Consider the following 72,089-nt stretch of genomic DNA (forward strand, 5'->3'; position numbering starts at 1 on the left):
AGAGACTCTGCCACTATTCACACTAGGTAGGTTTTAACCGTTAGTGTAGTTACTGTCTCAAATGGGTACACCTTGCCGTGGTGGGACAGCTTTATACTTTTTTGATCAAAATAGTGTTTACCAAGTACCCTATGTTATTTAATGCACTTGCTTTTTTACTTATTGATTTTCATTAGGGTATATACATACATTGTTTTTCCTTTGGTTTTGCTTGCTCTTATGGCCAGTGTGAACATGCTTTTACATCATGCATGTCATTCAAGTCTACTCCAGTTCAGTTTTTTTTGTTTTTTCTTCAGCATTTTTGTATTCAGTACAAATAGGGTGTGGCCTCCTTTCTACTGAGCTGTGTAGTTCACTTATAGTCCCTCTGAAGCTGGGTGTCCGTTTGGGACCCAGAGACTCTGCCACTATTCACACTAGGTAGGTTTTAACCGTTAGTGTAGTTACTGTCTCAAATGGGTACACCTTGCCGTGGTGGGACAGCTTTATACTTTTTTGATCAAAATAGTGTTTACCAAGTACCCTATGTTATTTAATGCACTTGCTTTTTTACTTATTGATTTTCATTAGGGTATATACATACATTGTTTTTCCTTTGGTCTTTTTGGAGACTGCCAATCTCCCACGGCTGACTCCTGAGGACAGACACTCTCTAGATAGACCTCTAAGTCTGGACGAGTTGGAGGAGGCTCTGGGAACCATGTCCAATGGTAAGGCACCTGGGGTAGATGGGTTGCCAGCTGAGGTGTACAAACGGTATAGAACGGTGTTGCTCCCTGCTCTATTGACAGTGTTTAATGATAGTTTGGAACGGGGTGTTCTCCCACCGTCTATGCGAGAAGCTGTCATTGCCGTGCTGTTGAAAAAGGATAAGGACCCAACTCTGCCCGCGTCGTATAGGCCCATCTCCCTGTTGACGCTAGACATTAAACTTTTGGCGAAGGTCCTGGCCATCCGACTCTCAAAGGTAGTAGCTGTGTTAATACACCCCGATCAGACCGGGTTTATGCCCAACAAATCGACGGCTATGAATATTAGGAGATTATATCTGAATATGCAGGTGAGGGCTGATAATGCCGGGAAGAGGGTGGTTCTGTCCCTAGACGCCGCTAAGGCATTTGATAGTGTGGAGTGGGACTATTTATGGGCGACGCTTCACTGTATGGGCTTTGGCCCGGGCTTTATTGGCTGGGTCAAGCTCTTGTACTCGGAACCGAGTGCTCGGTTGAGGGCCAATGGTCAGTTGTCTGATCCTTTTCCACTTCATAGAGGAACAAGGCAGGGATGCCCTTTATCCCCCCTGCTGTTTGCTCTTGCGGTGGAGCCATTGGCCTCGATGGTAAGATCGGATGCTGGCATAGAGGGATTCCGGTATGGGGAGCATGAGGAGAAGGTAGCATTATATGCGGATGACCTGTTGTTATTTTTAGCGGATGCGGACAGATCATTACAAAACACGATGACACTTCTTGGGGCGTTTGGGGAGGTCTCGGGTCTGGTTATTAACTGGGAGAAGTCAGCGCTCCTTCCACTGGACTCATGCTCCTGCAGTGTAGTAGGTGTGCCGGTTGCAACGTCCCTCCAATATTTGGGCATAAGAATATCCAATAAGCTGACAGACTATGAGAGCCTCAATCTTGTTCCGCTGTTGGATAGGATCAAACAGAAGGTTAAGGCTTGGGCGAAGCTACACCTCTCTGTTGTGGGAAGAGTGAATCTGTTGAAGATGGTAGTTATGCCGCAACTCCTATATGTCCTTCATAACTCCCCTGTCTGGTTTCCCCAGAACAGGTTTCATAAAATTAATATGATTTTTAGAGAGCTCATCTGGCTAAAAAAAGGCACGAGAATTAAACTTGAACACTTGCAAAAACCTAAAGAAGAGGGGGGACTTGCGTTGCCCAACCCATGGCTTTATTTTCTGGCTTCCCAATGCCAGCATGTAGCGGGAGGAATGGAGGGCGAGTTGGTGGATTTGGTGGGAGGTCAGAAGATCCTTCAATTCCTAGTGGGGCGGGGATCACTGGTGTCGAGTCTGGAGTCGGGTAGATTTCGATCCCTTGCATTCAGATTCCCTACGGTACTTCTGATGGTTAGGGTATGGGACAAGCTGAGGCAGCTGAGAGGAATACGCGGTCTTACAAGGTACTCCCCCATATGGGACAATCAGCATTTGCCATGCATGAAATCGCTCAGAGGCTTCGCTCACTGGAGGCGGATTGGCATATGGTGGGTGTCGCAGCTGGTGGAGGGAGGGGTTTTTAAAACTTTTGAGCAATTGGGACGGGAATTTCCCCTCCAACGTTCTATGTTTTATCAATATTTGCAGCTGCGTCACGCGTATATGGTGCAAAGCAAAAAAGCTGACCTAACCATACACCACGACGTCATTATCCATAGGCTTGGTATGCAGGGGTCCACCAGGGGACTGATTTCGATGGTGTATGGTGGTTTACTTGGACAGGTCCTGTCAAGGCATCCTATTGGTGCACTGACAAAGTGGAAACAACAGCTGGGCATGATATCAGCGGAACAGTGGGACTCGATTCTACAGATGATTCCCAGACTGTCTCTTAGTGAGCCTGGCCGCCTGTCTCAGCTATATATCCTCTATAGGACATACAGGTCTCCCGAATGGTTGTTTAGTAGAGGGTGTCGGTGGGATTCGAGATGCCCCAGGTGCACGATGGATAATGCGGACATTTTGCATATGATGTGGACATGCTCCTGCCTACAAATATTTTGGATCGTGGTCCTTGGCCTTATACATTTGGTCACGGGACAGGATATTCCCAGGGACCCCACGATATGTGTTTTGGGCTATGTTGATGAGGTGGGAGGGGATCAATACCTTAAAATTGCTGTGGCCATAATGCTATTTGTGGCCCGAAAGCTGATAGCTTATCACTGGATCTCTGACAAAACTCCCTCAAGAAAAGAATATATTAATAGATTAAATCAAATATTATACAGGGAAAAGTTTGTGTACCTCAAGAGGGGTGTGCCGCATATTTTTGGGAAAATATGGGAGGGATGGTTGAGGGTTCCTGGCCTGGCTGCCTCAAATCTCCTAGATTAATGAGTGGGCCCTGGGGGTGGTCTCCTGTCGGTAGCTAATCATCATTTCTCATATGATATGGTTGTATGATGGAACTTGGTTTACTCGCTATGTACTAGTCTATATGCCATCGGACAAGGAGGGGGGGTGTTATGGGGGGAGGGAATGTTTGACAACATGTTGTAAGTTGTACATGCCTGTCATTTCTAAAACTTTTAATAAAAACTATCTGATTTTAAAAAAAAAAACTTGAATGGCTAATGACATAGAATCGTCAAGACCAGAGGGAACAGGAAATCCCACCATAGTATCTTTTAAAGTCTCAGACAAACCCTTCCGAAAGACAGCTGCCAATGCACTATCATTCCATGTAGTAAGGGCCACCCACTTTCGGAATTTCTGACAGTATAACTCTGCAGGATCCTGACCCTGGTTCAATGCCAATAGGGCTCTCTCAGCTTGATCAATAGCATTAGGTTCATCATATAACAACCCCAAGGCTTGAAAAAATGCATCCACATTAGTCAAAACAGGATCTTCAGGTGTCAAAGAAAACGCCCAATCCTGGGGATCGCCGCGCAGGAAGATGACAATTTTAGCTCCCCGATGAGTTAGGCTTCTAGGCAAGAAATAATTCACAATTATTCTTAAAATTCAAAAATTTAGACCGATCCCCAGAAAACACATCAGGAGCAGGGATCCTTGGTTCATCAGAATGTGAATGAGTGAGAGAGGCAGAAATTCCCCGCACTTCAGCAGCGAGCTGCTCCACACGATCAGACAATTGCTTAATCTCCATCAAGGAGAAAAAGAAAAAAAAAAGAATCCTCCTACGGCCCCAGAGAAAAAGAGGAGAAAATATACATATAAAAAAAAAATTCTGACCCTTTTTTTTGTTTTTACAATTCTCTCCTGCTTTTGAGTACCCTAGAATCTGCGGTATGGCTGGTGATTCTGTTATGAATGAGTCACCGAGGAGGAAAAAACAAAAAGCAAGCTAAGCCCAGAAAACCGAAGAGGTTGGTAACTAGCGGATTGCAGACCCCTGATCCTATCCACAACAACTAGCAGTAGCCGTGGAGCGTGCCTACGGTGGTCCTAGTCGCCTCATCACGGCCGGAGAACTAAATAAGCCTAAAGAAAGAAAGGGAAAATCTAAACTGCCCCAGAGCAGACCCCAAAGAAATAGACAGCCCCCAACATGTATTGTCGGTGAAACAAGATGAAATCACAGACACAGATAGAAAGATAGGCTGAGCAAACGATGGGGCCCTCGCTAACTAGAAAGGACAGGAAAGAAAAGCTGCTGTCTGCAATCATGCAAAAAACCCTGCCAAAAAAATGTCCAACACGTCTGATAGAAAAAGGCCCCGAAGTCGCTAGACTTCAAATCACTATATCAGCACTCAGGTATATTCTGAAGACAGAGCAAAAGAGATCAACTGATCAGAGACAAAATGGGGATTCAGCCCAGTCCCAGCCAGGGCTGGCTGAACACGAAAACTAAGTAAACCAGACAAAAACTCATATGAACAATAGCAGAGAAAACTTAGCTTTAGGAAGGCAGGAACCAAACTGGAAACCAGGAGCCACACTCAGGAAAAATCACCCGCAAGAAACTAGGGAGTTGGCTGCCTTAAATCCAATCAGAAACTCCTGATGTCCAATCGCAGTCCTCTTCCTCAGGTGGCCGGTCTCTGCCATTTAGATCAGCTTCATTACCTCCCTTCACCAACAGAGGGAGTCCAGATAGAGAACTCACTACTCCTCTGTCAGCACAGTCAGCTCCATAACCCTCACCAGAAGCCAGAGGCAAACCCGAAAATGAGCTCACAACAGGTGTGTGTGTGTGTCTGTGTATGGGTGTGTGTGTGTATGTGTGTATGTCCGGGATAGGCATCCGAACCGTCGCAGCTACATCCACAAAATTTGGCACAGTCACACGTCTGGACCCCGAGAGCGTCCTAAGCTATGTTGTGAGGCGAAATTTTAACCCTGCGCATTCCAATTCACCAAACAATTTTGCTCCTATCTACATACTGGGGGAAAAAGTGTGTGTGCGTCAAGCCCCGCCCCTCATTGTGATGTCATAATGCCCCTATTTGCATACTGGGGAAGCAGTGCGTGCGTATCAAGCCCCGCCCCTCATTATGATGTCACAATGGTTGCCATGGCGACGCTGATGTCATCAAAGGTTGCAAGCCCTGCCGCCGCTCATTATGATGTCATAATGGTTGACTATGGAATGGAGGATGTTTGATTAGTATATGGGCACCAGACTGTGGGATGGAGGATATGTATGATAGGTATATGTGAACGGGACTATGGGATGGAGGATGTGTGATGGGTATATTTTTGCACTGGACTATGGGATGGAGGATATGTATGATGGGTATGGGCACGGTACTATGGGATGGCGGATATGTATATGGGCACGGGACTATGGGATGGAGGATGTGTGATGGGTATATGGGCACTGGACTATGGGATGGAGGATATGTTTGACGGGTATATGGGCAAGGGACTATGGGATGGCGGATATGTATATGGGCACGGGACTATGGGATGGAGGATATGTGATGGGTATATGGGCATGGGACTATGAGATGAAGGATGTGTGATGGGTATATGGGCACTCGACTATGGGATGGCGAATATGTATGATGGGTATATGGGCATGGGACTGTGGGATGGAGAATATGTATGATGGGTATATGGGCATGGGACTATGGGATGGAGGATGTGTGATGGGTATATGGGCACTCGACTATGGGATGGAGGATATGTATGATGGGTATATGGGCACCGGACTATGGAAAGGAGGATATGTTTGACGGGTATATGGGCACGGGACTATTGGATGGCGGATATGTATATGGGCACAGGACTATGGGATGGAGGATGTGTGATGGATATATGGGCACGGGACTATGGGATGGAGGATATGTATGATGGGTATATGGGCACGGGACTATGGGATGGTGGATATGTATGATGGGTATATGGGCATGGGACTATAAGATGGAGGATATATATGATGGGTATATGGGCATGGGACTATGAGATGAAGGATGTGTGATGGGTATATGGGCACTCTACTATGGGATGGCGAATATGTATGATGGGTATATGGGCATGGGACTATGGGATGGAGAATATGTATGATGGGTATATGGGCATGGGACTATGGGATGGAGGATGTGTGATGGGTATATGGGCACTCGACTATGGGATGTAGGATATGTATGATGGGTATATGGGCACGGGCCTATGGGATCGTGGATATGTATGATGGGTATATGGGTGCGGGACTATGGGAAGGAGGATAATTATAATTTGTTATAACTAACCACAGTTAGTTACTATGCCCGGGCAGCGCCAGGCTCTTCAGCTAGTTAGATCTAAAAATACAAAACAAAAAACACACCGCCACAGAAAAACGGATGGTTCTTATATGCAAAAAAAGAAACAAGTCTGAATGAGGCCTCAGTATATACAGTGTAGGGTATGGTTACTGCATCCCCCCAACTAAAGTACAGGGCATCTGACCAAAAAGACAAACATAGGCCCAGATAACTAACCTAATGCAAAACTGCACAAGACATATGGCATAAATTAGTAAATATATCTTAGATCTGATGAGGCTGGTGTACATACCGTGAAAATCCAAGTCTGAGACTGGACAAATACTGATACTGTACCCTTTATAAAAATGCTAATTTTATTATCAGGCAGGGAAACGTTCAAACCAGATTATACAGCCATTCTAATATGGATTTTCAAAGTGAGTACACTAGGCTCTCCAGGTCTTACTTCTATTTAATAAAGGATGCAATTGAAAAGTGGTGACAAGATCTACTTTAATATGTGGATGTATTGTACTGGCAGGTCTTATAAGACATCGTGATCCTTGTAAGTACCACGACAGACAATAATGCACACATTGTACTCAGATCTTATCCTTCTCTGTAGCACATTTGGACTCCACAAAAAAAGACAAATATTGGTCCCTAGTAATATACATACAACATTTTGCAAAAAGATATCAAAATACTGTAAAAAGCCTCCACGAGCTGCCATGAGATGCATCACCCCACAATCTGTGAGTGTTTTATAGCCGCCGCAGTAGAAAAACAAATCACAGCGTCCTGAGAATCCAAATACTTCCGATACAATACAAACATTCATTTCGTGGACATATAAAAGAAAAAAATTAATCTACAGAGTGCCAATACTTCCTTCTGAGGCTGCAAATCGCTAGAAAAAAAAATGATCATTTGGTTTTGCAATTTTCATATATTTTTCGTTCATTTTCCTTTTTTTTTGTAAAACCAGTGGATTTTTTCTCCCTTTTGTCCTTAGGAATTTGATTCATCAGAATGTACAGTGGAGTCTTTAAAGGGAAAGGCGTCTCCTGGAGGTTGGTCGCCCGGATGGGCGCTGGTGCTTGTGGTGCTGTCCATAAACATATTTGGGATGTCATTACCAAAGTAGATCTTACTGTTGGCAGCGATGGCTTGGTATTTTATAAGTTGCAGGTATTCAGGGGTTAATTTTAGCTGCAAGAGGAAGACAAAAAGCAAAAGGTAACATATGACACAAAGAAAATTTGGGGAATTTCCAGGGCTCCTGACATCATCTTAAGTGGGTACAATTGAAAGGGGCTTGTAAAAACAACCAACTATGTCAGTTACTTATTAAACATCCACGTCATTCTTAAGAATAATGCGATTTTTAGATTTGTTTACTGATCATTGCCTAGGTAACAGGCCACCGCTGCAGTCTATCAGAGGAGGCTGGTCTCCGAGACAAGGGGTGCAGTGCTTACATACTGATGGTATTGAGCTTGTAAGCGCAGATTAGAGTGGAAGGAACTATTCTGTCAGTGAGGTCACAAGAAGTCGGAGAGTCACCACCATGAGTGATTCTGTGACAAGGAGAGATTGGCGTACAACAACAGTCAGGTAGTTAGCAATGACCTCCCAATAAGTGTTCAGCCTCATAGTAGGGCTGGACAAAAAAAAAAAAAAGGACTTAGTGTATTTTGGGGGTTATAAGACGCACCCCAAATTTTGAGGAGGAAAATAGGAAAAAAACAGGATTTTGGTTGCTTACCGTAAAATCTGTTTCTCATTGTCTTCATTGGGGGACACAGAAACCGTGGGAGTGTGCTGCTGCCACTAGGAGGTTGACAATATGCCATGAAAAAGATGTTAACCGACTCCGCAGTATACACCCCTCCGACCGGCTGTAGGACAATCAGTTAGTAAAAAAGCAGTAGGAGGAGACAATATCATGTAAGTCCTCATATATTCATTACAAGTAACAAAATCATGGGAGGCCACTGTGTTCCCAATGAAGACTCTGAGAAACAGATATAACGCTAAGCAACCAAAATCCTGTTTTCTCTTTCGTCTCATTGGGGGACACCGAAACCGTGGGACGTCTAAAAGCAGTCCCTGGGGTGGGAGAAGACAGAAACTTCCTTCAGGTCGGAGAACTCACCACTGCCGCCTGCAAGATTCTTCTGCCTAGGCTTGTGTCCGCTGAAGCATAGGTATGGACCTTATAGAACCTTGAAAAGGTATGCATGGACGACCATGTGGCTGCCTTGCACAACTGCATGGCTGATGCCCTATTGTGTACTGCCCAGGAGGTGCCCACCGCCCGAGTAGAATGGGCCTTGACCCCAGCCGGGGACACTCTGTCCTTCACTCGGTAGGCTTCCAGAATTGCCATTCTGATCCAGCGGGCAATTGTTGCCTTAGAGGCCGGCAGGCCTCTTCTCACCCCATTGGGGATAACAGAGTGAGTCTGCCTTCCTGAAGGGAGCGGTCCTGGCCAGATAGAGCCTTATCGCCCTGACCAGATCTAGCTTATTCAAAGAACGCTCCAGAGGATGGGTTGGAGCGGGACAAAATGACGGAAGGATTATATCCTCGTTCAGGTGGAAGGTGGATACCACCTTGGGAAGAAAGTTAGGAGGAGGCCGCAAAACAATCTTGTCTTGGTGCATAATTAAGAATGGAGGGCGACAGGACAATGCCGCTAATTCTGAAACCCGCCTAATAGAGGTGATGGCTAGGAGAAATACCACCTTCCAGGACAACAAAGACATGGGAGCATCCTGGAGGGGTTCAAAGGGTGAACCTGTCAAGGCTTCCAAGACCAAGATAAGATCCCATGGAGCCACTGGGGATCTGTAAGGAGGAGCTGTATGCGCCACCCCTTGCAGAAAGGTCTTAACCTGTAAGAGGGAGGCCAAATTTCTTTGAAAAAGAATAGAGAGAGCAGATACCCGGCCTTTCAAAGAACTTAGGGCCAGACCGGCATCTAACCCTGCCTGTAAAAAGGCTAAGACAGATGGTAGGGAACAGGGCATAGGTGTGATGTGATTAGACTCACACCAGCCAAAATAGGCCTTCCAGGCTCAATAATAGACCCTGGAAGAGGATGGCTTCCTAGCCTGGATCATTGTATTAATGACTCGATCCGAAAATCCCGCTGCTTTCAGTATTGTGGTTTCAACGGCCATGCCGTCAAATTGAGCAACCGAGAATTCGAGTGGTAAAACGGCCCCTGAGCCAGGAGATCTGGTCTGTCGGGGAGTCTCCAGGGGCTGCCTGCGAGAAGATTGATAATTTCTGCGAACCAGGCCCTCCTGGGCCAGTACGGGGCGATCAATATAACAGGCACCCTTTCCGCCTTGATCTTCTTTAGCAACCTTTGCAGGAGAGGAAGGGGAGGGATCAGGTAAGGGAGTCTGAACTGTGTCCAGGGAATGACCAGCGCGTCGACCCCTATTGCTAGAGGATCGCGGTATATTGAGACAAACTGTTGGACCCTTCTGTTCTGCCGCGATGACAGAAGTCTGGAGTCCCCCATAGGCGGCATATCTGACAGAGCACGTCCTGATGTAAGGACCATTCTCCTGCCGCGAGCCCCTCCCGACTGAGAAGTCGGCGGCCGTGTTGTCTGTGCCGGGAATGTAAACTGCCGAAATTGCAGGAATTGCGGTTTCCGCCCAGCTGACGATTCTGGCTACCTCGGCCAGTGCCCGGGGACTCCTGGTTCCCCCTTGGTGATTGATGTATGCCACCGCTGTGGCATAGTCCGTCCGAATCCGGACTGGCTGGTTGTTGAGGTATCTTTCGCAATGTAGGAGTGCTAGAAAGATCGCCCTCAGTTCTAGAATATTGATTGATAGTGAGGATTTTCGCCTTGACCATCGTCCCTGGACCGTCAGTTGATGGAATACCGCACCCCAGCCCAGGAGACTGGCATCTGTAGTTACCACCTGCCAGTGGACAGGGGGAAAAGGCCGTCCCAGATGATCGAGGGGGGAGGTCAGCCACCACTTGAGTGATTCCCTGGTCTGAATGGAAGCGAGGAAGGGGCGATCCAGCGAAGAGATGGTCCTGTCCCCCTGAAGGAGGATGTTCCTCTGCAGTATCCTGGAATGAAACAGACTCTCATGGCAGAGCGAAAGGATAGAAGTTGGAATTTTAACAGAGAACGAATTCCCTGTTGGAGGGTAATACACTTTCTTTCTGGGAGAAAGACCCTCGAGCGGCGGGTGTCGATTATCATCCCTAAGAATTCTAGGCGTTGTGTTGGGGTTAGGTGACATTTCTCCCAGTTTATGATCCAACCAAACCAGAACAGTGTGTTTAAAACCACCGCTAGGTTTTCCTGGGCCTGAGTGAAGGAGGGTGCTTTGACGAGAATATCGTCGAGATATGGTACTAATATTATGCCTCTGACCCTTAATATAGCTACCATTGCTGCCATAATCTTTGTAAAAATTCTGGGTGCTGTTGCCAGCCCAAATGGCAGGGCCACAAACTGGAAATGCTGATCTTGGACAGCAAAGCGCAGAAACCTTTGATGTCCCTGAAAAATGGGGACGTGCAGGTAGGCGTCCCGAGTCTATGGAACATAGGAATTCCTGATCCTCCATAGATGTGATTACCGACCGAATCAACTACATCCTGAAATGGCATAAGCGAACCCATTTGTTTAGCATTTTGAGGTCTAGTATGGGATGAACCGAGCCATCCTTTTTTAGGATCACAAACAGGCTTGAGTAAAAATCGGTGAAACGTTCCTGCTCGGGAACGGGGACGATTACCCCTGCGTTGAGGAGAGAGTCGATTACCGCAAAAAACCCTAGAGCCATAGCAGCGTCTCTTGGAGGTAGCGATAGAAAGAAACGGTGTCGCGGAAGCGTGTTGAAGTCTATCTTTTATCCTGTGGATACCACCTCCTTTACCCAGATATCCTCTACTGAACACTGCCAGACATCTCTGAAGAGGAGAAGGCGGCCTCCTAGTCTGGAAGAGGTACTGGGAAGGGAGTTGGCTTCCCTGTCGGTGTCAGGCTGAAGTGGCTCTGCTCAGCCCTGACCTGATAGCTCTGCTGTTGGAACTGCGGGAATGCCATGAAGGGGTGGCCGAAAGGATACCCTCCTCCTGTCTCTAGGTGCTTGTGACCTCTGTGGGCCCTGAGCATAAGCGTCTGTTGCTGGGGTACGGCGAAAGGGCTGAGCCCTACGTTTGAAAACATATCGACGAGGCTTGGCCTGAGGGAGAAAGGAGCTTGTACCCCCTCTTGCATTCTTAATGATTTGATCTAACATTGACCCCAAGAATCAGGCACTCTGAAACGGCAGATTGGTCAGTGATTTCTTTGAGGATAAATCAGCCTGCTAAGCCTTTAGCCAGACCGTCAGCCGGACGACTACCACGTTACTGGATGCTTGAGCTGCGCAAGAAGCGGCATCCAGGGCCGGTGATACCATATACCTCCCGGCATGAGAGATTTGATCTGCGAACTTTGCCAGTTCCGCTGGTGGGGCCCCGACCAATATGCCCTGTCTATGCTGTTTGGCCCATTCCGTAACAGACAGCTACCCAGGCTGAAGCGAAAACCAGACACAATGTAGCGGCCGCTGCCTCAAAGGTGGATTTCGCCAGGGATTCTATCCTTCTATCATTAGGATCCTTTAGAGCTGCCCCACTGTCCAGTGGGAGGATTGTACTGGTAGAGAGTCTGGACACTGGTGGATCCACTGAAGGTCCAGTTGGCGGTGAGATCTCGAGGAAAAGGATATTGAATCCCAAAACGACTATCCCTCTGAAACCGCCTGGTTTGGTTTTCCCTTTCCCTGGCTATTACTTCCTCAAAATCCTAGTGGGAGGCAAAGGCCCTAGTGGGGGGACTTATGACGGTTAAATGAAATAGTCTGATCTTTAGGTATTGATGTGGCGTCCCCAATGTTAAAAGTCTCATTGAGCCATATCCTTGACGCCCTCGGACTGTTCTGGCCCATACTCAGAACCCTCCTCTGAGTGAGTCTCTGATAATGCCTCGCCTGATTCCTGGGATGAGGACCGGGAGGAGGCAGACAGCCAGAGGAACTCTGGTGGAGAGATGGAGTGAGAATGGGACCTAGGTTCGTGGTCCTGTCTAAACCTTTTAGGGCCTCTAAAAGGCCCAAAAGGAGGCTCCTTTGATGCTCCTGTGTCCACTGGAGTCTGAAGTGGCAATCTGTCAAGCACCGTTACCAAGGTCTGTGATACCCTGGTAAGATCGGCCACGGACTTGGATAAGGAAGAGGCCCATCCTGGACACTCACTGTCTCCCGTGGCGATGGATGGCCCCTGGGCGGCAGGCAGGGTGGCTTCCTCCTGCTCCAGGGATAATGCGGGAGCTGTTATGATTGAGTCACCGTAGGAGGCAAAAACAGAAATGCTAGCTAAGTCTAGAAAACCAGAGAGGTTGGCAGCTATCGAATTGCAGACCCCTGATCCTATCACAACAACTAACAGTAGCCGTGGGGGGTTCCTACGATGCCCTAGACCCCTCGATCACAGCCGGAGAATTAAATAGGTCTAAAGAAAGAAAGGGGAAATCTTAACTGCCCCAGAGCAGACCCCAAAGCCATAGGTAGCCCCCAACATATAATGACGGTGAAGCAAGATGAAAACACTAACACAGACAGAAAGATAGACTGAGCAAAGACGGGGCCCAAACTACCTAGATAGGAAAGGACAGGAAGGCTACTGTCTGCAATCCGTGAAAAACCCTATGAAAATAAGAGCCAACAGACTGACAGTGAAAAAGGCCCTGAAGACGCTAGGCTTCAAAAAAGCTATGTCAGTACTCAGGAATATTCTGAAGACAGAGCAACCGGCAAAAGGAGATTCAGCTCATCCCAGCAGGGAATGGCAGAATCCAGAAAAGCAAGGAAAACAAAAACAAAACATAAATGCAAACAGGCAAAGCAGAAAACTTAGCTTTAGGGAAGCAGGAATTAGACTGGTGTCCTAGAAGTCCACAGAGAAATCACCCGCAGGGCAGAAGGGCGTCGGCAGCCTTATATCCAGTCAGTGACTCCACTCAGCCAGTCATCCTCATTAGGCTCAGGTGCCTGATAATCAGGCTCATTACCTTCCTTTACCAGAATAGGGAGTTCACCAGACCTCAGTGACGAAGGGGAAAATGAACTCACAACAGCGTGTGTCAGTCCGTATACAAAACACGGAGCTTGACAATTTTACATGCACCATACAGTGGTGTACGTGCACGCTGCTCTCCCAGACAGATAAGGCAGAGGGGCTGCACCTGTTCTCTAGTGTTGGTGACACCGTAGGTCTGCTGCAATCTGAGCAGAGTGGTGAGGACTGACCTGAAGGAAGCCTGACATTTCGTTTGGTACATACAAAATATTTGACCAAGGTCGCTGAAGCGGATGAGGAGGAGCGTGACTGCTCTCCCTTGGGCATACTGACAGGCTTAACCTGGTGCCAACCATCAGGGGTAGAAAGCGGAGTGAGGGAGCAACCTGTAGTGCAGTACTCACATACCCACGACCTGTGTCCCCGCAGCAGCTGCCGCCCGAAGGCTGATGAGAGAGAGAGAGAGAGAGAGAGAGAGGTGAACAGCCCCCTGCCTAGAATCTTTTATGAAATCCCCGCCCGGAGGCGGTGGACGGAGCCCTGCTCCGGCCTCCTGGAGCACCAAGATGGCGCTGGTACAAGAAGAGGAAGCCGAGGGGCGGAGCCTGCCGGAAGCCAGAATTACCCCAAATAGCAAATTACTATTGATCTACTATATAATCATTATGCAACTGATTATTGTTTCTGGCCTAGCCTAACCCAGTTTCGATGAGACTAGGTGGATACAGAAATACAGAAATAAGTCTTAGAGAACCAGAAATATCTTATGTTGCAGAATCACTCAGCACCCAGAATATGTTGTGCAGTTATATATATATATAATAGGTTCCATGTGAGATGCATGTCCCTAATGTATCAGCAGTGTCCGCCCTCCCCCCACCTTTGTAATTCCCACAGTAAACATGTAAACATGTAATGCATGTCTGGCCTGACGCCTGTCTATTGGCCGGCCCTCTATATCTGTGTGATATATATTCTGTGTCCTGTGAGTAAAGTGTTGTCAGACTGGAAATACATGGAGAAGCAGTGATCTTTTATATGCTCCCATGCACTCAGAGGAATTCCAGCCAGCATCCTTCATTCAGACTCCAGCCAATGCAGAGCGGACCTCCGAAAACACGGGGTGGTACTGAAAGAGGTACCCCAGCTTGGAAGACCCCGTTACACTGGTGGCAGCCAGCGGGATTTGATACCCCTTCTACAGTAGGAAAGGAATGAATGGAAAATAACTACCAGAAGTTAAAGAGGACTACATTAAAAGATCTGGTGGAAGCCCGAGGGTTGATCGCCAGCAACAAAACAAAAGCGGATTTGATAGCAACCATCATGGAACACGACAGTGCAGCGCCCCCCAATGTGAATGTGGAGGAGACTAAAAGTGGAGCTGGCCAAGATGGAGATGGCAGAGCGGACCAAAGTGGAGCTGGCCAAGATGGAGATGGCAGAGCGGAGAGAGAAGAGTCAGCGAGCAGGGGGAGCTCTGGCCTTCGACCAGGTACCTTCAACAGTAAGCCACAAAAAGAGCCAGTACAATGCCTTCCGACAGTTGGGGGAGGCAGAGGAAGACATTGATGGCTTTCTGCAGGACTTTGAGCGGCAGTGTGCCCTTCATCAAGTAAAGCCGGAGGAACGGATTCAGATTCTGGCCAGCAAGCTGACAGGCCGGGCAGCGGATGCCTATCGCACGGTACCTGATGAGGACTGTATGGACTATGAGCGGATCAAAGAAGTGATCTTGGCCCGGTATGCGTTGACACCAGAGGCCTACCGCCAAAAGTTCCGCGTACTTATAAAACACGTAACCGATACCCACGCTGAATGGGCCTGTAAATTACGGCGGTCACTGCTACAGTGGGTACAAGGGAGCCAAGCAACCACTAAGGAGGACGTCTTCCAACTCTTCTCGTTAGAACGATTCTTTAATGGACTAACCCCCGAGACACAGGAATGTCTTCGGGACAGGCGGCCAACGACTCTTGAGGAAGCCGCTCGTCTGGGCGATGAACATCATGATGCCAGGAGGCCGCATTTGTCCGGATCAAAGATGGTCAAAAGGGGCCCGCCCATGGACCTGGAGGGCCCCAAACCACCGAAGATTGTAGGGGGACCAGCTAGAATCCTGGCCTACCACAGTCCCCCTTGGGTGCGATGCCACATCTGCCGTCAGCTGGGCCACCTGCAAAGGCAATGTCCCAACCGGACTCAGCATACGCAGTGGCCAAAGGCGGGAACAGCTAACTTCAGCCGGGCTGCTGTACACTGCTACCAAGGCGAAGCTGACCCGGCATTGGGGGCTACGACTAACCAAGGGGTGGAAGAGATGGAGGAAGTGCTGCATGAAGTAGACCTCGTGCATGCAGCCCAGGCAGATAATCGACAACAGCATCGACAGGTCGTGTGGGTTAATGGGAAACGTATGCAGGGACTATGAGGTTCCGGAGCAACTTTGACCCTTGTGAAGCCTCATCTCGTCCGGGACCAAGAGAAGACGGACGGGACAGTGGCAGTCCGTGTAGCAGGGGGAGCCATACATCGACTGCCCACTGCGAGGATTCACCTGAACTGGGGAGTCGGGGATGGCCTTGTTGAGGTCGGCTTGATGGAGGATTTGCCTGCAGACGTCTTGCTGGGAAATGACTTGGGGCCCATGTTGTCTGCATTCTCGGTGGCCCCTCTGGCTGAGACCTATCCTGTGACCACCCGGAGACAAGCTCGAGCTGCGGAGGCGGAATCACACTCAGAGGAGGCCCAGGTAAGACATCCCAGCCCTACACGTATTCCCATAGCCAGACACATTTCTTGGGCCACCCCAGATGAATTTAAGAGGGAGTTACTTGAGGATCCTTCATTAGAGGGATGTCGTGGGAAGGCCCAGGAGGGGAGAGGGGTACTGGAAGGGGAACAGTTTGTATGGAAGCAGGGACTTCTCTACCGGATCACAGAGCAGCATCACACAGGGATGAGCCCCGCTATAAATTGACAGCTGGTAGTTTCCAAGAAGTATAGGCAGGAGCTACTGCGAATCTCATGACATACCCTTAGCCGGGCACTTCGGCGTCAGTCGCACCAGGCATTGTCTGACACAAAACTTCTTTTGGCCGGGGGTAACCTATGATGTTTGTCAGTACTGCCAGACCTGTGACAGTTGTCAGCGCATTGGCAAGAGGGGGGATCGATGCAAGGCCAAATTACGCCCCCTCCCCATTGCGGAGGAACCATTTAGCCGAGTAGCGGTCGATCTGATAGGGCCGTTAGCCAAACCCAGTCCGTCCGGGAAAAAGTATATATTGACAGTGGTAGATTATGCCACACGGATTTCCAGAGGCGGTTACGTTACCCAACATACTGGCAGAGACGGTGGCGGCCGCCCTGCTCCAGGTGTTCTCACGGCTTGGATTTCCCCGGGAGATTATCTCGGACCAGGGTACCCAGTTTACAGCAGAGGTGACCCACCAACTGTGAAAGCTGTGCGGCGTAAAGTCCATTAGAAGCGCCCCGTACCACCCGCTAACCAATGGGTTGTGTGAACGCTTTAACGGGACATTAAAACAGCTCATTGGGACTTTTACCAGGACATACAGAGACTGGGAGAAATTCTTGCCACACCTCCTGTTTGCCTATCGGGAGGTGCCCTAAGAATCCACGGGGTTCTCCTCGTTCGAGCTGGTATACGGAAGACGGGTAAGGGGACCCCTAGACTTAGTGCTGGAACACTGGGAAGGGGAGGGCCTCATAGAAGGTGTACCTATTGTACCCTATGTGCTGGAATTCCGAGACCGCCTACAGGAGCTGACTCAGGCTGTACGTGAGAACATGCAGGCGACCCAGCGGCGCCAGCGCATATGGTACGATCGGAGGGCCAGAGAGCGCACTTTGGAAATAGGACAGAAGGTCCTGGTGTTAGAGCCCACTAAGCAGAATAAGTTTCAAGCTGCATGGTACCAGGTAGTAGGAAAAATAGCCGACACAACCTATAATGTCGCCGATTGTGACGTCCCCAGGGTTATCCGCATGTTCCACGTGAATATGCTGAAGCCCTACCAGGAGCGCCCTGAAGAGGTAGTGGCCATCTGTGCACCTGAAGCAGAGGATTTAGCCGGACTTCCCTTGCCGGATGTCTTAGAGGAAAGGACTCAGTCTAAAACATGGGACCAGGTACACTTGGGTAAAGACCTAGGCCCCCGGGAGAGACAGCAGGCGGAGGAGTTGATGAGGCAGCGACAGTGGATGTTTTCGGGGAGACCAGGGTACACTCGCCTGGCACAACACAAGGTTGAGACCCAGGATCAGACCCCCCTGCGACAAACCCCTTCCGTGTCCCTGAGTCTGTACTAGAGGGGATGCGACGAGATACAAGAGATGCTGCGCTTAGGGGTCATTGAAGAGTCAGTCCCTGGGCATCCCCCGTAGTGTTAGTGCCCAAGAAGGATGGGACTACACGGTTTTGTGTAGACTATCATAGGCTCAATGAGAAAACAGTGACGGATGCATACCCCATGCCGCATGTGGATGAGTTGTTAGACCGGCTGGCGGGGGCAAAGTATTTGACCACCATCGATCTATGCAAAGGCTACTGGCAGATTCCCCTTAGTCCTGACGCTATTCCCAAGTCGGCATTTGTCACCCCGTTCGGCTTATTCCAGTTTCGAGTTATGCCATTCGGGATGAAGAATGCCCTGGGGACCTTCCAAAGGCTGGCTGACCGGCTTCTGGATGGTCTCCAGGACTATGCTTGTGCCTACCTGGAAGAAATCGCCATCTACAGTGCGACATGGGAAGGCCATCTACAGTGCAACATGGGAAGAGCATCTAATTCACCTAGAGACAGTATTGTACAGGACCCGCCAGGCCGGAATCACACTGAACCCAAACAAGTGTCACGTGGGCAAAGCAGAGGTTCAGTATTTAGGGCATTGGGTGGGAAGTGGGAAACAGCGATCAGAACCAGCCAAGATTGAGGCCATAGCTAAGTGGCTCATCCAACGCACTAAAACCCAGGTCATGGCGTTTCTAGGGACAGCGGGGTATTACAGGAAATTCGTTCCCAATTACAGCAGCGTAGCCAAGCCCCTCACTGATCTGACCCGTAAGAACCAACCCCGCCAGGTAACCTGGACCTCAGAGTGTGAGGAAGCCTTCCGCCAACTAAAGGACGCCCTCACCAATACCCCTGTATTGGCCGCACCCGATCCAACTAAACGTTTCCTTGTTCACACAGACGCTTCTATGTGTGGATTGGGGGCAGTACTGAGCCAAGTCTGGCCGGACGGCCAAGAACACCCGGTAGCTTACCTGAGTCGGAAACTACTGCCCCGTGAAGTAAGCTATGCGGCCATCGAAAAGGAGTGCCTGGCGGTAGTATGGGCACTCAAGAAGTTGCAACCATATTTGTATGGACGACAGTTTTCCCTCCTAACGGACCATAATCCCCTAGTCTGGCTTAATCGGGTCTCCGGAGACAACGCCAGATTGCTGCGGTGGAGTTTAGCCCTACATCCTCTGGACTTCACCATCCACCACAGACCCGGCAAACAAAACGGTAATGCCGATGGACTAAGTCGACAAACAGAACTTGTACCAACCCCATAAACTTCGGTCATCCCCAAACCGATCCGTTGAGGATCAGACTGTGTATGCCCATTGCGTCGCTGAAAAGGTAAGCCGTGTTACAGAACCACTCAGCACCCAGAATATATTGTTCAGTTATATGTATGTATAATAGGAAAACCGAAAGAACAATGGAAGCTCAAATACCATAAAAAATGGATTTTTATTTAGTATATGCAACAATGCAAATTTTACATATTTTCATAATAAAAGACAAATTTTATTTAATAAATGCAACAATGCTGATTAAAAGCGAGTAACACCAATACAACAAAATTGCTGCACAAATATCCTATGGTATAGATGGATGATGCATTCCCTGCATAAATGTACAGTGGGGCAAAAAAGTATTTAGTCAGTCAGCAATAGTGCAAGTTCCACCACTTAAAAAGATGAGAGGCGTCTGTAATTTACATCATAGGTAGACCTCAACTATGGGAGACAAACTGAGAAAAAAAAATCCAGAAAATCACATTGTCTGTTTTTTTTTCATTTTATTTGCATATTATGGTGGAAAATAAGTATTTGGTCAGAAACAAAATTTCATCTCAATACTTTCTGATATATCCTTTGTTGGCAATGACAGAGGTCAAACGTTTTCTGTAAGTCTTCACAAGGTTGCCACACACTGTTGTTGGTATGTTGGCCCATTCCTCAATGCAGATCTCCTCTAGAGCAGTGATGTTTTTGGCTTTTCGCTTGGCAACACGGACTTTCAACTCCCTCCAAAGGTTTTCTATAGGGTTGAGATCTGGAGACTGGCTAGGCCACTCCAGGACCTTGAAATGCTTCTTACGAAGCCACTCCTTCGTTGCCCTGGCGGTGTGCTTTGGATCATTGTCATGTTGAAAGACCCAGCCACGTTTCATATTCAATGCCCTTGCTGATGGAAGGAGGTTTGCACTCAAAATCTCACGATACATGGCCCCATTCATTCTTTCATGTACCCGGATCAGTCGTCCTGGCCCCTTTGCAGAGAAACAGCCCCAAAGCTTGATGTTTCCACCACCATGCTTTACAGTAGGTATGGTGTTTGATGGATGCAACTCAGTATTCTTTTTCCTCCAAACACGACAAGTTGTGTTTCTACCAAACAGTTCCAGTTTGGTTTCATCAGACCATAGGACATTCTCCCAAAACTCCTCTGGATCATCCAAATGCTCTCTAGCAAACTTCAGACGGGCCCGGACATGTACAGGCTTAAGCAGTGGGACACGTCTGTCACTGCAGGATCTGAGTCCATGGTGGCGTAGTGTGTTACTTATGGTAGGCCTTGTTACATTGGTCCCAGCTCTCTGCAGTTCATTCACTAGGTCCCCCCGCGTGGTTCTGGGATTTTTGCTCACCGTTCTTGTGATCATTCTGACCCCACGGGGTGGGATTTTGCATGGAGCACCAGATCGAGGGAGATTATCAGTGGTCTTGTATGTCTTCCATTTTCTAATTATTGCTCCCACAGTTGATTTCTTCACTCCAAGCTGGTTGGCTATTGCAGATTCAGTCTTCCCAGCCTGGTGCAGGGCTACAATTTTGTTTCTGGTGTCCTTTGACAGCTCTTTGGTCTTCACCATAGTGGAGTTTGGAGTCAGACTGTTTGAGGGTGTGCACAGGTGTCTTTTTATACTGATAACAAGTTTAAACAGGTGCCATTACTACAGGTAATGAGTGGAGGAAAGAGGAGACTCTTAAAGAAGACGTTACAGGTCTGTGAGAGCCAGAAATCTTGATTGCTTGTTTCTGACCAAATACTTATTTTCCACCATAATATGCAAATAAAATGAAAAAAAAAACAGACAATGTGATTTTCTGGATTTTTTTTCCTCAGTTTGTCTCCCATAGTTGAGGTCTACCTATGATGTAAATTACAGACGCCTCTCATCTTTTTAAGTGATGGAACTTGCACTATTGCTGACTGACTAAATACTTTTTTGCCCCACTGTATGCCCAGAAAAAGTTGTGCTTAATAAAGAGTACAAAAAAGGTTATCTTACCAAAAACTGTCCAAAAGACTAGCCTACATGACCAAATCCTTATAAAATATGTATGTATATACAAAGGCTAGTACCAAGTATTAGAGAGAAGTCTCTTTTGATAGAGCAATGCAAGCATAGCAATAATAAAGTGACTGTGCAAACAGAAGAACCAATTCCAGATAAACAAATCTACAAGAGGGACAAGTCCATGGTCCTTAAAGTATATAATTAAATTGCTATAGTAGCATTGCCCAAGATGGAACACATAACTGAGACAAACAAGTCTCATTACCATAAGAAAGTATATAAGGAATCTGTATCTATACCTGTTAGCAGCAATGACCCCAACGCGCGTTTCGCACTTGGCTTTGTCCAGGGGAGATGTACAAAGACAAAGCCAAGTGCGAAATGCATAACCTTTTGCATAACCAGTGTTTTTTGTAGCACTTTCTTATGGTAATAAGACTTGTTTGTCTCGGTTATTTGTTCCATCTTGGGCAATGCTAGTATAGCAATTTAATTATATATTTTAAGGACCATGGACTTGTCCCTCTTGTAGATTTGTTTATCTGGAATTGGTTCTTCTGTTTGCACAGTCACTTTATTCACTTTATTATTGTTATGCTTGCATTGCTCTATCAAAAGAGACTTTTCTCTAATACTTGGTACTAGCCTTTGTTATCTTAATTACATACATATTTTATAAGGATTTGGTAATGTAGGCTAGTCTTTTGGACAGTTTTTGGTAAGATAACCTTTTTTGTACTCTTTATTAAGCACAACTTTTTCTGGGCATACATTTATGCAGGGAATGCATCATCCATCTATACCATAGGATATTTGTGTAGCAATTTTGTTGTATTGGTGTTACCCGCTTTTAAGTGGCATTGTTGAATTTATTAAATAAAATTTGTCTTTTATTATGAAAATATGTAAAATTTGCATTGTTGCATATACTAAATAAAAATCCATTTTTTATGGTATTTGAGCTTTCATTGTTCTTTCGGTTTTTCTATTATTTATTGGAAGCACCAAGTAAATTACAATATTATATCTATTTTGTATGTATAATAGGTTCTATGTGAGATGCATGTCCCTAATGCATCAGCCCACAGGCTGTGCCCCTGGGCAGAGGGGACACAATATTCTCCTTTTGTCCGCCCTCCCCCCACCTTTGTAATTCCCACAGTAAACATCGGCAGGCTCCGGCCACCTGCGGCTTTTGTAATGCATGTCTGGCTTGCCACTTTTCTATTGACCTGCCCTCTGTATCTGTGTGATATATTCTGTGTTCTGTGAGTAAAGTGTTGTCAGACTGGAAATATGTGAAGAAGCAGTGATCTTTTATATGCGCCCATGTAACCAAGGAATTCCAGCCAGCGTCATTCATTCAGACTCCAGCCAAGGATGCTGGCTGGAATTCCTCTGAGTGCATGGGCGCATATAAAAGATCACTGCTTCTCCATGTATTTCCAGTCTGACAACACTTTACTCACAGGACACAGAATATAACACACAGATACAGAGGGCCGGCCAATAGACAAGCGTCAGGCCAGACATGCATTACAAAAGCCGCAGGTGGCCGGAGCCTGCGGATGTTTACTGTGGGAATTACAAAGGTGGGGTGAGGGCGGACACTGCTGATACATTAGGGACATGCATCTCACATGGAACCTATTATATATACATATACAGTGGGGCAAAAAAGTATTTAGTCAGTCAGCAATAGTGCAAGTTCCACCACTTAAAAAGATGAGAGGCGTCTGTAATTTACATCATAGGTAGACCTCAACTATGGGAGACAAACTGAGAAAAAAAAATCCAGAAAATCACATTGTCTGTTTTTTTTTCATTTTATTTGCATATTATGGTGGAAAATAAGTATTTGGTCAGAAACAAAATTTCATCTCAATACTTTGTGATATATCCTTTGTTGGCAATGACAGAGGTCAAACGTTTTCTGTAAGTCTTCACAAGGTTGCCACACACTGTTGTTGGTATGTTGGCCCATTCCTCCATGCAGATCTCCTCTAGAGCAGTGATGTTTTTGGCTTTTCGCTTGGCAACACGGACTTTCAACTCCCTCCAAAGGTTTTCTATAGGGTTGAGATCTGGAGACTGGCTAGGCCACTCCAGGACCTTGAAATGCTTCTTACGAAGCCACTCCTTCGTTGCCCTGGCGGTGTGCTTTGGATCATTGTCATGTTGAAAGACCCAGCCACGTTTCATATTCAATGCCCTTGCTGATGGAAGGAGGTTTGCACTCAAAATCTCACGATACATGGCCCCATTCATTCTTTCATTTACCCGGATCAGTCGTCCTGGCCCCTTTGCAGAGAAACAGCCCCAAAGCATGATGTTTCCACCACTATGCTTTACAGTAGTTATGGTGTTTGATGGATGCAACTCAGTATTCTTTTTCCTCCAAACACGACAAGTTGTGTTTCTACCAAACAGTTCCAGTTTGGTTTCATCAGACCATAGGACATTCTCCCAAAACTCCTCTGGATCATCCAAATGCTCTCTAGCAAACTTCAGACGGGCCCGGACATGTACAGGCTTAAGCAGTGGGACACGTCTGTCACTGCAGGATCTGAGTCCATGGTGGCGTAGTGTGTTACTTATGGTAGGCCTTGTTACATTGGTCCCAGCTCTCTGCAGTTCATTCACTAGGTCCCCCCGCGTGGTTCTGGGATTTTTGCTCACCGTTCTTGTGATCATTCTGACCCCACGGGGTGGGATTTTGCGTGGAGCACCAGATCGAGGGAGATTATCAGTGGTCTTGTATGTCTTCCATTTTCTAATTATTGCTCCCACAGTTGACTTCTTCACTCCAAGCTGGTTGGCTATTGCAGATTCAGTCTTCCCAGCCTGGTGCAGGGCTACAATTTTGTTTCTGGTGTCCTTTGCCAGCTCTTTGGTCTTCACCATAGTGGAGTTTGGAGTCAGACTGTTTGAGGGTGTGCACAGGTGTCTTTTTATACTGATAACAAGTTTAAACTGTTGCCATTACTACAGGTAATGAGTGGAGGAAAGAGGAGACTCTTAAAGAAGAAGTTACAGGTCTGTGAGAGCCAGAAATCTTGATTGCTTGTTTCTGACCAAATACTTATTTTCCACCATAATATGCAAATAAAATGAAAAAAAAACAGACAATGTGATTTTCTGGATTTTTTTTTCTCAGTTTGTCTCCCATAGTTGAGGTCTACCTATGATGTAAATTACAGACGCCTCTCATCTTTTTAAGTGGTGGAACTTGCGCTATTGCTGACTGACTAAATACTTTTTTGCCCCACTGTAACTGCACAACATATTCTGGGTGCTGAGTGGTTCTGTAACACGGCTCCCCCTTTTCAGCGACGCGATCGGCATACACAGTCTGATCCTCAACGGATTGGTTTGGGGATGACCGAAGTTTATGGGGTTGGTACAAGTTCCATTTGTCGACTTAGTCCATCGGCGTTACCGTTTTGTTTGCCGGGTCTGTGGTGGATGGTGAAATCCAGAGGTTGTAGGGCTAAACTCCACCGCAGCAATCTGGCGTTGTCTCCGGAGACCCGATTAAGCCAGACTAGGGGATTATGGTCCGTTAGGAGGGAAAACTGTCGTCCATACAAATATGGTTGCAACTTTTTGAGTGCCCATACTACCGCCAGGCACTTCTTCTCGATGGCCGCATAGCTTACTTCACGGGGCAGTAGTTTCCGACTCAGGTAAGCTTCCTGGTGTTCTTGGCCGTCCGGCCCGACTTGGCTCAGTACTGCCCCCAATCCAAACATAGAAGCATCTGTGTGAACCAGGAAACGTTTAGTTGGATCAGGTGCAGCCAATACAGGGGTATTGGTGAGGGCGTCCTTTAGTTGGCGGAAGGCTTCCTCACACTCTGAGGTCCAGGTTACCTGGCGGGGTTGGTTCTTACGGGTCAAATCAGTGAGGGGCTTGGCTACGCCGCTGTAATTGGGAACGAATTTTCTGTAATACCCCGCTGTCCCTAGAAACACCATGACCTGGGTTTTAGTGCGTGGGATGCGCCATTTGGCTATGGCCTCAATCTTGGCTGGTTCTGGTCACTGTTTCCCACTTCCCACCCAATGCCTTAAATACTGAACCTCTGCTTTGCCCACGTGACACTTGTTTGGGTTCAGAGTGATTCCGGCCTGGTGGATCCTGTCCAATACTGTCTCTAGGTGATTTAGATGCTCTTCCCATGTCGCACTGTAGATGGCGATGTCGTCCAGGTAGGCACAAGCATAGTCCTGGAGACCATCTAGAAGCCGGCATTCTTCATCCCGAATGGCATAACTCGAAACTGGAATAGGCCGAACGGGGTGACAAATGCCGACTTGGGAATAGCGTCAGGACTAAGGGGAATCTGCCAGTAGCCTTTGCATAGATCGATGGTGGTCAAATACTTTGCCCCCGCCAGCCGGTCTAACAACTCATCCACACGCGGCATGGGATATGCATCCGTCACTGTTTTCTCATTGAGCTTATGATAGTCTACACAAAACCGTGTAGTCCCATCCTTCTTGGGCACTAACACTACGGGGGATGCCCAGGGACTATCTGACTCTTCAATGACCCCTAAACGCAACATCTCTTGTATCTCTTGTCGCATCCCCTCTCGTACAGACTCAGGGACGCGGAAGGGGTTTTGTCGCATGGGTGTCTGATCCTGGGTCTCAACCTTGTGTTGTGCCAGGCGAGTGTACCCCGGTCTCTCTGAAAACATCCTCTGTCGCAGCCTCAACAACGCCTCCGCCTGCTGTCTCTCCCGGGGGCCTAGGTCTTCACCCAAGTGTACCTGGTCCCATGTTTTAGACTGAGTCCTTTCCCCTAAGACATCCGGCAAGGGAACTCCAGCTAAATCCTCTGCCTCAGGTGCACAGATGGCCACTACCTCTTCAGGGCGCTCTCGGTAGGGCTTCGGCATATTCATGTGGAACATGCTGATAACCCTGGGGTCGTCACAATCGGCGACTTTATAGGTTGTGTCAGCTATTTTCCCCACTACCTGGTAGGGCCCCTGCCATGCAGCTTGAACTTGTTCTGCTTAGTGGGCTCTAACACCAGGACCTTCTGTCCTATTTCCAAGGTGCGCTCTCTGGCCCTCCGATCGTACCATACGTGCTGGCGCCGCTGGGTCGCCTGCAGGTTCTCACGTACAACCTGGGTCAGCTCCTGTAGGCGGTCCCGGAATTCCTGCACATAGGGTACAATAGGTACCCCTTCTATGAGGCCCTCCCCTTCCCAGTGTTCTAGCACTAAGTCTAGGGGTCCCCTTACTCGTCTCCCGTATACCAGCTCGAACGGGGAGAACCCCGTGGATTCTTGGGGCACCTCCCGATAGGCAAATAGGAGGTGTGGCAAGAATTTCTCCCAGTCCCTGTAGGTCCTGGTAAAAGTCCCAATGAGCTGTTTTAATGTCCCATTAAAGCGTTCACACAACCCATTGGTTTGCGGGTGTTATGGGGCGCTTCTAATGGACTTTACGCCGCACAGCTTCCACAGTTGGTTGGTTACCTCTGCTGTAAACTGGGTACCCTGGTCCGAGATAATCTCCCGGGAAATCCAACCCGTGAGAAAACCTGGAGCAGGGCGGCCGCCACCGTCTCTGCCAGTATGTTAGGTAACACAACCGCCTCTGGATACCGTGTGGCATAATCTACCACTGTCAATATATACTTTTTCCCGGACGGACTGAGTTTGGCTAACGGCCCTATCAGATCAACCGCTACTTGGCTAAATGGTTCTTCCACAATGGGGAAGGGGCGTAATTTGGCCTTGCATCAATCCCCCCTCTTGCCAATGCGCTGACAACTGTCACAGGTCTGGCAGTACTGACAAACATCATAGGTTACCCCCGGCCAAAAGAAGTTTTGTGTCAGACGATGCCTGGTGCGACTGACGCCGAAGTGCCCAGCCAAGGGTATATCATGAGAGATTCGCAGTAACTGCTGCCTATACTTCTTGGGCACTACCAGCTGTCGTTTTATAGTGGGGCTCGTCCCTGTGTGGTGCTGCTCTGTGATCCGGTAGAGGAGTCCCTTCTTCCATACAAACTGTTCCCCCTCCAGTACCCCTCTCCCCTCCTGTGCCTTCCCACGACATCCCTCTAATGAAGGATCCTCAAGTAACTCCCTCTTAAATTCATCTGGGGTGGCCCAAGAAATGTGTCTGGCTATGGGAATACGTGCAGGGCTGGGATGTCTTACTTGGGCCTCCTCTGAGTGTGATTCCGCCTCCGCAGCTCGAGCTTGTCTCCGGGTGGTCACAGGATATGTCTCAGCCAGAGGGGCCACCGAGAATGCAGACATGGGCCCCAAGTCATTTCCCAGCAAGACGTCTACAGGCAAATCCTCCATCAAGCCGACCTCAACAAGGCCATCCCCGACTCCCCAGTTCAGGTGAATCCTGGCAGTGCGCAGTCGATGTATGGCTCCCCCTGCTACACGGACAGCCACTGTCCGGTCCATCTTCTCTTGGTCCCGGACGAGATGAGGCTTCACAAGGGTCAAAGTTGCCCCGGAATCTCTTAGTCCCTGCATACGTTTCCCATTAACCCATATGACCTGTTGATGCTGTTGTCGATTATCTGATCTACTTTATGCAGAACTTCCTCCATCTCTTCCACCCCTTGGTTAATCATAGCCCCCAATGCCGGGTCAGCTTCGCCTTGGTAGCTGTTATGAATGAGTCACCGTAGGAGGCAAAAACAGAAATACAAGCTAAGTCCAGAAAGACCCCTGAACCTATCAACACAACTAGCAGTAGCCGTGGGGGGTTCCTACGATGCCCTAGACCTCTCGATCACAGCCGGAGAATTAAATAGGCCTAAAGAAAGAAAGGGGAAATCTAAACTGCCCCAGAGCAGACCCCAAAGCAATAGGCAGCCCCCAACATATAATGACGGTGAAGCAAGATGAAAACACTAACACAGACAGAAAGATAGACTGAGCAAAGACGGGGCCCAAAACTACCTAGATAGGAAAGGACAGGAAGGCTGCTGTCTGCAATCTGCCAAAACCCTATCAAAGACATAAGCCAACAAGCTGATATGAAAAAGGCCCTGAAGCAGCTAGGCTTCAAAAACTAAATCAGCACTCAGGTATTTTCAGAAGACAGAGCTAAAGGAATTCAGCACACCCCAGCAGGGAATGGCAGAACTCCAGAAAAACAAAGCAAAACAAAGTCAAAGCACAAATGCAAAAGGCCGAGCAGCAAACTTAGCTTTAGAGGAGCAGGAATTCAGACTGGTCTCCAAGGATCCCACAGAGAAATCACCTGCAGGGCAGAAGGGCGTCGGCAGCCTTATATCCAGTCAGTAACTTCACTCAGCCAGTCATCATCATCAGCCTCAGGTGTTTGATAATCAGGCTCACTACCTTTCTTTACCAGAAGAGGGAGTTCCTCGGGCCTCAGTAATGAAGGGGAAAATGAACTCACAACAGGTAGCAGTGTACAGCAGCCCGGCTGAAGGTAGCTGTTCCTTCCTTTTGCCACTGAGTATGCTGAGTCCGGTTGGGACATTGTCTTTGCAGGTGGCATCGCGCCCCAGGGGGACTGTGGTAGGCCGGGTTTCTAGCTTGTCCCCCTACAATCTTCAGTGGTTTGGGGCCCTCCAGGTGCATGGGCGGGCCCCTAGTGACCATCTTTGATCCGGACAACTGCGGCCTCCTGGCATCATGATGTTCATCGGCCAGATGAGCGGCTTCCTCAAGATTCGTTGGCCGCTTGTCCCGAAGCCATTCCTGTGTCTCGGGGTTTAGTCCAATAAAGAATCGTTCTAACAGGAAGAGCTGGAGGACGTCCTCCTTAGTGGTTGCTTGGCTCCCTTGTACCCACTGTAGCAGTGACCGCCGTAATTTCCAGGCCCATTCAGCGTGGGTATCGGTTACGCGTTTTATAAGTATGCGGAACTTTTGGCGGTAGGCCTCTGGTGTCAACGCATACCGGGCCAAGATCACTTCTTTGATCCGCTCATAGTCCATACAGTCCTCATCAGGTACCGTGCGATAGGCGTCCGCTGCTCGGCCTGTCAGCTTGCTGGCCAGAATCTGAACCCGTTCCTCCGGCTTTACTTGATGAAGGGCACACTGCCGCTCAAAGTCCTGCAGAAAGCCATCAATGTCTTCCTCTGCCTCCCCCAACTGTCGGAAGGCATTGTACTGGATCTTTTTGTGGCTTACTGTTGAAGGTACCTGGTCGAAGGCCAGAGCTCCCCCTGCTCGCTGACTCTTCTCTCTCCGCTCTGCCATCTCCATCTTGGCCAGCTCCACTTTGGTCAGCTCTGCCATCTCCATCTTGGCTAGCTCTATCCTGGTCCGCTCGGCCATCTTTTCCTTCAGATCAGTACGCACATCAGCCATCACCTCTCGTATGATCTCTACTGCAGGGTTTAGGCCATAAAACGCCAGTCTGCTCTTTATCTCCCTCTGGAATTCGGTCTCCTCCACATTCACATTGGGGGGCGCTGCACTGTCGTGTTCCTTGATGGCTGCTATCAAATCGGCTTTTGTTTTGTTGCTGGCGATCAACCCTCGGGCTTCCACCAGATCTTTTAATGTAGACCTCTTTAACTTCTGGTAGTTATTTTCCATTCATTCCAATTGATATAGAAGAGTTAATGGTTTGCTTTTATATCCCTTTAAATGCCTTTAAGACTTCAATTGCCATTTGCCTTATTATTGCTAGAATTATTCTTATGTTGACTAGTAGTCTCTGTCTTCAAGGAAACTATACTTGTTATCATATTTGTTCTCAACAACGTGTTCTGGGTATATTGTAAACAAGGTACGTACGACCCTGAGGTGATGGTGGGGGCCAAATGAGCTCCATAGAGTCACATATTGTTGTAAATGGTATAAAAACATGTCTTATATTTCATTACGTCAGATAAAGTGATTTGACCACGACCAGTGTGTGTGTCACTTTGTCTCCAAGCGCTTGTGAACAGAAGGGCGAGAAACCTCACAATTCGGACTCACTGGTGATATGGACAGCTGACGCTTGGTCAGAACAAAAGCAGCTACGACAGTTTTGGCGCCGACGAGGACCGTGGAAACCAATCTATTCGGAAACCGTCTGTGGGAGCTTCCTGATTCTGCATCTGCAACCTTTCTAAGGATGTCTACATATCTCTGGGTAAGACTGTAATAGCACGGTTCAAAAGAACCCACATCACTAGTGAGTGGTGAGTATGTCTGTATGAGAGTTGAATAATAGAGTAATAAGATAATTGTCATCTGTATTATCTGTTAAACTGTTCTGGCAATATACTAATATACTAACTGGTTGTGTACTGTGTAGCACAAAGTCTGGGATAGACTCTGTGCAGTGGTTATTTTGGATTGCCAGTAAATTTGTATAAGGCTGTGGTTTTTGGTTGACCTGGTTTTCAATGTTTCTTGTGTAAGAAGTGGGCTTTGGTGTTCTCGGAGTGTCAGTGGACACTGCTGTAGGTTAAAGTGTCAATCAAATCCAAAGTGCAAGATAGTCAGGCTGTGTGAATCCTTGTATATATGTCTATGAGAACCTCTGAATAAGATGAGAGATGAGTAATTGAGTATAAAAAAATCCGTGAATGAGCACGTATAAATGAATCATCACACATCATTTTTGTGTCAAGAGATTTGTTACCTTTCTAGTTGTGGTGGAATCCCGGACAGATGCGTTATAGATATTTCAAATCTACATCTGAGACTGAATGAATTGAGTAATGATATAGCTCGTGTTATATGTGGCATTACATTGTAAAGTTTCCTGAATGCATTTGGCCAGAAAAAGGGCAAGGCATGGTTAATCTCATTATACAGTTATGTGCTCTTAGGCTGAGTTCACACGTGGCGTTTTTTTCGCGTTTCCGTGGCGGTTTTAACCGCGCGATTTTGCCGCGAAAACGCGAAAAATAAGCATCCCATGCATTCCTATGGGATTCCGCAATGCTGTGCTAATGCTGCGGTTTTTACCGCGGCGGAATCGCTTTGCGGTAAAAACCGCAGCATGCTCATTAATTTGCGGAATCGCGGCGATCCCGCACCCATAGGAATGCATTGTTCCGCTTATTTCCCGCATGTGGCTGTGCACACCATGCGGAAAGTAAGCAGAACAATTGCGGATGGTACCCATGGTCCGGAGGAGAGGAGACTGTCCTCCGGGCTTTGGGTACCATATCCCTGTAAAAAATAGAATTTAAAAATAAAAAATATTGTTATTCTCACCCTCCGGCGTCCCGCGCAGCCTTCCCGCTTCTATTCACGCTCTCGTTCCCAGTAGTCCTTTGCGAAAATGCTCGCGATGACGTCCCTTCTCGTGGGATCGCGAAGTCGCGCGACATCATCGCGAATTACCGCGAGACGTCGCAATCCCGCGAGAACTGACGTCATCGCGGGCATTTTCGCAAAGGATTACTGGGAACGGATGCGCGGGACGTCGGAGGGTGAGAATAACACTATTTTTTATTTTTTTTTACATTCTATCTTTTACTACTGATGCTGCATAGGCGGCCTCAGTAGTAAAAAGTTGGTCACACTCGTCAAACACTATGTTTGACGAGTGTGACCAACCTGTCAATCAGTTCTCCAAGCGATGCTCCAGATCGCTTGGAAAACGCTAGCATTTTGCAAGCTAAATACGCTTGCAAAATGCTAGTTTTTCCGCGGGAAAATCGTGGGAATTTAAAATGCGATTTTCCCGCGGACTGGAATTCCGGAATTCTCGCGGTAATTTCCGCGAGAGTTCCGGTACGTGTGCACTTAGCCTTACAGTGAAATCCCGTGATTTTGAGTTTTTTTTGTAGAAATTGATTTTGATAAGTCTAAAGAACTACGGAATGCTGATGGGAGGGGGGAAGGATGGCGCTGCGCAGTTTTTCTTCTCCCTTCGCTCTTATCTCTGCTGAGTGTGAGCTGTGCTCAAAATTCTCTGTAATTCTATCCGTAAGGTATGCGCTGAAAGATTTGTGCATTTTAAAGCAACAGTACTTAATTGAAGTTGGAAGTTAAAAGTAAAATATGGTGCCTAATTTAGAAGGGAATTGTAAGTGATTGTTTGGTCATTATAAGTGATTGTTTGGTCATTAATGTGTTTGAACCTGCTTCTAGTTGTGTGATTGATTTGTATAGCAAATTGTGTATCAACAGAGGAGGTAGCCGACTGTACGGCTGATAAAGTAGGTCAGAGGCCTATCACACCTGGGCCTTCTTACTTTAGTCAGCGGGTTTTTTGTTGTGGGTGAGAGGCGAGGGCAAGGAGCCCTCTGGATATACCTTGGCAGGCTCACTCTGACTTGCTATGTGTGGGCTGTAAGACAGAGGTCCAGACACACAGAAGGTCATTTCAGAAGAAAGGTGAGCTGTCTAAGTTGAAGTAGCCTTCCCACAATCCAAGGAAAAAGGCCTATTCCTATCTAGACAGCTGATCTAGCGCGTGAGAGGCAGAGAGCCTTCCCGTTACATCCTGTATGTCTACCGGGTGAGAGGCAAGGAGCCTTCCCGCTACACCTTGGCAGGCTCTCTGACTTGCTAAGTGTGGCCTGTAAGACAGAGGTCCAGGCACACTGGGAGGGCATTTCAGAAGAAAGGTGAGCTGTCGGCAGAAAAAGGTTGAAGCCATGGCAACTTTTTCTGTGTACAGTCGGTGCCCCCAATGAGATCCAAGACAGCTATGCAAATTGTAAAAGACAGAGAAGAAAGGAAGCAGTAAAACAGGTTGGGCCAATATTTTTAAAAAAGGCAAAAATACCCCAGTGTGAATGTTTGGATGTACAAAAAGGCACAGACAAGGGAAGAAAATAGCAAGTGAATAAATGATGCTTGAGAATGAATGTGCAGCAGTGTGGAAGGTGTATTATGAATGTTTTGATTGACAAAGTGTAACCAGAGACCCAGACAAAACAGATGGACTTGTAAACACTGTGGTCAGACTCAGACAAACCCAGACTGAATAGCTACTTGTGTGACCTGTGCTACTGACCTAAGCGAGTTGCACTAGATCCTGTCCAGACAAGATTATAAGAAGCTGACATAATAGTGTGGGTAGTGGGGACATTGACCTTTGAGGAGTAAGCTGACAGTAGACATCAGACGACCAACCCCATCAGGACCTAGAAGTGTGACTAGAATAAGAAAGATGCAGGTGTATTATCCCTGGAACCCCTCTGACCAGCTAGCTTTGCTGAAGCAGCTGCCTGACCCTGAAGACCAACCATTCCCGTTTTACAGACACATAAAGGAAGTACAGCAGACATATAAGTGTACCTGGGCAGACCTAGAGAGGTTGGTGAGTTTAAAGGCAGGTGACGCACTAGGACATACAGTGGGGCAAAAAAGTATTTAGTCAGTCAGCAATAGTGCAAGTTCCACCACTTAAAAAGATGAGAGGCGTCTGTAAATTACATTATAGGTAGACCTCAACTATGGGAGACAAACTGAGAAAAAAAAATCCAGAAAATCACATTGTCTGTTTTTTTTTCATTTTATTTGCATATTATGGTGGAAAATAAGTATTTGGTCAGAAACAAGCAATCAAGATTTCTGGCTCTCACAGACCTGTAACTTCTTCTTTAAGAGTCTCCTCTTTCCTCCACTCATTACCTGTAGTAATGGCACCTGTTTAAACTTGTTATCAGTATAAAAATACACCTGTGCACACCCTCAAACAGTCTGACTCCAAACTCCACTATGGTGAAGACCAAAGAGCTGTCAAAGGACACCAGAAACAAAATTGTAGCCCTGCACCAGGCTGGGAAGACTGAATCTGCAATAGCCAACCAGCTTGGAGTGAAGAAATCAACTGTGGGAGCAATAATTAGAAAATGGAAGACATACAAGACCACTGATAATCTCCCTCGATCTGGTGCTCCACGCAAAATCCCACCCCGTGGGGTCAGAATGATCACAAGAACGGTGAGCAAAAATCCCAGAACCACGCGGGGGGACCTAGTGAATGAACTGCAGAGAGCTGGGACCAATGTAACAAGGCCTACCATAAGTAACACACTACGCCACCATGGACACAGATCCTGCAGTGCCAGACGTGTCCCACTGCTTAAGCCTGTACATGTCCGGGCCCGTCTGAAGTTTGCTAGAGAGCATTTGGATGATCCAGAGGAGTTTTGGGAGAATGTCCTATGGTCTGATGAAACCAAACTGGAACTGTTTGGTAGAAACACAACTTGTCGTGTTTGGAGGAAAAAGAATACTGAGTTGCATCCATCAAACACCATACCTACTGTAAAGCATGGTGGTGGAAACATCATGCTTTGGGGCTGTTTCTCTGCAAAGGGGCCAGGACGACTGATACGGGTACATGAAAGAATGAATGGGGCCATGTAACGTGAGATTTTGAGTGAAAACCTCCTTCCATCAGCAAGGGCATTGAAGATGAAACGTGGCTGGGTCTTTCAACATGACAATGATCCAAAGCACACTGCCAGGGCAACGAAGGAGTGGCTTCGTAAGAAGCATTTCAAGGTCCTGGAGTGGCCTAGCCAGTCTCCAGATCTCAACCCTATAGAAAACCTTTGTAGGGAGTTGAAAGTCCGTGTTGCCAAGCGAAAAGCCAAAAACATCACTGCTCTAGAGGAGATCTGCATGGAGGAATGGGCCAACATACCAACAACAGTGTGTGGCAACCTTGTGAAGACTTGCAGAAAACGTTTGACCTCTGTCATTGCCAACAAAGGATATATCACAAAGTATTGAGATGAAATTTTGTTTCTGACCAAATACTTATTTTCCACCATAATATGCAAATAAAATGAAAAAAAAACAGACAATGTGATTTTCTGGATTTTTTTTTCTCAGTTTGTCTCCCATAGTTGAGGTCTACCTATGATGTAAATTACAGACGCCTCTCATCTTTTTAAGTGGTGGAACTTGCACTATTGCTGACTGACTAAATACTTTTTTGCCCCACTGTATAATTAAGACACACAGAGATGTGACAAAGAATCAGGCTTGGGGCATGGATGATAAATCTGCACGGTCTGGGGAGACGTACTGCGAGTCACTAAGACAATGGGCTACAGTGGAACAATCAGAGCAGTCCGTACTCCTGACTAATGTGACACAGCAAAAAGGAGAGAGGGTAGAGATGTACTTTAGACAGTTACAGCTGAAATGGGCAGACATGGGGTACATTTGCATAAACCCACTTGATGTTAGAATACCGGTGAATGCATTCATTGACGGTATGAACAAAGACTTACGAGATGCAGTACAGACAGCCAGACCTGAATGGAGATATGTAGATCCGAAAAGACCTCCTTAAGGTAGCTAAAGAAGTTGAGCAAACAAGGACAATAAGACGACCTGTCATGTATGCTGGAGCACAAGGAAAAAAGTGGAGACGTAATAAGGGACCTAAGGACCGAGAAACAGTGAGGTGCTGGAATTGTGGTACTTACAAAACTTATTGTTAGTGACAATACCCCTATGAATTTACTGGGAGCAGATGTGCTGAGTGCGATCCCGGCCATCATACAGTACTCTCCTGAGGGTATTACAGTCACAAGTCCCCTCTCAGATAAACATTTGTGTAAGATTGCGGCAATGGTGTATATGACAAAAGCGGTGAAACTAACACCTGACACCAAAATGCCTGAGGATGAGGAAATGGGACAGGTGCCAGACACTGTTTGGGCAAGGGGAAAAACTGATGTGGGTCGGCTGCCCATTCCCCCTGTCATGATTAAAATGAAAGAAGGAACCACTCCTCCTTGTTTAAAGCAATACCCCTTGAGCCTAGCCAAATCAATTGCCCCGAGCAGAGATATTAGAGAGTACAGTCATATGTAAAAGTTTGGGCACCCCTATTAATGTTAACCTTTTTTCTTTATAACAATTTTGGTTTTTGCAACAGGTATTTCAGTTTCATATGTCTAATAACTGATGGACTCAGTTATATTTCTGGATTCAAATGAGGTTTATTGTACTAACAGAAAATGTGCAATCTGCATTTAAACAAAATTTGACCGGTGCAAAAGTATGGGCACCCTTATCATTTTCTTGATTTGAACACTCCTAACTACTTTTTACTGACTTCCTGAAGCACTAAATTGGTTTTGTAACCTCATTGAGCTTTGAACTTCATAGCCAGGTGTATCAAATCATGAGAAAAGGTATTTAAAGTGGCCACTCGCAAGTAGTTCTCCTATTTGATTCTCCTATGAAGAGTGGCATCATGGGCTCCTCAAAACAACTCTCAAATGATCTGAAAACCAAGATTATTCAACATAGCCTTTCAGGGGAAGGATACAAAAAGTTGTCTCAGAGATTTAACCAGTCAGTTTCCACTGTGAGGAACATAGTAAGGAAATGGAAGAACACAGGTACAGTTCTTGTTAAGCCCAGAAGTGGCAGGCCAAGAAAAATATCAGAAAGGCAGAGAAGAAGAATGGTGAGAACAGTCAAGGACAATCCACAGACCACCTCCAAAGACCTGCAGCATCATCTTGCTGCAGATGGTGTCACTGTGCATCGGTCAACAATACAGCGCACTTTGCACAAGGAGAAGCTGTATGGGAGAGTGATGCGAAAGAAGCCGTTTCTGCAAGCACGCCACAAACAGAGTCGCCTGAGGTATGCAAAAGCACATTTGCACAAGCCAGTTACATTTTGGAAGAAGGTCCTGTGAACTGATGAAACAAAGATTGAGTTGTTTGGTCATACAAAAAGGCGTTATGCATGCGCTGTACTTTTACTTTTACATATGACTGTATGTTAAGGCAGGGGTTCTGGTGCAAAGAAACCCCCCCTGGACTGCAAAGATCTTCCCCCTGCGACACCACTTTGTATCCCATTAGGAAAAAAAAAAGGACTCAAGGGTTTGCTGACACTTACAGAAAGGTTCATGACTTAAGGGCTATTAATGATGATACAGTGAGTGTGACCTCAATCGTCCCTAATAATAATAATAATAATAATAATCTTTATTTATATAGCGCCAACATATTCCGCAGCGCTTTACAGTTGAACAGTTTCAAACACAACAGTCATAAGTAACAACGTTAACAATACAATAATTAAAGCGAAATAAGACGACCCTGCTTGTGGAGCTTACAATCTACAATGAGGTGGGGGAGATACAAAGCATAGGTTTGTATTTACAATGATGTATTTACAATGACGGTCCAGCCATCTTCAGGGGGTGGGGGTTAGATGGAGATAGTGAATGGGCTACACACACACAAACATAACATGACTTTGATTACTGAATGTGATAGGCCGCTCTGAACAAATGCGTTTTGAGCGAGCGCCTAAAACTATGCAAATTGTGGATGATCCTAATATCTTGGGGTAGAGCATTCCAGAGGATTGGCGCAGCACGGGAGAAGTCTTGGAGTCGGGAGTGGGAGGTACGGATTAGGGCAGAGGTTAGTCGAAAGTCATTTGCAGAGCGCAGCGGTCGGTTAGGCCGATAGACAGAAATGAGGGAGGAGATGTAAGGGGGTGCTGCACTGTGGAGAGCTTTGTGGGTGAGAACAAGTACTTTGAATTGTACCCTGTAATGAATTGGCAGCCAGTGTAACGACTGGCGAAGAGCGGACGTGTCTGAGTAACGATTAGCCAGATGGACAACCCTGGCTGCTGCATTAAGGATAGACTGGAGAGGGGAGAGTCGAGTGAGAGGGAGGCCAATTAATAGAGCATTACAGTAGTCCAGGCGGGAGTGGATCAGGGCGACAGTGAGAGTTTTTGTTGTTTCCATGGTGAGAAAAGGGCGGATTCTAGAGATGTTCTTTAGGTGTAAGCGGCATGAGCGGGCAAGAGATTGTATATGGGAGGTGAAGGAGAGATCGGAGTCGAACATAACACCCAGACAGCGTGCCTGCTGTCGGGGTGTTATTATGGTGCCACCCACAGAGAGGGAAATGTCAGATTTAGGGAGGTTAGTAGATGGTGGGAGCAGAAGAAGTTCAGTTTTGGAGAGGTTGAGTTTCAGATAGAGAGCAGACATGATGTTGGAGACTGCAGACAGACAGTCAGTGGCGTTCTGTAGTACAGCGGAGGTAAGGTCAGGGGATGATGTGTACAGTTGTGTGTCATCAGCATAAAGATGGTACTGAAAGCCAAATCTGCTGATGGTCTGTCCAATTGGGGCCGTATAGAGAGAGAAGAGAAGGGGGCCAAGGACTGAGCCCTGAGGTACCCCAACAGTGAGAGGAAGAGGAGATGAAGTGGAGCCAGAAAACAGAACACTGAAGGAGCGGTCGGAAAGATAGGAGGAGAACCAGGAAAGAGCAGTGTCCTTAATGCCTAGTGACTGGAGCCTAGAGAGTAGGAGAGGATGGTCAACAGTGTCGAAAGCTGCAGAAAGGTCGAGAAGAATGAGCAGAGAGTGGTCACCATTACGTTTTGCTGTCAGAAGGTCATTGGTCACTTTGATGAGTGTAGTTTCTGTCGAATGTAGGGGGCGGAAACCGGACTGTGAAGGGTCTAGGAGGGAGTGAGTGGAGAGGTAACGGGTAAGGCGTGAGTATATCAGGCGCTCCAAGAGTTTAGAGATGAAGGGGAGATTGGAGACTGGTCTGTAGTTGTTTGTGCAGGATGGGTCGAGGGTGGGTTTCTTTAGTAATGGAGTAATGATAGAGTGTTTGAAGGAGGAGGGGAAAATGCCAGAGGAGAGGGAGAGATTAAAGATTGTAGTTAGGTGAGTTGTGACGACTGGGGAGAGAGACTGGAGGAGATGTGAGGAAATGGGGTCGGTTGTGCATGTAGTCGGTCCCTAACACACACACACAATACTGTCACAGATCCCAGTAATGTCAAAATGTTTCACAGTCATTGATTTAGCAGGTGCATTCTTCTCTGTACCCCTGCACCCTGACTGTCAGTATCTTTCTCCTTTACTCATAAAGGTGAACAATATTGTTGGACAGTCCTCCCACAAAGGGGGAAAGAAATCCCCTGCCATCTGTTCAGCAGCAATGGCAGGGATCCTTGAGTAGTGGCAATCACCTCATCCGCTGATTGTACTATTACAGTACGTGGATGACCCTAAGGGTTGCAAGGTCTCACGTGACAAATTACAGTATTACAAACAAAAGGTGACATTTGTTGGGACATTATATTGCCGAAGGTACCAGACACCTGACAGGAAACAGGCAATTCAAGATCTCCCTCTATCCAGGTCACATCAGCATCTATGCACTTTCCTAGGTTTAGTGACCTACAGTAGGCCTTGGATAAGGTCTGCTTCACAAATATTCCAACCACTTTATGACTGCTTGTCATCAGACCCGGACCACACACAAAATACAATTGATTGTGTCTGTGCGGTAGGAGCAGCTGCACTACTACTAGGAAAGGCATGTGAGATCACACTGACATTTCTTTTGACAATCTATTCCCCACATGACATCCATGCCATCAGGGCCGGACTGGGACTAAAATTCAGCCCTGGCATTTGAAGTTACACAGGCCCACTAGTCACATGGTGACTATATAATATCTTTGTACACTTGTAGTTTACGAGAAGTGAGAGGAGATTAACACGACTATATAACATGTAGTCACAGCTGTGCCCAGTATTTCAGCTCAGTCCTATTTATTGCTTTTAGGTACAGTACTCCTCCCAAATCTCTGTCCCCTTTTGTACGCATGATTACAGAATTCCTGGCAGAGCTGCTCTCTATTGGGCAACCAGACCCCCTGGTCATAGCCGCCCCTATCATACCTCCCAACTTTTGAAGAAGGGAAAGATGGAGAAAGACTGCGGCGCGCGCAGCGCGCCGCTGCAAATTTTGGCCAAGCCCAGCCACACCCATTTCACAACTAGTCACACCCATGTCCACACCTAATCGCACCCATTTAGCACTGCTGATCACACTGACTGGTACTGAGGGCACAGTGGCTGGCATTATGGGCACACTGACTGGCACTAAGGAAGAGAGAAAACAGAGAGAGAGAGAAAAAAGAAAACAGAGAGCGAGAAAGAAAGGGGAAAGAAAGAACAGTGAGAGACAGAAAGAACAGTGAGAGACAGAGAAAGAACAGAGAGAGAAAGAAAGAGGGGAAAGAAAGAAAGAACAGAGAGAGACAGATAAAGAACAGAGAGAGAAAGAAAGAGGGGAAAGAAAGAAAGAACAGAGAGAAAGAGAGGAAAGAAAAAGAAAGAAAGAGGGGAAGAAAGAACAGAGAGAGAAAAAAGAAAGATTAGAGAGAGAAAGAAAGAACAGAGAGAGAAAGAAAATGAGGGAAAGACAGAACAGAGAATGAAAGAACAGAGAAAGAACGAAAAAGAGAGAAAGAAATAAAGAAAGATTCTATAAAGATACTATAGCAGCCCGGCTCCCATTGTAGTGCCCACCTGAGCCTCCCGGTGCATGACCTATCATGATCCGCTCACATGGCCGGCATCCCCGATTCCAAGGCGATCCTGCTGTCTGCGCTGTCGGAGGAGGACACGGTGATGGATCTGAAGCATTCCTGGTTCCGTCACAATCTCCTCAAGAAATTATCTCATTTCCGGTCAGCTTCCAGCACATCACTTCTGGTGGAACGTCATGTGTGTGTTTTAAAATGCTCCTCGGGGCTCCGCCGTGTACTCCTGTGTCCGTGGAGCACGCTTTGTATACACTTGGCTCCGCTCCGTACATCCCGTACACATATGGCTCCACTCCGCACACACACGGCTCCACTCCGTCCACCTCGTACACGCGTGGCTCCTCTCCGTACACCTCGTACACACGGCTCCTCTCCGTATACCTCGTACACATGGCTCCGCACCGTACACCACGTACACACGACTCCGCACCGTACACACGCGGCTCCTCTCCGTACACCTCGTACACACGGCTCCTCTCCGTACACCTCGTACACACGGCTCCGCTCCGTACACCTCGTACACACATGGCTCCTCCTCCGTACACCTCGTACACGCGGCTCCGCTCCGTACACCTCGTACACGCATGGCTCCGCTCCGTACACCTCGTACACATGGCTCCGCACCGTACACCTCGTACACACGCGGCTCCTCTCCGTACACCTCGTACACACGCGGCTCCTCTCCGTACACCTCGTACACACGCGGCTCCTCTCCGTACACCTCGTACACACGCGGCTCCTCTCCGTATACCTCGTACACATGGCTCCGCACCGTACACCACGTACACACGACTCCGCACCGTACACACGCGGCTCCTCTCCGTACACCTCGTACACATGGCTCCTCTCCGTACACCTCGTACACACGGCTCCGCTCCGTACACCTCGTACACACATGGCTCCTCTCCGTACACCTCGTACACGCGGCTCCGCTCCGTACACCTCGTACACACATGGCTCCGCTCCGTACACCTCGTACACGCGGCTCCTCTCCGTACACCTCGTACACACATGGCTCCGCTCCGTACACCTCGTACACACGCGGCTCCGCACCGTACACCTCGTACACACGCGGCTCCTCTCCGTACACCTCGTACACACGCGGCTCCTCTCCGTACACCTCGTACACACGCGGCTCCTCTCCGTACACCTCGTACACACGCGGCTCCTCTCCGTACACCTCGTACACACGCGGCTCCTCTCCGTACACCTCGCACACACACGGCTCTGCTCCGTACACCTCGTACACACGCGGCTCCTCTCCGTACACCTCGTACACACGCGGCTCCTCTCCGTACACCTCGCACACACACGGCTCTGCTCCGTACACCTCGTACACACGCGGCTCCGCTCCGTACACCTCGTACACACGACTCCGCTCCGTACACCTCGTACACACGGCTCCGCTCCGTACACCTCGTACACGCGCGGCTCCTCTCCGTACACCTCGTACATGCGCGGCTCCTCTCCGTACACCTCGTACACACGCGGCTCTGCTCCGTACACCACGTACACACGACTCCGCACCGTACACCTCGTACACACGCGGCTCCGCTCCGTACACCTCATACACACACAGCTCTGCTACATCCACACAGTAGATCCTGACCCCACACATACTTACCTCAACCAGCACCATGACAACAGCAAAGCAGAGTCTTGCAGACGGTAGAGGCAAGGCTGAGCGCACAGGACCTGTGATGAGGTCACAGGAGGGGCGGAGTCAGGGGTGACATGTCGGGGGTCTGGACAAAGGCTCCTGATCATGTGACCCCCTTGACTCCTCCCCTCCTGTGACCTCATCACAGGTCCTGCGAACAGAGCGAGCAGGCAAGCGAGTGCAACGCTGTGAGTGGCTGCGGGGGGGGGATCTCATGCTATGGCGAGGATTGGGTGCGTGGGGGGGCGTGGCGGCTTATCTCCCTGCAGTGCGGGAGGAACTTGAAACTATCACCGCCGTGCCCACAGAGGGCCGGCGGCAGGAGCACCAGTGGCCGCAGCAGCTGGCAAGCGGCCAGATGCCCGCGGCCCACGTGACAGCGGCCCAGCGGGAAAATGCCCGGTTGGTTATATTGCCAATCCGGGCCTGCATGCCATACTCGTACAAGTTCAACCAAAACATCTGTCTATGGCCAGACAGCTCCGACTTGAGTGTGCTCTACTAATTCCTGAGTATGTCACTCTCAAAAGATGTAACGTTCTGAATCCAGTCACCCTCCTGCCTGTGGATTCAGAAAAGGGGGAATTGGTGACCGTATTAGTGAGTGAGGAAGGATACTTTGACATGACACATGAACATGTCTGCATAGAACTGATGAGTCAGGAGACAGTTGGGTTTGCACACGTTCATGAAAAACCTGTTCCTAATGCAGACTTTGAGTTTCTTTTTTGTAGATGGCCCCAGATAACACCAGGATGGACGATTCTACACTGGATATGCAGTAGTATCCTTACATGAGGTAATCCGAGCTTAACCACTCTCTCCTCACATGTCGGCGCAGGAGGCAGAGTTGAAGGCACTCACTGAGGCGTGTAGAGCCGCTGCAGGTAAAGTCGCTAATATTTTCACAGATTCGAAGCCCATTAAAAATGCAGAGCTGGTGAAACAATTGATGGAGGCATTGATGTTACCAGTCCAGGTTGGCATTGTCAAGGTAAAAGCACACACAAAGGTGACTCCGTGGAAGTAGAGGGCAATAGAAGGGCGAACGAGGCTGCTAAAATAGCACAAGGCTGCCTAGAGAGAGCAGTGGACGGCGGCGGGGAGTCAGCGTATTCCAGCCACATTGGGTCTAGATGTCCTGAAATCCCTCCGGCAAAAGGCTGCCCAAACAGAGAAGGTACACCGGGGGAGACTGGGAGCTGAGCTGAACTCAAATAGAGTATGGGAGAATAAGGATAAATTGTGCCCACCAAAGTCCCTGTTCCCAATCATGGCGCAAGCAGCACATGGCCCCACTCACACCTCAAAAAGTCACATGTGTGCCATGGTAGATGCCTTCTGGATCGCTCCTGGTTTCAGTTACGCAGCCGCGAAACTTGTACAATCATGCCTCATCTGTGCACAGCACAACCCAGGTAAAACAGTAAAAGTCCCTAAGAAAGCGACATCTAGGCCTCTCTACCCGTTTCAGAGACTGCAGATTGACGACATACAGCTACCAAGGTAGGAGTGTATGCAAATATCCTAGTATGTGTAGATCTCTTCTCTTGTTGGCCGGAAGCCTATCCGGTAAAATGTGCAAATGCTAAAATGACTACAGACAAACTGATGAAAGAACCGATCTGCAGGTATGGTGTCCCAGAAGCCACAGAGATAGGGGTACACACTTCACGGGAGAAATAATGAGGGAAGTCATGCAGGCCCCGGGTGTACAGCAAATATTTCATACACCATATAGGCCACAAAGTAGTGGGAAAGTAGAAAGACTAAATGGGACACTTAAACTGAAAATTCAAAAGGCCATGGCAGACACAGGAAAGAGCTGGGTAGAGTGTTTGCCTCTTGCACTCTTTTCAGTAAGACACACTCCAAATAGAAACACAGGCTTGTCTCCTTCTGAAGTCCTGTTGGTTGTGCACCAAAGACTGGTCTGTACTTCCCACAGGTGCTACAAATGCAACACGGTGCTATAACAGCCTACGTCCAGGCCTTGCAGGAAAGACTTAATGTGGTGCATAAACATGTGTTCTCATCCATTCCAGATCCTAATGCCAGTGCAGATGTGCATCAGCTGAATCCAGGTGATTGGGTGGTTATACGCAGACAGGGTGGTTATACGCAGACACGTGAGAAGGAGCCTGGACCCACGATTTGACGGCCCCTTCCAAGTCCAGCTGACCACATCCACTTCAGTAAAACTTGAGGGAAAGCCCACCTGGATCCACACCAGTCACTTCAAGAAGGTCCTGTCAACAGCAGAATGACTGTACTCCTGTACTCCATCACCTTGCTGGCAGTGACAGGATTACTGCACTCTACAGAGACACAGGACAAACTCTTAAATGCTGATTGGGACAACAAAATTATTCGGCATCATGCTCTTCTTATAAAGGACATGGAAGGACAGAAACCGAAGGACTGTTGGATCTGTACACACAGCCCAGTATCTGCGAGGACTATGCCGTGCTTAGCCTTACCTCTGGAGCCATGGGAGGTATTAACCCCACACTGCATACACAATGAGACTTGGACTCAATCTAGGTGTGCCCCATGATATATCTGCCTCATTGGCTATAGTCGAATGGGCCGCTAATCCCTGGTTTCAGTTTAATATAACGTGGCCTAAAGGTACAAATGTGGTGGCGGGAATATGACTCAGATGTCGGAAATACGGTCGCCAGGAGGAGGACTGAAATCCCTCACTCAGACCCTATTCCCAATGATGGACTGTAGTTCAGTCTTCAACACACTGGAGCAAATACCTGTGGTGAGGACAATAATTGCTTCCGCATATACACTCGCGATCAAACACAGGTTAATGATACGGTGTACCAAGATGGTGTTGAAGGCTGTAAATCATCTACGGGTAAAATAATAAGGAAAGAAAGGGGTAAATGTACATCTGGTGTAAGTGGAAAACAAATGAATAATACTTGGTGTGCCCAAAAGCCTACAGTAGGTCAGGACTTTTGAGTTTATAACAAAGTATACAGACCCCTGGTCACGTTTGTGTTCTCCCTGACTGAGTATTCTTGGTTTGCGGACATCGTGCCTACAGGTGGGTGAGCCCGGACATAAGAGGCGTCTGCACTCTTGCTAAACTGACACCAGCCACTTTCATAGTTCCTCATAGTAAAATAGACACTGCAGCAGTTCCAATTCACACCTCGTATAGAAGGGCTGCAGACAATAAGCCAAATGGTAGGCCGCATCTAGTAGAAATGGGGATAACAAATAAAATATTCAGTAGTATGCTAATATACCCCTTCATAACCCAAATGTGGGATAAATTAGTGGAAGCTACCGACTACCTGCATGATCAGATTTTCCAGATTCTTGAAGTTCTTAATGAAACTAATACAATACAGAGACAGTTAATCGTAGTTACTAACCAACATACTATAGTACTAGATTACCTGACAGCAAAAGAAGGAGGAATGGGTCAGATAATTGGTCCCACCTGTTGTAATTACATCGACCCTGCTGGCAATCTCCAGATCAGGGCCAGTATAGACAAAATAGGTGAACTTAGAGACCAATGGTTAAAGCAACACAGTGCAAACAGAGACTCCTGGTGGGGTAACACATTCTCCTTTATAAATCCAGCAAATTGGTTTAATGGCCTTGCAGGATGGATTTTTTTTTGGCATTATATAGACTTGTATGCAAATTTTGTTGTTTTGCTTATTATTTTATGTATCCGTAAAAGCGCTAATATATGTATTACTTAAGCTACTGAATAATGTATGTGTGAAAAAAAAAGAATCTAAGGCTGAGCCTTCTGTAGTGTATCATAGACCCCAAGTAGCCATTGCTGATGGGGAAGGTGAGTGTACACACTGAGGGTGGATGGGCGAAGCAGGTAGGAAGCCCCCTTATGGGTACTAGACCCATGAGACAGTAGCTCCTTTGTGGACATCAGCTGACCCTGTGGCAAAGGTTATACCATTTACAAAAGGGGGAAATTGATATAGAAGAGTTAATGGTTTGCTTTTATATCCCTTTAAATGCCTTTAAGACTTCAATTGCCATTTGCCTTATTATTGCTAGAATTATTCTTATGTTGACTAGTAGTCTCTGTCTTCAAGGAAACTATACTTGTTATCATATTTGTTCTCAACAACGTGTTCTGGGTATATTGTAAACAAGGTACGTACGACCCTGAGGTGATGGTGGGGGCCAAATGAGCTCCATAGAGTCACATATTGTTGGAAATGGTATAAAAACATGTCTTATATTTCATTACGTCAGATAAAGTGATTTGACCATGACCAGTGTGTGTGTCACTTTGTCTCCAAGCGCTTGTGAACAGAAGGGCGAGAAACCTCACAATTCGGACTCACTGGTGATATGGACAGCTGACGCTTGGTCAGAACAAAAGCAGCTACGACACTTTCCTCCTGTAGAAGGGGTATCAAATCCCGCTGTCTGCCACCAGTGTAACGGGGCCTTCCAAGCTGGGGTACCTCTTTCAGTACCACCCCGTGTTTTCGGAGGTCCGCTCTACGATGGCTGGAGTCTGAATGAAGGATGCTGGCTGGAATTCCTCTGAGTGCATGGGCGTATATAAAAGATCACTGCTTCTCCATGTATTTCCAGTCTGACAACACTTTACTCACAGGACACAGAATATATCACACAGATACAGAGGGCCGGCCAATAGACAAGCGTCAGGCCAGACATGCATTACAAAAGCCGCAGGTGGCCGGAGCCTGCGGATGTTTACTGTGGGAATTACAAAGGTGGGGGAGGGCGGACACTGCTGATACATTAGGGACATGCATCTCACATGGAACCTATTATATATACATATAACTGCACAACATATTCTGGGTGCTGATTGGTTCTGTAACACCGTTACAGCACCATTTGACTTTTTCAACGCAGAATTGTCTGGAATTGAGATTAGACGCCATGAGATGTGCCTACACAGTGGAAACCCCCCAATTCTAACTCCAACCCTAACTCCAACACACCCCTATCCCTAATCTCAGCCCTAACCCTAGCCCTAACCTTAATGGGAAAATGGAAATAAATGCTTTTTTTAATTTTATTATTTTTCCCTAACTAAGGGGGTGATAACGGGGGGTTTGATTTACTATTTATGGCGGGTTTTATGTTCGGCAGCTGTCACACGCTAAAAGACGCTTTTTATTGTAAAAATAGTTTTTGCATCACCACATTTTGAGAGCTATAATTTTTCCATATTTTGATCCACTGAGTCATGTGAGTTCTTATTTTTTGCGGGACGAGTTGACGTTTTTATTGGTACCATTTTCAGGCATGTGACTTTTTTGATCGCTTTTTATTCTGATTTTTGGGATGCAGAATGAACAAAAACCAGCATGTCATGAATTTCTTTTGGGGGGTGCGTTTATAGGGTTCCATGTGTGGTAAAATTGATAATGCGGTTTTATTCTTCGGGTCAGTATGATTACAGCGATACTTCATTTATGTCTTTTTTTATGTTTTGGCGCTCTTATGCAATGAAAGTAATTATATATAAAAAATAATTATTTTTGCATTGCTTTATTCTGAGAACTATAACTTATTTTTTCGCTGTTGATGCTGTATGGTGGCTTAATTTTTTCTGGAAAATATGACGTTTTCAGCGATACCATGGTTATTTATATACGTCTTTTTGATTGCATGTTATTGCACTTTATACTTTATGTTCGGCGGTATGATGATAAAGCATTGTTTTTTGCTTTGTTTATTATTTTTGAAGGGGATCACTAAAAGGGTTAACTAGTGGGACAGTTTTATCGGGCGGGTCGTTACGGACGCGGCGATACTAAATATGTGTACTTTAATTGTTTGTTTTGTTTATTTCCAAAAATTGATTTTATTAGGGAATATATATATATTTTTTTAATTTATTGAGTGATTTTTTATAAATTATTTTTACACGTATTTTTTTTTTTCATTTTAATGTAATGTCCCGGGGGGGGACATTACTGTAACGTGTCAGATCGCTGATCTGCCCGTTTGGACAGCACTTTGTCAGATCAGCGATCTGACAGGCGCTGCACAGGCTTGCTCAATGCCTGCTGAGACGCCTACCTGCACGCCCCCGAAGGCTCCCTCAGCCATATTGGATCCGAGGGCCTGCAGGGAGGAAGGCCCTCGGAACAGCGCGATCACATCGCGCTGTTTCGAGGGTCCAGGGAAGCACGCAGGGAGCCCCCTCCCTGCCGATGCTTCCCTAATCCCCTGGTACACTGCGATCATGTTTGATCGCAGTGTGCCAGGGGTTAACGTGTCGGGGGCAGTCCGTGACAGCCCCTAACACATAGTGCCGGGTGTCAGCTGTGATAATCAGCTGACACCCCGCCAGCGATCAGCGGTGTCCCCCCCTCGGGAGGGCCGCTGATCGCTTAGACGTACTATCCCGTCCCCGGTCATACGGTCCCGGGTACCGTGGACGGAATAGTATGTCTGATGTCAGAAAGGGGTTTAGGACTGTTTACCTTTCTGTTGTGGGTTTCATGGTTTATGAAGCAAATAAACCCACATGAACATTGAAGAGAATGTGCCTCCTGTATCCTCCTACGCAGCTGAGTGCAAACCTTACAACCCCCTATAATGTATATATGTTACCCAGGTATATAGCAAGGTGTACAGTATATATACATTATAGGGGTACACAGCAGGGTGTGTATATATTACTCAGGTATAGAGCAGGGTTGTACATAAATATTACACAGGTATAGAGCAGGGGGTGTACATACTGCACATCAGCTGTTGGATGGGGCCCCGCACACCACACGGTATGATGTCACGTGATTGTGAGGTCACAATAGACTCCAGAGACCGGAACTCAGAGATAAGGTGACGTGACATCACAGGAAGTCAGAACACCGAGATCAAGTGACCAGGTCAGCAGCTAAGGTAACAGAGGGAAGAGAGAAAGCAAGGTAAGTCCTCAAGAGCTTCTCTGGGGCAGATGGTTTTCATGACAGGGACTTATGAATTATAGGACAACTAGTGATGGGCAGTGTGGATTTCTGGCGCTCGTTTTCATCAGCCGCCGACAACTGCCATTTTAGTCCCCATGAGACTGCAAACGGCTCATACTGGGTCGCTGACACCCATCGTTCACTGAAGGGAGCAGGGGTGCACATATATGCACATATTATAGGGTTATACTGCAGGATGTATATAGTTCACACGGTATACAGCAGGGGTGTATATACAGTATATATATATACACATTATAGGAGTATTACACAGGGTATAGAGTAGGTGATATCTAATATATAAAGCTCAAGTGTGTATGTATGTATGTGTGTGTGTGTGTGTATATGTCCGGGATTGGCATCCGCACCGTCACAGCTACAACCACAAAATTTGGCACAGTCACACGTCTGGACCCCGAGAGTGTCCTAAGCTATGTTGTGAGGTGAAATTTTAACCCCGTGCATTCTAATTCACCAAACAATTTATCCCCTATCTACATAATGGGGAAAAAGTGTGTGTATCAAGCCCCGCCCCTCATTATGATGTCATAATGGTTGCCATGGTGACGCTGATGTCATCATAGGTTGCAAGACGCGCCGCTCATTTTGATGTCATAATGGTTGACTATGGGATGGAGGATGTGTGATGAGTATATGGGCACTGGACTATGGGATGGAGGATATGTATGACGGGTATATGGGCACGAGACTATGGGATGGCGGATATGTATGATGGGTATATGGGCATGGGACTATGGGATGGAGGATGTGTGATGGGTATATGGGCACTCGACTATGGGATGGAGGATATGTATGATGGGTATATGGGCACGGGCCTATGGGATGGTGGATATGTATGATGGGTATATGGGAACGAAACTATGGGATGGAGGATAATTATAATTTGTTATAACTAACCACAGTTAGTTACTATGACCGGGCAGCGCCGGGCTCTTCAGCTAGTCTACTATATAATTGCAAATCGCCTCTGTCACAGCTTCCGGCGATTGTGTCGCTATCCCACAATCCACTGCGGCTGGAAGCTGTGATAGAGCAGACCGCCATATTGGAACACCCAAGCAGGGGCGTATCTACCGCGGTCACAGCTGCCACGGGCTCGGAGTGCTTAGGGGCCCGATCGTGGCTGCCAGGCTTCAATTGGCCTGACGCGATGGCTGGTCTGTGCGCACAGGACCTGTGATGAGGTCACAAGAGGGGAGGAGTCAGGGGTCACATAATCAGGGGCCTCGGTGTGTGCAGGACTCTGCTGTGCTGGTTGTCATGGTGCTGGATGAAGGTAAGTTTATGTGTGGGGTCAGAAGGGGTTTACAGGGTGGATGTAGCAGAACGTATGTGTACAAGGTGTACGGTACGGAGCGGAGCTGCGTGTGTACAAAGTGTATGGAGCGCAGCCACGTGTGTATGAGGTGTATGGAGCGGAGCCGTGTGTGTACAAGGTGTACGGAGCGGAGCCGTGTGTGTGCGAGGTGTACGGAGCGGAGCTGTCTGTACAAGGTGAGCGATCCGTGTGTGTACGGAGCGGAGCCGTGTGTGTACAAGGTGAGCTTAGCCATGTGTTTACGGAGAGAAGCCGCGTGTGTACGGAGCAGAGCTGCGTGTGTACGAGGTGGATGGAGCGGAGCTGTGTGTGTACGATTTGAGTGGAGCCATGTGTGTATGAAGTGAAGCCACATGTGTACGAGGTGTACGGAGTGGAGCCGCGTGTGTACGAGGTGTACGGAGTGGAGCCGCGTGTGTACGAGGTGGACGGAGCAGAGCCGCTTGTGTACGAGGTGGACGGAGCGGAGCCGCGTTTGTACGAGGTGGACGGAGCGGAGCCGCGTGTGTATGAGGTGGACGGAGAGAAGCCATGTGTACGGAGCGGAGCCACGCATGTACGAGGTGTACGAAGCGTAGATGAGCATGTATTTTTGGAAGGGGGGGCCCATTTGAAAGTTAGTATCGGGGCCCATAACATTGTAGTTATGCCACTGCACCCAAGTTATGGGTATTCCGATCTGGCAGCCGGGATTCATATGCCCCGCTGGCTGAGCCAATGAGCATTGCTGCGCTGGATTTGAATCCCTCCCCAAGCCGCTCCCCTGGCCTCAGCCAATTAGTGGTGCTACTCATTGGCTCAGCCAGCGGGGCAGGGAATACTTACATACTTACCTGACCAGGAGGAGCGTTGCCGCGGCGCTTCTCCTCAGCGGAGACCGGGGCAGGAGTGCGGTATCGGAATCGCGCATGTGCATAGCGCTATCCTGTGCCATTTTACTGAAGACAAATTTGCAGTGTGCCTTCAGCAATATGGCGCCAGACAGCGCAGTATGGGCATGCGCGTACTCCGGCGCTTCTCCCCCGGCCTCCTGCAGAACGGGACAGCGCTGGAGCACAGGGAAGAAAGGTGAGTATAAATGTTTTTTTGTTTTTTTTTTGCAGGTGTGCAGTTTAATAGGGGTGAGAGGACCCTACATATCTGGATAGGGGGATGAGAGGTAGCATGCATACCAGGAAAGGGGGGGTGAGGGGACCATGCATATCAGGATAGGGGGGTGAGGGGACCATGCATATCAGGATAGGGGGGTGAGAGGACCATGCATACCAGGATAGGGAGGGGAGAGGGCCATGAATGCATTCAAATCCCACGTGGCACCGCTCATTGGCTCAGCCGGCAGGGCAGGGGATTCAAATCCCCCGCCAAAGCCGCGCGGCACTGCTCATTGGCTGAGCCACCCGCCGGCGGATATTCATTTCACAGCACTCCCGATGCAATAGCATCGAGACTATTTCTAGTATATATATATTTAAATAGTATATACATTATAATAAACAGGTATACAGGAGGGGGTATGTCATGACCGCAGCCGCGGCCCGGCAGGCGCCTCCACGCTGATGGCCAGGGGCGGGCATCCCCCAGGGACGCAATATGGACCCTCTATACCACAGAGAGGGACCCGGGCCTACCCGAACTAGGGAAGGGCAGCGACCGGGATACTGTGGCAGCTGAGCATGTAGACAAAGAGGACGTAGGACTTGATGACACCGCACAACTACAGGTATAAATAAAGTAAAGTTTACTTAATGTAAAGTCACAGTATATAGACAAAACCAGGACACACGAGGTCATCGGGACACACAAGGTCATCAGGATACACGAGGTCATCCAGATGCAGGCAGGACATCAGCGTCACCGGCAGACATCAGACGGGAGTCGTTTGGTTCCGGACATCCAACACGACCCACAGGCACCACTGCAGTCATCCAGCTCCAGGCTCCAGGCAGCGGTCATCAGGTTCCAGACTGCGGTCGTCAGGCTCCGGGCATCGGACCTAGGAAGGAACTCAAGCGTGATGGTGCTAACACCGCAGGATTGCTGGGCCTGCATGGAGCTAGCACCGCATGGTAGTCAGAGCACAGCATAGTAGATGCTCAGCAGGAACACCGGTTACAAGAGTCTCAGAGTCACTGGGTGCAGGGCTCCAAACACAGAGGGATTCCAGGAACACAACATAGCAGACAGTTCAGACATGGTCAGGTACGGGATAGGTACAGGATCAAGGATTCAAGCCTGGATACACCGCCTCTAGGCCAGGGCGAAATTAGACAGGGTCAGGCACAGGACAGGTACAGGATCAGGGATTCAGGCCCGGATACAACGCCTTCGGGGCAGGGCGAAGGAACAGGACAAAGCAGAAATCAAGGCAGGGAATTTGGCACCATAACCGAGACAGACATGCCAAAGTCCAGGAGCTTTGTGAGTAGCTCTGGCCCCGCCCATAGCAACACTCGGACGGAGTGAGGGCCCCCAAGCTAGGCGACACTCGGACGGAGTGTGGGCCCCCTAGCTAGGCGACACTCGGACGGAGTGTGGGACACCTAGCGACACTCGGACGGAGTGTGGGCCCCCCAGCTAGGTGACACTCGGACGGATTGTGGGCACCCTAGCTAGGCGAAACTTGGACAGAGTGTGGACCCCTAGCTAGGCGACATTCGGACGGAGTGTGGGCCCCCTAGCAACACTCGAACGGAGTGTGGGCTCCCTAGCTAGGCGACACTCGGATGGAGTTTGGGCCCCCTAGCTAGGTGACACTCGGACTGAGTGTTGACCCCCTAGCTAGGCCACAGTCAGACGGAGTGTGTGCCCCCTAGCTAGGCGACACTCGGACGGAGAGTGGGCACCCTAGCTAGGTGACACTCGAACGGAGTGTGGCTAGGCGACACTCGGACGGAGTGTGGGCCGCTAGCTAGGCGACATTCGAACGGAGTGTGGGCCCCTAGCTAGGCGACACTCGGACGGAGTGTGGGCCCCTAGCTAGGCGACACTCGGACGGAGTGTGGGCCCCCTAGCTAGGCGACACTCGGACGGAGTGTGGGCCCCTAGCTAGGCGACACTCGGACGGAGTGTGGGCCCCCTAGCTAGGCGACACTCGGACGGAGTGTGGGCCCCCTAGCTAGGCGACACTCGGACGGAGAGTGGGCACCCTAGCTAGGTGACACTCGAACGGAGTGTGGCTAGGCAACACTCGGATGGAGTGTGGGCACCCTAGCTAGGCGACACTCGGACGGAGTGTGGGCCGCTAGCTAGGCGACATTCGAACGGAGTGTGGGCCCCTAGCTAGGCGACACTTGGACGGAGTGTGGGCCCCTAGCTAGGCGACACTCGGACGGAGTGTGGGCCCCCTAGCTAGGCGACACTCGGACGGAGTGTGGGCCCCCTAGCTAGGCGACACACGGAAGGAGTGTGGGCCCCCTAGCTAGGCGACACTCGGACGGAGTGTGGGCCCCCTAGCTAGGCGACACACGGACGGAGTGTGGGCCCCCTAGCTAGGTGACACTCGGACGGAGTGTGGGCCCCCTAGCTAGGCGACACTCGGACGGAGTGTTGGCCCCCTAGCTAGGCGACACTCGGACGGAGTGTGGGCCCCCTAGCTAGGCGACACTCGGACGGAGTGTGGGCCCCCTAGCTAGGCGTCACTTGGGCGGAGTGTGGGCCCCCTAGCTAGGTGACACTTGGACGGACTTTGGGCCCCCTAGCTAGGCGACACTCGGAGTGTCGGCTCTCTAGCTAGGCCACACTTGGACGGAGTGTGGGCCCCCTAGCTAGGCGACACTCGGATGGAGTGTGGCTAGGGGACACTCGGACAGAGTGTGGGGCCCCTAGCAAGGCGACACTCGGACAGAGTGTGGGCCCACTAGCTAGGCGACACTCGGACGGAGTGTGGCTAGGGGACACTCGGACGGAGTGTAGGGCCCCTAGCCAGGAGACACTCGGACGGAGTGTGGGGCCCCTAGAAAGGCGACACTCGGAGGGAGTGTGGGCCCCCTAGCTAGGCGACACTTGGACGGAGTGTGGGCCCCCTAGCTAGGTGACACTCGGACGGAGTGTGGGCCCCCTAGCTAGGCGACACTCGGACGGAGTGTGGGCCCCCTAGGTAGGCGACACTCAGGCGGAGTGTGGGCCCCCTAGCGACACTCAGACGGAGTGTGGGCCCGCTACCTAGGCGACACTCGGACGGAGTGTGGGCCCCCTAGATAGGTGGCACTCAGACGGAGTGTGAGCCCCCTAGCTAGGTGACACTCAACCGAAGTGTTGGTCCCCTAGCTAGGCGACAATCGGACGGAGTGTGGGCCCCCTATCTAGGCGACACTCGGACGGAGTGTGGGCTCCCTAGCTAGGCAACACTCAGATGGAGTGTGGGCCCCCTATCTAGGCGACACTCGGACGGAGTGTGGGCCCCCTATCTAGGCGACACTCGGACGGAGTGTGGGCCCCCTAACTAGGCGACACTCAGACGGAGTGTGGGCCCCGTAGATAGGCGGTGTTACAGAACCACTCTGCACCCAGAATATGTTGTGCAGTTATATGTTTATATAATAGGTTCCATGTGAGATGCATGTCCCTAATGTATCAGCAGTGTCTGCCCTCCCCCCACCTTTGTAATTCCCACAGTAAACATCCGCAGGCTCTGGCCACCTGCGGCTTTTGTAATGCATGTCTGGCCTGACGCTTGTCTATTGGCCGGCCCTCTGTATCTGCGTGATATATTCGGGGTCCTGTGAGTAAAGTGTTGTCAGACTGGAAATACGTGGGGAGAAGCAGTGATCTTTTATATGCGCCCATGTAACCCAGGGTTTCCAGACAGCGTCATTCATTCAGACTCCAGCAAACGCAGAGCGGACCTCCGAAAACACGGGGTGGTACTGAAAGAGGTACCCCAGCTTGGATGACCCCGTTACACTGGTGGCAGACAGCGGGATTTGATACCCCTTCTACAAGAGGAAAGGAATGAATGGAAAATAACTACCAGAAGTTAAAGAGGACTACATTAAAAGATCTGGTGGAAGCCCGAGGGTTGATCGCCAGCAACAAAACAAAAGCGGATTTGATAGCAGCCATCATGGAACACGACAGTGCAGCGCCCCCCAATGTGAACGTGGAGGAGACCGAATACCAGAGGGAGGTAAAGAACAGACTGGCGTTCTATGGCCCAAACCCTGCAGTAGAGATCATACGAGAGGTGATGGCTGATGTGCGTACTGATCTGAAGGAAAAGATGGCCGAACGGACCAGGATAGAGCTAGCCAAGATGGAGATGGCAGAGCGGACCAAAGTGGAGCTGGCCAAGATGGAGATGGCAGAGCGGAGAGCCAGCAAGCAGGGGGAGCTCTGGCCTTCGACCAGGTACCTTCAACAGTAAGCCACAAAAAGATCCAGTATATTGCCTTCCGACAGTTGGGGGAGGCAGAGGAAGACATTGATGGCTTTCTGCAGGACTTTGAGCGGCAGTGTGCACTTCATCAAGTGAAGCCGGAGGAACGGGTTCAGATTCTGGCCAGCAAGCTGACAGGCCAAGCAGCGGACGCCTATCGCACGGTACCTGATGAGGACTGTATGGACTATGAGCGGATCAAAGAAGTGATCTTGGCCCGGAATGCGCGGACACCAGAGGCCTATCGGCAAAAGTTCCGCGGACTTATAAAACGCGTAACCGATACCCACGCTGAATGGGCCTGTAAATTAAGGCGGTCACTGCTACAGTGGGTACAAGGGAGCCAAGCAACCACTAATGAGCACGTCCTCCAGCTCTTCTTGTTAGAGCGATTCTTTAATGGACTAATCCCCGAGACACAGGAATGGCTTCGGGACAGGCGGCCAACGACTCTTGAGGAAGCCGCTCATCTGGCCGATGAACATCATGATGCCAGGAGGCCGCAGTTCTCCGGATCAAAGGTGGTCACTAGGGGCCCACCCATGGACCTGGAGGGCCCCAAACCACCGAAGATTGTAGGGGGACCAGCTAGAAACCCGGCCTATCACAGTCCCCCTGGGGCGCGATGCCACACCTGCCGTCAGCTGGGCCACCTGCAAAGACAATGCCCCAACCGGACTCAGCATACCCAGTGGCCAAAGGCGGGAACAGCTACCATCAGCCGGGCTGCTGTACACTGCTACCAAGGTGAAGCTGACCCGGCATTGGGGGCTATGACTAACCAAGGGGTGGAAGAGATGGAGGAAGTGCTGCATGAAGTAGACCCCGTGCAGGCAGCCCGGGCAGATAATCGACAACAGCATCGACAGGTCGTGTGGGTTAATGGGAAATGTATGCAGGGACTAAGAGATTCCGGAGCAACTTTGACACTTGTGAAGCCTCATCTCGTCCGGGACCAAGAGAAGACGGACCGGACAGTGGCCGTCCGTGTAGCAGGGGGAGCTATACATCGACTGCCCACAGCCAGGATTCACCTGAACTGGGGATTCGGGGATGGCCTTGTTGAGGTCGGCTTGATGGAGGATTTGCCTGCAGACGTCTTGCTGGGAAATGACTTGGGGCCCATGTTGTCTGCATTCTCGGTGGCCCCTCTGGCTGAGACCTATCCTGTGATCACCCGGAGACAAGCTTGAGCTGCGGAAGCGGAATCACACTCAGAGGAGGCCCAGGTAAGACATACCAGCCCTGCACGTATTCCCATAGCCAGACACATTTCTTGGGCCACCCCAGATGAATTTAAGAGGGAGTTACTTGAGGATCCTTCATTAGAGGGATATCGTGGGAAGGCACAGGAGGGGAGAGGAGTACTGGAAGGGGAACAGTTTGTATGGAAGAAGGGACTCCTCTACCGGATCACAGAGCAGCACCACACAGGGACGAGCCCCACTATAAAACAACAGCTGGTAGTTCCCAAGAAGTACTGGCAGGAGTTGCTGCGAATCTCTCATGATATACCCTTGGCCGGGCACTTCGGCGTCAGTTGCACCAGGCATCGTCTGACACAAAACTTCTTTTGGCCAACCAATGGGTTGTGTTAACGCTTTAAAGGGACATTAAAACAGCTCATTGGGACTTTTACCAGAACCTACAGGGACTGGGAGAAATTCTTGCCACACCTCCTGTTTGCCTATCGGGAGGTGCCCCAAGAATCCACGGGGTTTTCCCCGTTCGAGCTGGTATACGGGAGACGGGTAAGGGGACCCCTAGACTTAGTGCTGGAACACTGGGAAGGGGAGGGCCTCATAGAAGGGGTACCTATTGTACCCTATGTGCTGGAATTCTGGGACCGCCTACAGGAGCTGACTCAGGCTGTACGTGAGAACATGCAGGCGACCCAGCGGCGCCAGCGCATATGGTACGATCGGAGGGCCAGAGAGCGCACTTTGGAAATAGGACAGAGGGTCCTGGTGTTAGAGCCCACTAAGCAGAATAAGTTTCAAGCTGCATGGCAGGGGCCCTACCAGGTAGTGGGGAAAATAGCCGACACAACCTATAATGTCGCCGATTGTGACGACCCCAGGGTTATCCGCATGTTCCACGTGAATATGCTGAAGCCCTACCGGGAGCGCCCTGAAGAGGTAGAGGCCATTTGTGCACCTGAAGCAGAAGATTTAGCCGAACTTCCCTTGCCGGATGTCTTAGGGGAAAGGACTCAGTCTAAAACATGGGACCAGGTACACTTGGGTGAAGACCTAGGCCCCCGGGAGAGACAGCAGGCGGAGGCGTTGTTGAGGCTGCGACAGAGGATGTTTTCAGAGAGACCGGGGTACACTCGCCTGGCACAACACAAGGTTGAGACCCAGGATCAGATCCCCCTGCGACAAAACCCCTTCCACGTCCCTGAGTCTGTACGAGAGGGGATGCGACAAGAGATACAAGAGATGCTGCGTTTAGGGGTCATTGAAGAGTCAGATAGTCCCTGGGCATCCCCCCGTAGTGTTAGTGCCCAAGAAGGATGGGTCTACACGGTTTTGTGTAGACTATCGTAAGCTCAATGAGAAAACAGTGACGGATGCATACCCCATGCCGCGTGTGGATGAGTTGTTAGACCGGCTGGCGGGGGCAAAGTATTTGACCACCATCGATCTATGCAAAGACTACTGGCAGATTCCCCTTAGTCCTGACGCTATTCCCAAGTCGGCATTTGTCACCCCGTTTGGCTTATTCTAGTTTCAAGTTATACCATTCGGGATGAAGAATGCCCTGACGACCTTCCAAAGGCTGGCTGACCGGCTTCTGGATGGTCTCCAGGACTATGCTTGTGCCTACCTGGACGACATCGCCATCTATAGTGTGACATGGGAAGAGCATCTAAATCACCTAGAGACAGTATTGGACAGGATCCACCAGGCCGAAATCACCCTGAACCCAAACAAGTGTCACGTGGGCAAAGCAGAGGTTCAGTATTTAGGGCATTGGGTGGGAAGTGGGAAACAGCGATCAGAACCAGCCAAGATCGAGGCCATAGCCAAATGGCCCATCCTTCGCACTAAAACCCAGGTCATGGCGTTTCTAGGGACAGCGGGGTATTACAGGAAATTCGTTCCCAATTACAGCAGCGTAGCCAAGCACCTCACTGATTTAACCCGTAAGAACCAACCCCGCCAGGTAACCTGGACCTCAGAGTGTGAGGAAGCCTTCCGCCAACTAAAGGACGCCCTCACCAATACCCCTGTATTGGCTGCACCCGATCCAACTAAACGTTTCCTGGTTCACACAGACGCTTCTATGTTTGGATTGGGGGCAGTACTGAGCCAAGTCGGGCCGGACGGCCAAGAACACCCGGTAGCTTACCTGAGTTGGAAACTACTGCCCCATGAAGTAAGCTATGCGGCCATCGAGAAGGAGTGCCCGGCGGTAGTATGGGCACTCAAGAAGTTGCAACCATATTTGTATGGACGACAGTTTTCCCTCCTAACGGACCATAATACCCTAGTCTGGCTTAATCGGGTCTCCGGAGACAACGCCAGATTGCTGCGGTGGAGTTTAGCCCTACAACCTCTGGACTTCACCATCCACTACAGACCCGGCAAACAAAACGGTAACGCCGATGGACTAAGTCGACAAACGGAACTTGTACCAACCCCATAAACTTTGGTCATCCACAAACCGATCCATTGAGGATCAGACTGTGTATGCCGATTGCGTCGCTGAAAAGGGGAGCCGTGTTACAGAACCACGCAGCACCCAGAATATGTTGTGCAGTTATATGTATATATAATAGGTTCCATGTGGGATGCATGTCTCTAATGTATCAGCAGTGTCCGCCCTCCCCCCCAACTTTGTAATTCCCACAGTAAACATCCGCAGGCTCCGGTCACCTGCGGCTTTTGTAATGCATGTCTGGCCTGACGCTTGTCTATTGGCCGGCCCTCTGTATCTGTGTGATATATAAGGTGTCCTGTGAGTAAAGTGTTGTCAGACTGGAAATACGTGGAGAAGCAGTGATCTTTTATATGCGCCCATGTTACCCAGGGATTCCAGGCAGCGTCATTCTTTCAGACTCCAGCCAACGCAGAGCAGACCTCCGAAAACACGGGGTGGTACTGAAAGAGGTACCCCAGCATGGATGACCCCGTTACAGGCGGCATTCGGAGTGTGGTTCCCCTAGCTAGGCGATACTCGGACGGAGTGTGAGCCCCCTAGCTAGACGACACTGGGACAGAGTGTGGTGCCCCTAGCTGGGTGACACTCGGATGGAGTGTGAGCCCCCTAGTTAGGCGACACTCAGACGGAGTGTGGGCCCCTTAGCTAGGCGATACTCGAATGGAGTGTGGGCCCCCTAGCTAGGCGACACTTGGACGGAGTGTGGGACCCCTAGCTAGGCGACACTCAGACGAAGTGTGGGCCCCCTAGCTAGGCGACACTCGGACGGAGTGTGGGCCCCCTAGCTAGGCGACACTCGGACGGAGTGTGGGCCCCCTAGCTAGGCGACACTCGGATGGAGTGTGGGCCCCCTAGGTAGGCGACAATCAGACGGAGTGTGGGCCCCTAGCTAGGTGGCACTCGGACGGAGTGTAGGCACCCTAGCTAGGCGACACTCGGACGGAGTGTGGGCCCCCTAACTAGGGGACATTCGGACGGAGTGTGTGCCCCCTAACTAGGCGACACCTAGACGGAGTGTGGGCTCCCTAGCTAGGCGACACTCGGACGGAGTGTGGGCCCCTAGCTAGGCGACACTCAGATGGAGTGTGGGCCCCCTAGCTAGGCGACACTCGGACGGAGTGTGGGCCCCCTAGATAGGCGGCACTCGGAGTGTGGGTCCCCTAGCTTGGTGATACTCTGATGGAGTGTGGGCCTCCTAGGCAGGCTACACTCGGATGGAGGGAAAGCCCCCTAGCTAAGCGACACTTGGACGGAGTGTGGGCCCCTTAGCTAGGCGACACTCGGATGGAGGGAGAGCACCCTAGCTAGGCGACACTCGGACGGAGTGTGGGCCCCCTATTTAGGTGACACTCGGACGGAGTGTGGGCCCTTTAGCTAGGCCACACTCGGACGGAATGTGGGCCCCCTAGCTAGAAGACACTCGGATGGAGTGTGGGCACCCTAGCGATTCTCGAACGGAGTGTGTGCCCCCTAACCAGGTGACACTCGGACGTAGTATGGGCCCCCTAGCTAGGCGACACTCGGACGGAGTGTGGGCCCCTAACGACACTCGGACGGAGTGTGGGCCCCCTAGCGACAATCGGACGGAGTGTGGGCCCCCTAGCCAGGTGACACTTGGACGGAGTGTGGACCCCCTAGCCAGGCGGCACTTGGACGGAGTGTGGGCCTCCTAGCTAGGCGACACTAGGATGGAGTGTGTGCCTCCTAGCTAGGCGACACTCTGATGGAGTGTGGGCCCCCTAGCTAGGCGACACTCGGATGGAGTGTGTGCCCCCTAGCTACGCGACACTCGGATGGAGTGTGGGCCCACTAGCGACACTCAGACGGAGTGTGGGCCCGCTACCTAGGCGACACTCGGACGGAGTGTGGGCCCCCTAACTAGGGGACATTCGGAAGGAGTGTGTGCCCCCCAACTAGGCGACACCTAGACGGAGTGTGGGCTCCCTAGCTAGGCGACACTCGGACGGAGTGTGGGCCCCTAGCTAGGCGACACTCGGATGGAGTGTGGGCCCCCTAGCTAGGCGACACTCGGAGTGTGGGTCCCCTAGCTTGGCGATACTCTGATGGAGTGTGGGCCTCCTAGGCAGGCTACACTAGGATGGAGGGAGAGCCCCCTAGCTAAGCGACACTTGGACGGAGTGTGGGCCCCTTAGCTAGGCGACACTCGGATGGAGGGAGAGCACCCTAGCTAGGCGACACTCGGACGGAGTGTGGGCCCCCTATTTAGGTGACACTCGGACGGAGTGTGGGCCCTTTAGCTAGGCCACACTCGGATGGAATGTGGGCCCCCTAGCTAGAAGACACTCGGATGGAGTATGGGCACCCTAGCGATTCTCGAACGGAGTGTGTGCCCCCTAACCAGGTGACACTCGGACGTAGTATGGGCCCCCTAGCTAGGCGACACTCGGACGGAGTGTGGGCCCCCTATTTAGGTGACACTCGGACGGAGTGTGGGCCCTTTAGCTAGGCCACACTCGGACGTAGTATGGGCCCCCTAGCTAGGCGACACTCGGACGGAGTGTGGGCCCCTAACGACACTCGGACGGAGTGTGGGCCCCCTAGCGACAATCGGACGGAGTGTGGGCCCCCTAGCCAGGTGACACTCGGACGGAGTGTGGACCCCCTAGCCAGGCGGCACTTGGACGGAGTGTGGGCCTCCTAGCTAGGCGACACTAGGATGGAGTGTGTGCCTCCTAGCTAGGCGACACTCTGATGGAGTGTGGGCCCCCTAGCTAGGCGACACTCGGATGGAGTGTGTGCCCCCTAGCTACGCGACACTCGGATGGAGTGTGGGCCCACTAGCGACACTCAGACGGAGTGTGGGCCCGCTACCTAGGCGACACTCGGACGGAGTGTGGGCCCCCTAACTAGGGGACATTCGGAAGGAGTGTGTGCCCCCCAACTAGGCGACACCTAGACGGAGTGTGGGCTCCCTAGCTAGGCGACACTCGGACGGAGTGTGGGCCCCTAGCTAGGCGACACTCGGATGGAGTGTGGGCCCCCTAGCTAGGCGACACTCGGAGTGTGGGTCCCCTAGCTTGGCGATACTCTGATGGAGTGTGGGCCTCCTAGGCAGGCTACACTAGGATGGAGGGAGAGCCCCCTAGCTAAGCGACACTTGGACGGAGTGTGGGCCCCTTAGCTAGGCGACACTCGGATGGAGGGAGAGCACCCTAGCTAGGCGACACTCGGACGGAGTGTGGGCCCCCTATTTAGGTGACACTCGGACGGAGTGTGGGCCCTTTAGCTAGGCCACACTCGGATGGAATGTGGGCCCCCTAGCTAGAAGACACTCGGATGGAGTGTGGGCACCCTAGCGATTCTCGAACGGAGTGTGTGCCCCCTAACCAGGTGACACTCGGACGTAGTATGGGCCCCCTAGCTAGGCGACACTCGGACGGAGTGTGGGCCCCTAACGACACTCGGACGGAGTGTGGGCCCCCTAGCGACAATCGGACGGAGTGTGGGCCCCCTAGCCAGGTGACACTCGGACGGAGTGTGGACCCCCTAGCCAGGCGGCACTTGGACGGAGTGTGGGCCTCCTAGCTAGGCGACACTAGGATGGAGTGTGTGCCTCCTAGCTAGGCGACACTCTGATGGAGTGTGGGCCCCCTAGCTAGGCGACACTCGGATGGAGTGTGTGCCCCCTAGCTACGCGACACTCGGATGGAGTGTGGGCGCACTAGCGACACTCAGACGGAGTGTGGGCCCGCTACCTAGGCGACACTCGGACAGAGTGTGGGCCCCCTAGATAGGCGGCACTCGGACGGAGTGTGATCCCCCTAGCTAGGCGACACTCGGACGAAGTGTGGGCCCTTTAGCTAGGCGACACTCGGACAGATTGTGGGCCCCCTAGCTAGGCGACACTCGGACGGAGTGTGGGCCCCCTAGATAGGCGGCACTCGGAGTGTGGGTCCCCTAGCTAGGCGATACTCTGAAGGAGTGTGGGCCTCCTAGGCAGGCTACAGTCGGATGGAGGGAGAGCCCCCTAGCTAAGCGACACTTGGATGGAGTGTGGGCCCCTTAGCGAGGCGACACTCGGATGGAGGGAGAGCACCCTAGCTAGGCGACACTCGGACGGAGTGTGGGCCCCCTATCTAGGCGACACTCGGACGGAGTGTAGGCCCTTTAGCTAGGCCACACTCGGATGGAATGTGGGCCCCCTAGCTAGAAGACACTCGGATGGAGTGTGGGCACCCTAGCGATTCTCGAACGGAGTGTGGGCCCCCTAACCAGGTGACACTCGGACGTAGTATGGGCCCCCTAGCTAGGCGACATTCGGACGGAGTGTGGGCCCCTAACGACACTCGGACGGAGTGTGGGCCCCCTAGCGACAATCGGACGGAGTGTGGGCCCCCTAGCCAGGCGACACTCGGACGGAGTGTGGACCCCCTAGCCAGGCGGCACTTGGACGGAGTGTGGGCCTCCTAGCTAGGCGACACTAGGATGGAGTGTGTGCCTCCTAGCTAGGCGACACTCTGATGGAGTGTGGGCCCACTGGCTAGGCAACACTCGGAGTTTGGACCCCCTTGCTAGGCGACACTCGGATGGAGTGTGGGCCCCCTAGCTAGGCGACACTCGGATGGAGTGTGTGCCCCCTAGCTACGCGACACTCGGATGGAGTGTGGGCCCACTAGCGACACTCAGACGGAGTGTGGGCCCGCTACCTAGGCGACACTCGGACAGAGTGTGGGCCCCCTAGATAGGCGGCACTCGGACGGAGTGTGAGCCCCCTAGCTAGGCGACACTCGGACGAAGTGTGGGCCCTTTAGCTAGGCGACACTCGGACAGTGTGTGGGCCCCCTATCTAGGCGACACTTGGACAGATTGTGGGCTCTCTAGCTAGGCAACACTCAGACGGAGTGTGGGCCCCCTAGCTAGGCGACACTCGGACGGAGTGTGGGCCCCCTAGCTAGGCGACACTCGGACGGAGTTTGGGCCCCCTAGCTATGCGACAGTCAGACGGAGTGTGGTCCCCCTAGCTAGGCGACACGCGTACAGAGTGTGGGCCCCCTAGATATTCGACACTTGGACGGAGTGTGGGCCCCCTAAGTAGGCGACACTCGGACGGAGTATGGCCCCCTAGCTAGGCGACATTCGGACGTAGTGTGGGCCCCCTAGCTAGGCGACACTCGGACGGAGTGTGGGCCCCCTAGCTAGGCGACACTCGAACGGAGAGTGGGCCCCCTAGCTAGGCGAAACTCGGACGGAGTGTGAGCTCCCTAGCCAGGCGACACTCTGACTGAGTGTGGGCCCACTAGCTTGGCGACACTCGGACGGAGTGTGAGCCCCCTAGCAAGGCGACACTCGGACTGAGTGTGGGCCCCCTAGCTAGGCGACACTCGGACGGATTGTGAGCCCCCTAGCTAGGCAACATTCGGACTGAGTGTGGGCCCCCTTGCTAGGCGACACTCGGACTGAGTGTGGGCCCCTTAGCTAGGCGACACTCGGACGGAGTGTGAGCCCCCTAGCCAGGCGACACTCGGACTGAGTGTGGGCCACCTAGCTTGGCGACACTCGGACTGAGTGTGGGCCCCCTAGCTAGGCGACACTCGGACAGAGTGTGGGACCCTAGCTAGGCAACACTCGGATGGAGTGCGGTCCCTCTAGCTAGGCGACATTCGAACGGAGTGTGGGCCCGCTAGCTAGGCGACACTCGGACGGAGTGTGGCTAGGGGACACTTGGACGGAGTGTGGGCCCCCTAGCCAGGCGATACTCGGATGGAGTGTGGGCCCCCTAGCCAGGCGACACTCGGACGGAGTGTGGGCCCCCTAGCCAGGCGACACTCGGATGGAGTGTGGGCCCCCTAGCTAGGCGACACTCGGACGGAGTGTGGGCCCCCTAGCTAGGCGACATTCAGATGGAGTGTGGGCCCCCTAGCTAAGCGACACTCGGACGGAGTGTGGGCACCCTAGGTAGGCGACACTCAGACGTAGAGTGGGCCCCCTAGCTAGGCGACACTCGGACGGAGTGTCGGCTCTTTAGCAGGGCGACACTCAGACGGAGTGTGGGCCCTCTAGCTAGGACTAAATTCGGACGGAGTGTCAGCTCTCTAGCTAGGCGACACTCGGACGGAGTTTGGGCCCCCTAGCTAGGCGACTCTCTGACGAAGTGTGGGCCCCCTTGCTAGGCGACACTCGGACGGAGTGTGGGCCTCCTTGCTAGGCGATACTCGGACCGAGTGTGGGCCCCCTAGCTAGGCGACACTCGGATGGAGTGTGGCCCACCTAGCTAGGCGACACTCGGACGGAGTGTGGGCCTCCTAGCTAGGCGACTCTCAGACGGAGTGTGGGCCCCCTAGCTAGGTGACACTCGGATGAAGTGTGGGCCCCCTAGCGACACTCGGACGGAGTGTGGGCCCCCTAGCTAGGCGACACTCAGACGGAGTGTGGGCCACCTAGCTAGGAGACACTCGGACGGGGTGTGAGCCCCCTAGCCAGGCGACACTCGAACGGAGTGTGGGCCCCCTAGCTAGGCGACACTCGGACGGAGTGTGAGCCCCCTAGCCAGGCGACACTCGCACGGAGTGTGGGCCCTCTAGCTAGGCGACACTCGGACAGAGAGTGGGCCCCCTAGCTAGGCGACGCTCGGACGGAGTGTGGGCCCCCTAGCTAGGCGACGCTTGGATGGAGAGTGGACCCCCTAGCTAGGCGACGCTCGGAGGGAGTGTGGGCCCCCTATTTAGGTGACACTCGGACGGAGTGTGGGCTCCCTAGCTAGGCGACACTCGGACGGAGTGTGGGCCCCCTAGCTAGGCAACACTCGGACGGAGTGTGGGTCCCCTAGCTAGGCGACACTCGGACGGAGTGTGGGCCCCTTAACTAGGCGACACTCGGACGGAGTGTGGGGCCCCTAGCCAGGCGAAACTCGGACGGAGTGTGGGCCCCCTAACCAGGCGACACTCGGACGGAGTGTGGGCCCCCTAGCTAGGCGACACTCGGACGGAGTGTCGGCTCTTTAGCTGGGCGACACTCAGACGGAGTGTGGGCCCCCTAGCTAGGACTAAATTCGGACGGAGTGTCGGCTCTCTAGCTAGGCGACACTCGGACGGAGTTTGGGCCCCCTAGCTAGGCGACACTCAGACGGAGTGTGACTAGGGGACACTTGGATGTAGTGTGGGCCCCCTAGCTAGGCGACACTTGGACGGAGTGTGGGCCCCCTAGCTACGCGACTCTCTGACGAAGTGTGGGACCCCTTGCTAAGCGACACTCGGACGGAGTCTGGGCCTCCTTGCTAGGCGATACTCAGACCGAGTGTGGGCCCCCAAGCTAGGCGACACTCGGATGGAGTGTGGCCCCCCTAGCTAGGCGACACTCGGACGGAGTGTGGGACCCCTAGCTAGGCGACACTCAGACGGAGTGTGGGCCCCCTATCTAGGCGACACTCGGACGGAGTGTGGGCCCCCTAGCGACACTCGGACGGAGTGTGGGCCCCCTAGCTAGGCGACACTCGGACGGAGTGTGGGCCACCTAGCTAGGTGAAACTCGGACAGGGGTGTGAGCCCCCTAGTCAGGCGACACTCGAACGGAGTGTGGGCCCCCTAGCTAGGCGACACTCGGACGGATTGTGAGCTCCCTAGCCAGGCGACACTCGGACGGAGTGTGGGCCCTCTAACTAGGCGACACTCGGACGGAGTGTGGGCCCCCTAGCTAGGCGACGCTCGGACGGAGTGTGCGCCCCCTAGCTAGGCGACGCTCGGACGGAGTGTGGACCCCCTAGCTAGGCGACGCACGGATGGAGTGTGGGCTCCCTATTTAGTCGACACTCGGACGAAGTATGGGCCCCCTAGCTAGGCGACACTCGGACGGAGTGTGGGCCCCCTAGGTAGGCGACACTCGGACGTAGAGTGGGCCCCCTAGCTAGGCGACACTCGGACGGAGTGTCGGCTCTTTAGCAGGGCGACACTCAGACGGAGTGTGGGCCCTCTAGCTAGGACTAAATTCGGACGGAGTGTAAGCTCTCTAGCTAGGCGACACTCGGACGGAGTTTTGGCCCCCTAGCTAGGCGACACTCAGACTGAGTGTGACTAGGGGACACTTGGACGAAGTGTGGGCCCCCTAGCTAGGCGACACTTGAACGGAGTGTGGGCCCCCTAGCTAGGCGACTCTCTGACGAAGTGTGGGCCCCCTTGCTAGGCGACACTCGGACGGAGTGTGGGCCTCCTTGCTAGGCGATACTCGGACCGAGTGTGGACCCCCTAGCTAGGCGACACTCGGATGGAGTGTGGCCCCCCTAGCTAGGCGACACTCGGACGGAGTTTGCGCCCCCTAGCTAGGCGACACTCGGACGGAGTGTGGGCCCCATAGCGACACTCGGACGGAGTGTGGGCCCCCTAGCTAGGCGACACTCGGACGGAGTGTGGGCCACCTAGCTAGGAGACACTCGGACGGGGTGTGAGCCCCCTAGCCAGGCGACACTCGAACGGAGTGTGGGCCCCCTAGCTAGGCGACACTCGGTCGGAGTGTGAGCCCCCTAGCCAGGCGACACTCGCACGGAGTGTGGGCCCTCTAGCTAGGCGACACTCGGACAGAGTGTGGGCCCCCTAGCTAGGCGACGCTCGGACGGAGTGTGGGCCCCCTAGCTAGGCGACACTCGGACGGCGTGTGGACCCCCTAGCTAGGCGACGCTCGGACGGAGTGTGGGCCCCCTATTTAGGCGACACTCGGACGAAGTGTGGGCCCCCTACCTAGGCGACATTCGGACGGAGTGTGGGCCCCCTAGCTAGGCGACACTCGGACGGAGTGTGGGTCCCCTAGCTAGGCGACACTCGGACGGAGTGTGGGCCCCTTAACTAGGCGACACTCGGACGGAGTGTGGGGCCCCTAACCAGGCGACACTCGGACGGAGTGTGGGCCCCCTAGCTAGGCGACACTCGGACGGAGTGTCGGCTCTTTAGCTGGGCGACACTCAGACGGAGTGTTGGCCCCCTAGCTAGGACTAAATTCGGACGGAGTGTCGGCTCTCTAGCTAGGCGACACTCGGACGGAGTTTGGGCCCCCTAGCTAGGCGACACTCAAACGGAGTGTGACTAGGGGACTCTTGGATGTAGTGTGGGCCCCCTAGCTAGGCGACACTTGGACGGAGTGTGGACCCCCTAGCTAGGCGACTCTCTGACGAAATGTGGGCCCCCTAGCTAGGCGACACTCGGACGGAGTGTGGGCCTCCTTGCTAGGCAATACTCGGACCGAGTGTGGGCCCCCAAGCTAGGCGACACTCGGATGGAGTGTGGCCCCCCTAGCTAGGCGACACTCGGTCGGAGTGTGGGCACCCTAGCTAGGCGACACTCGGACGGAGTGTGGGCCCCCTAGCTAGGCGACACTCGGACGGAGTGTGGGCCCCCTAGGTAGGTGACACTCGGACGTAGAGTGGGCCCCCTAGCTAGGCAACACTCGGACGGAGTGTCGGCTCTTTAGCAGGGCGACACTCAGACGGAGTGTGGGCCCTCTAGCTAGGACTAAATTCAGACGGAGTGTCAGCTCTCTAGCTAGGCGACACTCGGACGGAGTTTGGGCCCCCTAGCTAGGCGACACTCAGACTGAGTGTAACTAGGGGACACTTGGACGAAGTGTGGGCCCCCTAGCTAGGCGACACTTGGACGGAGTGTGGGCCCCCTAGCTAGGCGACTCTCTGACGAAGTGTGGGCCCCCTTGCTAGGCGACACTCGGACGGAGTGTGGGCCTCCTTGCTAGGCAATACTCGGACCGAGTGTGGGCCCCCTAGCTAGGCGACACTCGGATGGAGTGTGGCCCCCCTAGCTAGGCGACACTCGGACGGAGTTTGGGCCCCCTAGCTAGGCGACGCCTGGACGGCGTGTGGACCCCCTAGCTAGGCGACGCTCGGACGGAGTGTGGGCCCCCTATTTAGGCGACACTCGGACGGAGTGTGGGCTCCCTAGCTAGGCGACACTCGGACGGAGTGTGGTCCCCCTAGCTAGGCGACACTCGGACGGAGTGTGGGTCCCCTACCTAGGCGACACTCGGACGGAGTGTGGGCCCCTTAACTAGGCGACACTCGGACGGAGTGTGGGGCCCCTAACCAGGCGACACTCGGACGGAGTGTGGGCCCCCTAGCTGGGCAACACTCGGACGGAGTGTCGGCTCTTTAGCAGGGCGACACTCAGACGGAGTGTGGGCCCTCTAGCTAGGACTAAATTCAGACGGAGTGTCAGCTCTCTAGCTAGGCGACACTCGGATAGAGTTTGGGCCCCCTAGCTAGGCGACACTCAGACTGAGTGTGACTAGGGGACACTTGGACGAAGTGTGGGCCCCCTAGCTAGGCGACACTTGGACGGAGTGTGGGCCCCCTAGCTAGGCGACTCTCTGACGAAGTGTGGGCCCCCTTGCTAGGCGACACTCGGACGGAGTGTGGGCCTCCTTGCTAGGCGATACTCGGACCGAGTGTGGGCCCCCTAGCTAGGCGACACTCGGATGGAGTGTGGCCACTCTAGCTAGGCGACACTCGGACGGAGTTTGGGCCCCCTAGCTAGGCGACACTCAGACGGAGTGTGGCCCCCTAGCTAGGCGACACTCGGACGGAGTGTGGGCCCCCTAGCGACACTCGGACGGAGTGTGGGCCCCCTAGCTAGGCGACACTCGGACGGAGTGTGGGCCACCTAGCTAGGAGACACTCGGACGGGGTGTGAGCCCCCTAGCCAGGCGACACTCGAACGGAGTGTGGGCCCCCTAGCTAGGCGACACTCGGACGGAGTGTGAGCCCCCTAGCCAGGCGACACTCGGACGGAGTGTGGGCACCCTAGCTAGGCGACACTCGGACAGAGTGTGGGCCCCCTAGCTAGGCGACGCTCGGACGGAGTGTGGGCCCCCTAGATAGGCGACGCTCGGACGGAGTGTGGACCCCCTAGCTAGGCGACGCTCGGACGGAGTGTGGGCCCCCTATTTAGGCGAAACTCGGACGGAGTGTGGGCCCCCTAGCTAGGCGACACTCGGACGGAGTGTGGGCCCCCTAGCTAGGCGACACTCGGACGGAGTGTGGGTCCCCTAGCTAGGCGACACTCGGACGGAGTGTGGGCCCCTTAACTAGGCGACACTCGGACGGAGTGTGGGGCCCCTAACCAGGCGACACTTGGACGGAGTGTGGGCCCCCTAGCTAGGCGACACTCGGACGGAGTGTCGGCTCTTTAGCTGGGCGACACTCAGACGGAGTGTGGGCCCCCTAGCTAGGACTAAATTCGGACGGAGTGTCGGCTCTCTAGCTAGGCGACACTCGGACGGAGTTTGGGCCCCCTAGCTAGGCGACACTCAGACGGAGTGTGACTAGGGGACATTTGGATGTAGTGTGGGCCCCCTAGCTAGGTGACACTTGGACGGAGTGTGGGCCCCCTAGCTAGGCGACTCTCTGACGAAGTGTGGGCCCCCTTGCTAGGCGACACTCGGACGGAGTGTGGGCCTTCTTGCTAGGCGATACTCGGACCGAGTGTTGTCCCCCAAGCTAGGCGACACACGGATGGAGTGTGGCCCACTAGCTAGGCGACACTCGGACGGAGTGTGGGCCCCCTAGCTAGGCGACACTCGGACGGAGTGTGGGCCCCCTAGCTAGGCGACACTCGGACGGAGTGTGGGTCCCCTAGCTAGGCGACACTCGGACGGAGTGTGGGCCCCTTAACTAGGCGACACTCGGACGGAGTGTGGGGCCCCTAGCCAGGCGACACTCGGACGGAGTGTGGGCCCCCTAACCAGGCGACACTCGGACGGAGTGTGGGCCCCCTAGCTAGGCGACACTCGGACGGAGTGTCTGCTCTTTAGCTGGGCGACACTCAGACGGAGTGTGGGCCCCCTAGCTAGGACTAAATTCGGACGGAGTGTCGACTCTCTAGCTAGGCGACATTCAGACAGAGTTTGGGCCCCCTAGCTAGGCGACACTCAGACGGAGTGTGACTAGGGGACACTTGGACGTAGTGTGGGCCCCCTAGCTAGGCGACACTTGGACGGAGTGTGGGCCCCCTTTCTAAGCGACACTAGGACGGAGTGTGGGCCTCCTTGCTAGGCGATACTCGGACCGAGTGTGGGCCCCCAAGCTAGGCGACACTCGGATGGAGTGTGGCCCCCCTAGCTAGGCGACACTCGGACGGAGTGTGGGCCCCCTAGCTAGGCGACATTCGGACGGAGTGTGGGCCCCCTAGCTAGGCGACACTTGGACGGAGTGTGGGCCCCCTAGCGACACTCGGACGGAGTGTGGGCCCCCTAGCTAGGCGACACTCGGACGGAGTGTGGGCCACCTATTTAGGCGACACTCGGACAGGGGTGTGAGCCCCGTAGCCAGGCGACACTCGAACGGAGTGTGGCCCCCTAGCTAGGCGACACTCGGACGGAGTGTGAGCCCCATAGCCAGGCGAAACTCGGACGGAGTGTGGGCCCTCTAGCTAGGCGACACTCGGACGGAGAGTGGGCCCCTTAGCTAGGCGACGCTCGGACGGAGTGTGGGCCCCCTAGCTAGGCGACGCTCGGACGGAGTGTGGACCCCCTAGCTAGGCGACGCTCGGATGGAGTGTGGGCTCCCTATTTAGTCGACACTCGGACGGAGTATGGGCCCCCTAGCTAGGCGACACTCGGACGGAGTGTGGGCCCCCTAGGTAGGCGACACTCGGACGTAGAGTGGGCCCCCTAGCTAGGCGACACTCGGACGGAGTGTCGACTCTTTA

The 72,089-nt window shown here is 51.3% G+C and overlaps 1 long non-coding RNA gene across 1 annotated transcript; it reads right to left on the minus strand.

Annotated features, from left to right (window-relative positions):
- Window positions 1-7,222: 7,222 nt before the first annotated feature.
- LOC141054216 (uncharacterized) lies at window positions 7,223-44,953 on the minus strand. Its single transcript, XR_012221380.1, has 2 exons — window positions 44,855-44,953; window positions 7,223-7,620 (listed from the first exon to the last, which is right to left on the minus strand). It is a non-coding gene; the product is annotated as an uncharacterized lncRNA (long non-coding RNA).
- Between the last annotated feature and the right edge of the window lie 27,136 nt (window positions 44,954-72,089).

Source organism: Dendrobates tinctorius, unplaced genomic scaffold, assembly GCF_039654945.1.
Source record: "Dendrobates tinctorius isolate UK_male_01 unplaced genomic scaffold, ASM3965494v1 ptg000177l, whole genome shotgun sequence".
Classification (NCBI taxonomy): domain Eukaryota; kingdom Metazoa; phylum Chordata; class Amphibia; order Anura; family Dendrobatidae; genus Dendrobates; species Dendrobates tinctorius.